Here is a 71,721-nt window from a genome sequence, read left to right as displayed (position 1 = left end):
GTGGCAGATCTGGGATTCAAACCCATGACCTCTGACTCCAAAGCCCGGACTCTTTTCACTGAGCCACGCTGACAAATGCCACCAAAATTATTATTAGACAGGTGGGGTTGGGAGCCAGCTGGTTTCTGAACAGGATTCGGGGACATAGCTGCAAGGCCAAGGTAGCAGGGCCCAAACTGAAACGAAAAGGGATCGCAGCCAAACCTGCAATGCAAAGGCTATGGGGCCCAAACCTGAACGAAAAGGGTTTGGGGACAAAGCTGCAAGGCAAACTCTAGAGGGTCCAAATTGGAACAAAAAGGGTTGGGAGCCAAACCTGCAAGGCAAAGGCTGCAGGGCCAAAACTTGAATGAAACGGGTTCAAGGCCAAACCTGCAAGTCAAAGACTGGGGGCCCAAACTGGAAACAAAAGGGTTCAGGGCCAAACCTGCAAGCAAAGGCTGGGGGCCTAAACTGGAACCAAAAGGGTTTGGGGCAAAAGCTGCCAGGCAAAGGCTGTGATGACCAAACCTCACTGAAAATGTCTCGGGGCCAAACCTGCAAGGCAAAGGCTGGGGGGACAAACCTGCAGGGCAAGGCCTGTGGGGCCCAAAGTGGAACGATAAGGGTTCGGGGCCCAATCTGTAAGACAAAATCTGGGGGACCCAAACTGGAACCAGAAAGGTTTGTGGCCAAACATGCAAGACAAAGAGTGGGGGGGTGGGCAAACCTGCAAGGCAAAGGCCGCAGGGCCTGGAATGGAACAAAAAGCATTTCGGGACCAAACCTGCAAGGCAAAGGCTGCAGGACCCAAACTGGAACCAAGAGCATTCTCGGCCCAACCTGCAAGGCAGGGTCTGCGGCACCCAAACTGGAATGAAAAGGGCTCGGGACCCAAACTGCAAGGCAAAGGCTGCCTGGCCCAGACTTGAACAAAAGGGGTTAAGGACCCAACCTGCAAGGCAAAGTCTGTGGGGCCCAAACTGGAACGTAAAGAGTTCAGGGCCAAACCTGAAAGGCCAAGGCTGCAGGGGCCAACATGAACAAAAAGGGTTCGGGGCCAAACCTGCTACGCAAACTCGAGGGGGCCCAAACTGGAACCAGAAGTGTTCGGGGCCAAACCTGCAAGCCAAAGATTGTGGGGCGGGGCAAACTGCAAGGCAAAGGCTGTGGGGTCCAAAACTGAACCAAAAGGGTTAGGGGCCAAACCTGCGAGGCAACTTCTAGGGGGGCCCAAACTGGAACAAGAAGCAGTCGGGACCCAATCTGCAAAGCAAAGCTTGGGGGACCCAAAGGGGAATGAAAAGTGTTCGGGGCCAAATATGCATGGCAAACAAACAGTCGGGGGCAAACCTGCAAGGCAAAGGCTGCGGGGACAAACTAGAACCAAAAGTGTTCGGGGCATTACTTGCAAGGCAAACTCTGGGGGGGCCAAGTTGGTACCAAAAGCGTTCGGGTTCTGACCTTCAAGGCAAAGGCTCCTGAACTTCAAGGCAAAGGCTGCAGGCCCCAAACTGAAATGAAACGGATTTAGGGCCAAACCTGCAAGGTAAAGGCTGTGGGGCCCAAACTGTAACCAAAAGGGCTCGGGGCCAAACTTGCAAGGCAAAGGCTACGGGACCCAAACTAGAACAAAGAGCTTTCTGGGTCTAAACTGCAATGCAAAGTCTGTGGGTCCTAAACTGGAAGTAAAAGGGTTCAGGGCCAAACCAGCAAGGCAAAGGCTGCGGGGCCCAAACCGGAACAAAAAGCTTTTGGGGCCAAACCTTCAAGGCAAAGGCTGTGGTGCCTAAACTGGAACTAATAGGGTTTGGGGCCAAACCTGTAAGGTAAAGGCTGCGGGACCCAAACTGAAATGAAACAGGTTTGGGGCCAAACCTGCAAGGCAAAGACTGGAGGGACAAACCTGCAAGGCAAAGGCTGCGGGGCTCAAACTTGAATGAAAAGGGTTCAGGGTCAAACCTGCAAGACAAACTCTAGGGTGCCCAACTGGAACCAAAAGGGTTCAGGGCATTACCTGCAAGGCAAAGTCTGGGGGGTGGGGGTGGGGGCAAACCTGAAAAAAAAAACGGGTTCAGCACCAAACCTGCAAGGCAAAGACTGGGAGGCCCAAATCTGAACAAAATGGATTCAAGGCCAAACCTGTAAGGCAAAGACTGGGGGCCCAATCTGTAAATAAATGGGTTCAGGGGCAAACCTGAAAGGCAGAGAGTGCGGGGTCCAAACTGGAACCAAAATGGGTCGGGGCCAAAGCTGCATGACAAACTCTAGGGTGCCCAAACTGGAACCAAAAGGGTTCAAGGCCAAAACTGCAAGGCAAAGTCTGATGTGGCAAATCTGCAGGGCAAAGGCTACAGGGCAGCGTGGCTCAGTGGAAAGAGCACAGGCTTGGGAGTCAGAGGTCATGAGTTCGAATCCTGACTCTGCCACTTGTCAGCTGTGTGACTGTGGGCAAGTCACTTAACTTCTCTGTGCCTCAGTTACCTCATCTGTAAAATGGAGATTAACTGTGAGCCTCACGTGGGACAACCTGATGACCCTGTTTCTACCCCAGTGCTTGGCACATCGTAAGTGCTTAACAAATACCAACATTATTATTATTATTATTAAACCAAGAGTTTGGGGCTCAACGTGAAAGGCAAAGGCTGCAGGACCCAAACCTGAACGAAAATGGTTTGGAGACAAATGTGCAAGGCAAACTCAAGGAGGCCCAAACTGGAACGAAAAGGGTTCGGGGTCAAACCTGCAAGGCGAGGGCTGGGAGTGCTAAACTGGAACGAAAAGGGTTTGGAGCCAAACCTGCAAGGGAAAGGCTGAAGGGTAAAACTAGAAGGCTAATACTGGGGGACCTAAACTGGAACAAAATGGTTCGGGGCCAGGTCTGCAAGGCAAATTCGGGGGACCAAACCTGGAATGAGCAGGCTACGGGGCTAGGCTTGGAAGGCAAAGGTAGGGGGATCCAAACCTGAAGGGCAAGACACGGGGGTCCAATCTGGTATGAGAAGGCTTCGGGGCCAAGCGTGGAAGCAAATGATGGGAGTCCAACCTGGAAGATAAAGGAGTGCGGGGCCAATCTGGAACGAGAAGTGTTTGGGGCCAAAACTAGAAGGCAAAGACTGAGGCTTCAACTTGGAACAAGAGGGTTCGGGGCCAGGCCAGGATGGTATAGGTTAAGCAAGATGTGAAGTTTAGGTTAGGGGATACGTTACACTATAGAAAGGGATAGGCCAAGGGAAAGGTTAGGCCATGGCTAAAGGTTAAGTAGGGGAATAAATTATGCTAGGGGAAAAGGTTAGGCCAGAGGGAAAAGGTTAGGCTAAGTGTAAAAGTTAATTTCAGGGAAAAGCTTAGGCTAGGGGATAGTGTTAGGCTAGGGAAAAAGGTTAGACTGGAGAAATGTTTAGGCCAGGGTAAAGCTTACGTCATGGAAAAGGTTAGGCTAGGGGAAAAGGATAGGGTAGGGGAAAAGCTTAGGCTAGGAGAAAAGGTTAGACTAGGGTAAAAGGTTAGGCCGGTGAAAGGGTAGGCTATGGAAAATGGCAGGTCTGGGGAAAAAGGTTAGGTCAGGGAAAAGGTTAGGCCATCGTAAATTGTTAGGCTAGGGGAAAAGGTTACACCAGGGGAAAGGTTAGCCCAGGGAGAAAATTAGTCTTGGGGAAAAGGTTAGCCTCTGGGAAATGTTTAAGCTAGGGTAAAAGGTTAGGCCAGGGAAAAGATAAGACTATGGGAAATGGATAAGCAAGGGGAAAAGCTTAGGCCAGGGGAAAGATTTTGCAAGGGAAAGGTTATGCGAGGGCAAATGTTTAGGCTAGGGGAAAAGGTTAAGTCAGGGAAAAGGTTAGGCTATGGTAAATGGTTAGGCTGGGTGTAAAGGTTAGGCTAGGTGAACAGGTTAGGCCAGGGAGAGATTAGACTAGGGTAAAACTTTAGGCTAGGGGAAAACTTTAGACTAAGGGAAAAGCTTAGGCTGGGGAAAAGCTTAGGTCAGCACAAAAGATTAGGGCAGGGGAAAAGTTTTGGCCTGGGGAAAGGTTTAGGCCTGGGGAAACGTTTAGGGTAGGGGAAAATGTTACATGATGGAAAATGTTAGGCTAGGGCAAAATGTTAGGCGAAGGGAATGGTTAGGTGAATGGAAAGGTTAGACCAGGGCAAAGGTTAGGCTAGGGGTAAGGTTAGGATAGGGCAAAAGATTAGGCAACAGGAAAGGTTAGGCTAGGGGAATAGGATAGATTGAGGGAAATAGATAAGCTAGGGAAAAAGGTTAGGCGAGGGAAAAAGGTTAGGCGAGAGAAAAATATTAGGCTTGGGAAAAGATTAGGCTAGGGGAAAAGTGAGGTTAGAGAAAAATTTTAGGTTAGGAGAGAATGTCGGGGTAGGGGAAAAGGTTAGGAGAGGGAAAAAGTAAGCCTAGGGGAAAAGGTAAGACTAGGGGAAAGAATAGGCTAGGGGAAAGGTTAGGCGAGGGGAGAACGTTAGGCTAGGGGAAAAGGTTAGGCCAGGGAAAAGGTTAGGCCAAACTAAAAGGTTTGGCTAGGGGAAAAGTTAAGGCTAGGGGGAAAGTTTAGGCCAGAGTGAAGTTTAGATTACAGGAAAAAGTTAGGCTAGGTGAATAGCTTAGTCTAGGGGAAAGAGTAGGCTAGGGGAAAGGTTAGGTTAGGGGAAAATATTAGGCTAGGTGAAAGGTTAAGGCGACGGAAAACCGTTAGGCTAGGGGAAAAGGTTAGGCCACGGAGAAGGTTAGGCCAGGGAGAAGGTTAGGTTGGGGAAAGGATAGGCGGGGGGAAAGGCTAGGGTAGGGAAAAAGGTTAGGCTAGGATAAAGGTTAGGATAGGGGTCAGGTTAGGCTGTGGGAAAAGATTAGGCAATGAAGAGGTTAGGCTAGGGGAAAACCCTAGTCTAAGGGAAAAGGTTAGGCCAGGGGAATAGGTTAGGCCAAGGGAAAAGGTTAGGCTAGTGGAAAAGTTAAGGCTAAGGGAAAAGGTTAGGCAGGGGGAAAAGGTTAGGCCAGGGGAAACAGGCCAGAGGAAAAGGTTAGCTCAGAGAAAAGATAGGCCAAGTGAAAAGTTTAAACTAGGCAAAAATGTTAGCCTAGGGGTAAAGGAAAGGGGTCAGGTTAGGCTTTGGGAAAGGGTAAGGCCAAGGGAAAAGGTTAGGCCAGGTGAAAACTTTAGGCCAGGTGAAAAGTTTAGGCCAGGGGGAAAGGTAAGACTTCAGGAAAAGGGTAGGCTAGGTTTAAAGTTTAGGTTAGGGGAAAAGCAGATAAGGCTAGGTGTAAAGGTTAGGTTCAGGGAAAAGTTTAGGCTAGGGGAAAAGTTTAGGCTAGGGGAACAGGTTAGGCTAGGGGAAAGGATAGGCTAGGGAAAACATTAGGCCAAGGGAAAATGTTTAGCTTAGGGGAAAGGCTTAGGCTAGGGGAAAAGGGTAGCTAGTGGAAAAGGTGAGGACAGGGGACAAGGCTAGGCCAGGGGAAACGTTTAGGCCAGGGGAAAAGGTCAGGCCAAGGGAAAGGTTTAGGCTAGGCACAAACGTTACGCTAGGGCAAAGGTAAGGCTAGGGGACAGGGTTAGGACAGGGGAAAAGGCTAGTCTAGGGGAAAATGTTAAGTCAAGGGAAAAGGCTGGCTAAGCAAAAACATTAGGCTGGGTAAAGGTTAGGCTAGGGGAAAAGGTTAGTACAGGCAAAAAAGTTAGGCTAGGGGAAAAGGTTTGGCTGGGGAAAATTTGGTCTAGGGGAAAAGGTTAGGCCAGGGGAAAGGTTTAGGCACAAAAGAGAAGGTTAGGATAGGGGTGAAGGTTTGGCCAAGGGAATAGGTAAGGTTGGGGAAAGGTTATGCTAGGGAAAACAATAGGCTAAGGGAAAAGTTTAGGTTAAGGGAAAAGTTTAGGCTAGGAGAAAAGTTTAGACTAGGGGAAAGGTTCAGGCTAGAGGATAGGGTTATACCAGGGAGAAGGTTAGGCCAGAGGAAAAGGTTAGGTTAGTGGAAAGGATAGGCCAAGGGAAAAGGTTACACTAGGGGAAAAGGTTAGCCTAGGATAGAGGTTAGGCTGGGTTCAGGTTATACTATGGGAAACGGTTAGACACGGGGAAATGTTTAGGCTAGAGGAAAAGGTTAGGCCAGGGAGAAGGTTAGGCTAGGGGAAATCTTTAGGCTAGGGGAAAAGCTTAGGCCGGGGAATAGCTTAGGCCAGTGGAAAAGGTTAGGGCAGGGGAAAAGACTAGAGCAGGGGAAAGGTTTAGGGGAGGGAAAAATGTTACATCAGGGAAAATGTTAGGCTAGGGCAAAAGGTTAGGCGAGGGGAAAGGTTAGGTGAGGGAAAAGGTTAGGCTACAGGAAAAGGTTAGGCTAGGGCAAAAGTTTAGGAGAGGGGGAAAGGTTAGGCCATGGGAAAAGTTTAAGTCGGGGCATAGGTTATGATGGGGGAAAAAGTTAGGCCAGGGGTTTAGGTAAGTCGTTGGGGAAAGGTTAGGCTAGGTGTAAAGGTTAGTTTAGGGGAAAAGCAGGATAGTCTAGGTGTATATGTTAGGTTAGGGAAATAGATTGGGCTAGGGGAAAGGAGTAGGCTAGGGGAAAAGGTTAGACTAGGGGAAAAGATTAGACTAGGGGACAAGGCTAGGCTAGGGGAAAAGCTTAGGCTGGGGAAAAGGTTAGGGCAAGGGAAAGGTTTAAGTCGGGGAATAGGTTAATAGGCTAGTTTAAGGGGAAAAGCTTAGGCCACAGGGAAAATAGGCCAGGGGAAAGGTTAGGCCAGGGGGAAAATTTAGGCCAGGGGGAATGGTAAGCCTTTGGGAAAAGGTTAGGCTAGGTGTAAAGGTTATGTTCGGGGAAAGGCAGGTTAGGCTAGGCATAAAGGTTAGGTTAGGGGAAAAAGTTAGGCTAGGGGAAAAGGTTAGGCTAGGGGAAAGGTTAGGCCAGGGGAAAGGTTAGGCCAGGGGAAAGGTTAGGCTCAGGGAAAAGGTTAGGCTCAGGGAAAAGTTTAGGCCAGGGGAAAAAGTTAGACTAGGGGAAAAGGTTAGGCTCAGGGTAAAAGTTAGGCCAGGGGAAAAATTAGACTAGGGGAAAAGGTTAGGCTAGGGGAAAAGCTTAGGGCAGGGGAAAGGGATAGGCTGGGGGAAATGTTAGGCTAGGGGAAAATATTAGGCTAAGGGAAGTGGTAAGCCTAGGGGAACAGGTTAGGCTAGGTGAAAAGGTTAGGCCAGGGAAAAGCTTAGGCCAGGGGAAAAGGTTAGTCCAGAGGAAAAGGTCAGGCAAGGGGAAAAGGCTAGGCTAGGAAGAATGTTAGGCCAGGGAGAAGGCTAGGCTAGGGGAAAGGTTAGGCTACGGAATAAGTTTAGGCAAGGTATAAAGTTTAAGTTAGGGGAAAAGATTAGGCTAAGGGAAATTGTTAGGCCAGAGGAAAAGGATAGGCCTTTGGAAAAGGTTAGGCTAGGGGAAAAGATTAGGCAAGGTGAAAATTTTAGGTTAGAGGTAAAGGTTAGGCTAGGGGAAAAGGTTAGGCTAAGGGAAAAGGTTAGTTCTGGGGAAATATTTCGCCTAAAGGAAAAGGTTAAGCCAGGGAAGATGTTAAGCTACAGGAAATGGATAAGCCTAGTGGAAAGGGTTAGGCCAGGGGAAAGATTAGGCAAGGGAAAGGTTAGGCTAGGAGAAAAGGTCAGGCCGGGCAAAAGCTTAGGCCGGGGAAAAGGTTAAGCTAGGGGTAAAGGATAGGCTAGGGAAAATATTAGGTTGGGGAAAACATTAGGCTAGGGGGGAGGGTTAGGCAAGGTGAAAAGTGTACTTTAGGGGAAAAGGTTAGGCTAGGGGATAAGGTTAGGCTAGGGGAAAAGTTAAGGCTAGGGGAAAAGGCCAGGCTGGGCAAAAATGTTAGGCTAGGTGAAGATGTTAAGCTATGGGAAATGGTTAAGCCAAGGGAAAAAGCTAGGCCAGGGGAGGCCACAGACAAAGGTTAGGCAAGGGGAAAGGATAGGCCAAGGGAAAAGGTTAGGCCAGGGGAAAGTTTAGGCTTTGGGAATAGGTTTGGCCAGGGGAAAAGGTTAGACTAGGGGAAAAGGTTAGGCCAGGGAAAGACGTTAGGCAAAGAGAAAAGTTTAGACTAGGGGGAAAGGTTAGGATAAGGGAAAGGTTTAGGCCAGAGTAAAATGTTAGGCAACGGGATAAGGTTAGTCTGGGGAAACGGTTAGCCTTAGGGAAAATGTTAGGCTAGGGAAAATGATAGGATACGGAAAAAGCTTAGGCCAGAGGAAAAGATTAGGCCAGGCGAAACGTTTAGGCTAGGGGAAAAGTTTAGGCGAGGGAAAAGGTTAGGCAAGGTCTAAAGTTTAGGTTAGCGGAACAGATTGACCAGGGTAACGGGTTAGGCTAGGGTAGAAGGTTAGGCTATGGGAAATGGTTACATTAGAGGAAAGGTTAGGCTCGGGGAGAGGGCTGGGCTAGGAGAAAATGTTAGAATAGGGGAAAAGTTAAGGTTCGGGGAAAAGGATAGGCCAGGGGAAAAGTTTAAGCCTGGCAAAAAGTCATGCTAGGGGAAAAGGTTAGGCTGGGGGAAAAGGTTAAGCCAGGGGAATAGGTTAGACCAGAGGAGAGATTAGGCAAGGGAAGGGTTAGGCTAGGGGAAAAGGTTAGGCTAGTATAAAGGTTAGGCTATGGGAAAAGATTAGGCTAGGGGAAAAGGTTAGACTAGGGGAAAAGGTTAGGGCAGGGGAAAAGGTTAGGGCAGGGGAAAAGGTTAGGGCAGGGGAAAAGGTTAGGGCAGGGGAAAGGTTAGGCTAAGATAAAGGTTAGGCTATGGGAAAAGATTAGGCTAGGAGAAAAGGTAAGACTAGGGGAAAAGGTTAGGCTAGGGGAAGAAGTTAGGCCAAGGAAAAAGGTTAAACAAAATAGGTTATGCTAGGGGAAAAGGTTAGGCCAGGGGGAAAGGTTAGGTCACGGGGAAAGGTAATAATAATAATGCTGGTATTTGTTAAGTGCTTACTATGTGCCTAGCACTGTTCTAAGGGCTGGGGTAGACACAGGGGGATCAGGTTGTCCCACGTGGGGCTCACAGTCTTAATCCCCATTTTACAGATGAGGTAACTGAGGCACCGAGAAGTTAAGTGACTTGCCCAAAGTCACACAGCTGACAAGTGGCCGAGCCGGGATTTGAACCCATGATCTCTGACTCCAAAGCCCGTGCTTTTACCACTGAGCCACGCTGCTTCTCAAGGTTAGGCCAGCGGAAAAGGTAAGCCTTTGGGAAAAGGTTAGGCTAGGTGTAAAGGTTAGTTTAGGGGGAAAGCAGGATAGGCTAGGTGTAAATGTTAGGTTAGGGGGAAAGCTTGGGCGAGGGGAACGGGTTAGGTTAGGGGAAAATATTAGGCCAGGGGAAACGTTTACACCTTGGGAAATGGTTAGGATCAAGGAAAAGGTTAGGCCAGAAGAAAAGTTTAGGCTAGGGGGAATGGTAAGCCTTCAGGCCCCTCTGCTCACCACCTCCTTCCTCTCTGTCACCTGTCGCCGGGGACAAGTTCTTTCGGAATCGGTGCAGTGAGAGAGAGAGAGAGGCCGGAGATGGAAAACCTGAGTTTTGTATAGAATTCATTCCGCGGGCCGAATTGAATTAATTATTAATTATTAATTAATTAATTATTTGGATGTGGCAAATCGGCCTTCCCTTTTGGGAGAAACATGGTATTAAAGTTTCCCTAACGAGAGGAATACACTGGTATGTTACTTGGGTGTGGTCGGACACCTCAGCACACTTATGATTTACTCACAACATGGTGAGGCGGCTGGCTCCCACCATGTGCTCGCCCCACCCAGTAGGAATCCACCTTTGCGTTAAATACCCTTATGTGTTAAACACGAATTAGTTACATACACTTATGAGTTACATACACTTATGAGTTACATACACTTATGAGTTAAACCCAGTTATACATAACCCACTTATGGTTACTTGCACTTGGTGAGGCGGCTAGCTCCCACCATATTCACGTCCCCCTGGGGAGGCACCCACTTAGACATCAAATCCATTTAAACGTTACATACCCATGGTGAAGCATCTGGCTTCCAACCCCACATGCGCTCAGCAGGAGGGAACACTCACCCATCCCACGGCTCCTCACTTGGTGCAGGCAGAGCAGCCTTCTCATGCTCTGGACAGAGGCAACCTGCGGCCGGCTGCTGCAAGTCCATTTCCTCTGCACAGAAGGTTAGAGGCAGCAGGTATTTATCACCTGTGCCCTTAGGCCATTCCAGCTTCCAGACTCAATTTATCCAATCTCTGCCCTCCCCCCTCCTCCTTTCCTAATTTGATTGGCATGGGGGTGAGGGGCACCTTCTGTATTCCCAGTTTGGGTTGTGGGGGTGGTGTCCCCCCTTACTTAAGCGTTAAGCTCAGGAGGTCACGAGATAGCATTTGACCTTGAGATGGTCGGTACCCCAGGGTCACCTTGGGACACTCTCCTGCCATAAACTTTAATAATAATAATAATAATGATGTTGGTATTTGTTAAGTGCTTACTATGTGCAAAGGACTGTTCCAAGCGCTGGGGGACTACTAGGTGATCAGATTGTCCCACGTGGGGCTCCCAGTTTTCATCTCCATTTTACAGATGAGGTAACCGAGGCTCAGACAAGTGAAGTGACTTGCCCAAAATCACACAGCTAACAAGCAGCGGAGACAGGATTAGAACCCATGGCCTCTGACTCCCAAGCGCGGGGTCTTTCCACTGAGCCACGCTGCTTCTCTAAATAATGTTGGTATTTGTTAAGCGCTTACTATGTGCAGAGCACTGTTCTAAGTGCTGTGGTAGATTCAGGGTAATCAGATTGTCCCTCATGAGGCTCACAGTTAATTCCCATTTTACAGATGAGGTAACTGAGGCACAGAGAAGTTAAGTGACCTGTCCACAGTCACACTGCTGACAAGTGTCAGAGCTGGGATTCAAACCCACGACCTCTGACTACCAAGCACGTGTTCTTTCTACTGAGCCATGTTGCTTCTCTAATCATCTTTAATCATCCACACATGCCCCCATCACCTTCCCTTAGAGGTGGAAACTCAGCTCCTCTTCACCCTCCCTAAAGGAAGAACAGTCTTTACAGCCAGGTAGTATAAGAAGTTCTGGTAGGTAAAGTGGGTGGTCCCTCTCTTCCCATCACCAGGGCCCCTTAGACATCCACCTCCAGATGGCTCTGAGTTGAGTTTAGGAAGCTCCTGCAAGATCCAGTCTGCTCATCATGTCTCATGTAGACCACATCCATCCCAACCCATCCCCACATAGCCTCCCACCTACAGAGTGGACATACCAGTGGTCTCCCGATCTTTAAGAGCCCTACTGAAATTGTTTCTTCTTCAGTAAGCCTTCCCTGACTAAAACGCACATCCTCCCCACGACCAGCCCCAGCACATACACACACACACACACACACACACACTTTATTTACCCTTTCAACTCACCCATGCACTTAGGCACACCCACCGAGCACCGAACTATGCACCCCAAAACAATTAAGTTTATATCCTTCTATTTAGATATTTACCTTACCTGCATTGTATTAATTGGGTCCTCCCCAGTCAACTGATGCTGGACCTATAAGATTGAAAGGGAACTTTGGTAGGATGTGGGAGACAAGCATATTTTGAGGGTGTAAGGGAAGGAGAGCAGAAAAGTGAGGACAGATCTGTTGAGGTGGTGAGTCAGGGCTGCAGTGAACATGTCTGTTCATTCTGTTGTACTGTACTCTTCTAACCATGTAGTACAGTGCTCTACACATAGTAAGCACTCAGTAAACACCACTGATTAATTGCAGGAAGGAAGTGTCTCTTGGATTTTCCACAGCCACAGAGAAAGGCTGGAGAATAAAGAAGCAGTTTGAGTGGCCAAGAAGCCTTCTGAAATGGAATGTTAGGCCCTTCACCCCACTATCCACTTCCCTCACAGGCACGAATAAAGTTGGGAAAGGGGGAAGATTATACGCCCACATAGCCTGCCAAGAACACCTTTAAGGAAATTACCTGGCCCAAAAGAAGCCCTAGTAAGCAAGTCAGAAAGCAGATTCAAAGTTACCCCAAACCCCACACCTCCGTCAACCCCAAAACGTTCCTCTTATCCTCCTAAACACCACACAACCTCACATTAAAACTAACACAGTCAACTCCAAACAATCTCATGCTCTGGAGGCTTATATAGGGCAGGGCAGGGGGCGGGGCCCAGCCTGACGTCAGTAATCCACCTGATTGGAAACAGCTGGGTTAGAAATCAGGTGTCCAGGGAGGGAGCCCTAGCAGCTTCATTGGAAAGGGGGAGGCTTTGGGAAAGATAGGGTAGGATGGGATGGGGAAAAGGGATAGGATTGGATTGAATCTCTAGCATGAAAGGGTTTGTCCAGGGAAACACAAATTACCAACAGCTATCCAAGGGGTCTCATCTCTGGCCTGACCCCCACTCCACCTTTCTTTCCTGTCTGAGTTCCCTCCTCACAGCACCTACATCCGACCTGCTGACACTGGACCCCAGGAGTAGTCAGAGCAGTCTGGCCCTGTAAAGCAGAAAAACCATCACTCTCCCCACCTTCAGAGCCCTCCTAAAATCACATCTCCTCCAAGAAGTCTTCCCCAACTAAGCCCTCATTTCTGCTATTTGACACAGAATGGAGTGAGAGAAGAGGAAAAGAGCTGATTTGGGTTTCATTTTGTGTATGTGTGTTGTGCTTTAATGTTTTACTGCTCTTAATGTGTATGTCTCTAGTCTTTCTCAGAGCTGGAGAAGGAGGTATAGAAGACTACAGAAAACCTAGTTTTTTTGAGGGGGTTAGGGGGCAAACACTGTTTCTATGTCTGAGCCAACAGGACAGACTCGTGCTCCCCTTCTCCGGCACACCCACCTCCTGCTCCCTCCAAAACACAGGACTCACTGCAGCGCTCTCCTCTGGGTAGGAGGCAGTATAGATAGGGTCTAATGGAAGCAAAATGTCACTGCAGCTTCTCCACCAGTCCTGATTGAGACACATCCGGAGTTGAGTTGTGGAACCTGACCTTAAGAGACACACGTGGATTAGTGAGGGGCCAGGTTCCCTCACCCTGCCCTTTGCCCTGCCCTCTGCTTGTGTCGCCAAACCCTTCAATCTTCTGCAGATTCTTCTATCTCATAGCTGGAGAAGGAAGGATAGGAGATTGCAGACAACATAGGCTTCTTTGGCAGACACCATCTTTTTTCCCTCTCCTCCACCAAACATTAAACCTATCATCTGGAGAGGTGAAGGTTAAAGGCAGAGCACCTCACAAAGATGACTGCATGACTGCAACACTCTGCCTTTATTTATTTATTTATTTATTTATTTATTTATTTATTTATTTATTCACTTATTTAAATTAATGTCTGCCTCCCCCTCTAGACTGTTAGCTTCTTATGGACTGGGAATGTGTCTGTCCTGCGGGTACTCTGCCAAGTGCTTAGTACAGTGCTCTGCATACAGAAGCACTCCATCAATCCAATTGATTGACTGAAGGTGCAGAACTGCATGCACACTGGAGAGAATTCAGTTTCTGGTACAATACCTGCCTTGTATCCTCCCAGCCCACACTGCCATGAACTCGATTTCAGGCAGCAATCTGCACAACTCTGCTTCTCAGAGAGAAATAGGGGTGACACCCTGATCTCCTCCAGATATTAGAATCCACAAACTTCCACAATGAGCCGAAAAGTGTCCCCTCTCCGGAGAGTGAGGCTGTGCAGTGACCCTGTAGTCAGGACTGTAATCCCAGAGAGGCTTGCCCCATCTATAGAATTAAGGGTCCTGGGTCTTCTCAGTCTCTGGCAAATCAGACAGAACTAGCTTCCTGCACAGAGCTCAGGCCCCTATTCTCCCATGAGTGGCATCCACCTGATCACTCTTCTTCCCCCCATTATTCACACACACACACACACACACACACACACACACACACACACACCCCACACCTCACACTTCCCTTTGGGAATGCAATGCATTCCTTTCAGTAAGAGAGAAAATCTGGGAGTTGAGTCTGCCCACAGCATAAGAGAGATGGTCCTTGAGGCTGAGGAGAAACACTGAGCAACTGTTCTGGAGAGATGTCCCTGGTCCCTGGAACCAGGACCACCCTCGGGTCTGAGAGCAGCAGCCTGCCTGGAGGCACTAATAAGAATTCTGAGCAGCTGTGTCTATTGCCACCTGGTGGCAACAAGCATTGGCCTGAAAGGCTGCCCTTCTCAATAGCCCCAGGGTGAAACTTGCTATTGTTCTGTGAGGCTTCGCCTCTCTCTCACCCCCCGGGTGGCACTGATCTTTTTTATGGTGTTTGTGAAGCTCTCACTATGTGCCAGGCACTTTACTAAGCACTGGGATGGGAAGAAGCCCATCAGTTTGGACGTAGTCCACCTCCCACATGGGACTCAAGTCTTAATCTCCATTTTAGAGATGAGGTAACTGAGGCGGTGGAGAAGTGAGTTGACTTGCCCGAGGTCACCCAGAAGACAAGTGGCAGGGACTGGTTTAGGAGCCAGGTCCTTCTGATGCGCAAGCCCGAGCTGTAGCCACAAGGCGGCGCTGCTTCTCTCCTAGATGGTGATTCTGGGCGGCCTCGCCACTCTATCGCCACCTGCTGGTACTTTGCTTCAACAGCGCCGGTTCCCTCTTTGGGCCTCCATCTTGTCTATGTCGCCTCTGACTCCTTTTCCACGGTCTCCCTCAAGCCTGGAACTCCCTCCCTCTCCACATAAGCCAGACCACCTTTCTCTCTATCTTCAGAGCATTATTAAGGTCTCAACTCCGCCAACAGGCCTTCTCTGATTAAGCCCTCTTTCCCCCCCAGCTTCTTCGCCCTTCTGCGTCAACACCCTTGTATCTGTGACCTTTAGACATCCGCTATTTAGCCTGCAGCATTTATGTGCATATCTGTAAACTATGCACTCAGTGTACAGAAGTGCAGTGGGTGTGAGCACACAGGGGGTAGTTAATGGTAATAATATTAATAATGATGATCAATGATAATTGTGGTATTTTGTTAGCACTTAAAATATGTCAGGCACCGTACTAAGCATTGGGGTAGATACAAAATAAATTGAGTTGGACGCAGTCCTTGCCCCACATGAAGCTCACGGTCTCAAGACCCATTGGACAAATTAGGTAACTGAGGCACAGAGGAGTGAAGCGACTTGCTCAGGGCCACACAGCAGACAAGTGGCCGAGCCAGGATTAGAACCAATTACCTTTAAACTCTAAGGCCTGTGCTCTAGCCACTAAGGAGAGAAGGAGGTGAAAACATACTGGTGATTACTGAGCGAGGACTGTGTGCTGAGAACAGTAGGATGTGCTGGAGGAGTACGATACTGAGTTATTATGCTATATGTTAAGCACTTACTATGTGCCAAGCTTGTATCTATCTCAGTGCTTGACACATAGTAAGCACTTACCAAATACCGTAATTATTATTATCATTATTGTTATCATTATTATTCAGCAGACTACTACATCCTGCAGCTCAAAACCCTTAACTAACCCCATCTTCATATTCCCAATATTCCCGTTAGTCATTCTCCAGGAACTGGATGCCCAGAACAATGAAAGATTGGACAGAATTCGACCCCTGCACTCCTGCTGTAGAACTGAAGTCCACAAGGCTCTAATCTTCAAAGAGGAACGGGGTGATGTGCTAATGCCACCCTGTCCTACTCCTGACACTAGACTTCTCCCTCCCACCACGCCCCAGAAGCCACCACTGTCAAGGCCACAAACACCCCTTCTCTGGGCCTGAAGATATGCAAGATGAGTCTGCAGACAGGTCTGAGGGCAAAGGGAGGTTTGATCCATCAAGAGAATTAAGGGCCCCGGGTCTTCTCCATTCCACAGTCGGGTCAGAAAGAACCAGTTCCCTGCACAGAGTCCCAGTTCTCATTTCCAGTACCAGCCTCTGTGCTGGGGGTGGCAGCCCCCTCCTCTCTCTCTTCTCCTCCGGAGATGAACTTGGAAGCATGGAAATTCAAACACAAACGAATTCATCAACCACAAACAAGACCTTTCCTTAGAGGTGGTGGCACAGTTCCTGGCTCTGTCACTCCACGAGGATTAGAGTTGGGAAATGCATTGTGGTGGACACGGAGGGGGTCCCCAGTTTGACAGGAGCTACCACTATCACACGTGGAGGGGGTCCCCAGTTGTCGACAGGGGTGTGCAGGGCTCTAGGTATGCTCAGTTGGTCAAGCCAAAGCCAGCTCCCTGCACCGAGCCCCAGTTCATGAGTCCAGAACCAGCTTTCCTGCTGACTCTGGCAGCCCCCTCCTCATTGCTCTCCCCAAAGCTAACCCCATCTTTCATACATGCAAGCACACATGCACACACACACTCCTTTGAATGGGAGTGAATTACAGAGCTCCATCTTTCAATGGTGGGGTGCGTTTGGGAATTGATGTGACTACCCAGGTGCAGGGGGATAAACCTCAAGGGAGGATAGTTGTGATGAGCTGCAACTGCAGAGGGAGCAGTAGCCTGTAGGATTCTCCCCTTGGTCATCCAGCCCCAAGCTGCAACGTTCTGGAGGAGAAGATCTGTGGGGCTATCCTTCTCTTGGGCTTAGAGCCGACTGTGCCCAGAATCAGGGGTCTTGGAACTCACCATAAATGCCTCCTCTGAAGATGGGGAAGAGGATCCTCAGTCTCATGCGAGAGAGGCAACACTGGAACCCTCCATCCAGCTAATTAATTAAGCCAGTTCATTTCCCCCTGCACTGCACTTAGCAGGTCATCGGGTATTTCGATTCTGCTGCTTTGGATGCTTCTGTTGTCACGAGCTGAGTTGGTAATTGTCAGTTTTCTAAAGTCAAACAGGCCCTGACTCTGTAGCAAACAAGCCATGAACATCAGGAAAAGTCCTCTGGCATCAGGTTCACAGAGCAGGCGACCAGGTGATGATGCCAAAGACTCTTCCCGTGAATTAACTATTCCCATGAATTAATCAGTGATAAGCTCCACTCGGGGAGTCCAACAGGCACACAATGCCCCCAGGCTTTAGCAACTTGATCAATCAAATCACTGGAATTTATTGGGCATGTACTTTGTGCACAGCAGTGGATTCAGAGCTTGGGAGAGGACAATAGAACAGATTCGGTGGATATGTTCCCTGACCACAGTGAGCTTAGAGGGATGGTCTAGAGTCAATCAGTAGTACTTATTGAGGGGTTACCGTGTGCTGAGCACTGGACTGAGCGCAAGGGAGAGAACTATACAATAAAGTCGGGAGACATGTTCCCTGCCCACAATGAGCTTACCCTGATGTTTGTAGCAGAAAAGAGGATGAGACATGATTTCAAGTTCTCTTCAGTGAGGAGTAAAACTCTCATTCCACCTTTCTGAATGCTCTTTTTGTTCCAGTGGGATTTGTTAAGCCCTTTATTATGTGCCTGGCATTGTTTTAAGTGCTGGGGCAGATATGAGCTGATCAGGTTGGACAAAGTCCATGTCCCACAAGGGGCTCACAGTCTTAATCCCTTTTGTAAACTGGTTGAGGGCAGGGAATATAAGATTGGATTAACCAGTATCTACCCCAGCATTTAATTCTGGAGTGGCCGTGGTATTTGTTAAGTGCTTACCATGTACCATGCACTGTTTTAAGCGCGGAAGTAGATCCAACCTATTCAGGTTGTATACAGTCCATGTCCCATGTGGAGCTGACAGTCCGTATCCCCATTGGAGAAGCAGCGTGGCTCAGTGGAAAGAGCCCGGGCTTTGGAGTCAGAGGTCATGGGTTCAAACCCAGCTCTGCCACTTGTCAGCTGTGTGACTGTGGGCAAGTCACTTAACTTCTCTGGGCCTCAGTTACCTCATCTGTAAAATGGGGATTAAGACTGTGAGCCCAACGTGGGACAACCTGATTCCCCTGTGTCTTCCCCAGCACTTAGAACAGTGCTCTGCACATAGTAAGTGCTTAACAAATACCAAATACCATTTTACAAATGAGGTGACTGAGGTAGAGGGAAGTGAAGGGACTTGATCAAGGTCACACAGCAGACAAGCGGCAGAGCTGGAATCGGAAGCCAAGTCCTTCTGACCCCCGGGCCCAGACTCTCTTCATTAGGCCACACTGCTTAGCACTTAAATATCGTTATAATAACAATAATGACGTGGCTTCAGCTACCACGTCAGTATGAATGACTCCCAAATCCATCTCTCCAAACATCTGCCGCTAGAGAGTGGGAAAAGCTTGTTCATTCCCAACAGTATTTCCAATTCATCAATTATTATTCCATTCTATTATTATCCCCTCTCTATAATTTATATTAATGTCTCTCTCCCCATCTAGACTGTAAGCTCGTTGTAAGTGGGGAACCTGTTTTCCAACTAAGATGTATTGGACTCCCCCAAGTATTTCGTACAGTGCCCTGCACACAGTAAGTGCTCGATACCTTTGATTGATTGTAAGCTTATCGTGATTTTATAATAATTATAATGCTTCCACAAAGATTTGGATAGACTCTCTGCAGCAACCAGAAATCCCAGCATCCAAAAAAGTGACTATAATAAGGATATTTTGCCATTCAAAATCAGAAAAAATAAAAGTAATCAGAAGTCATGGTATTAGCTCCACATGGGACAGGGCCTGTGTCCAATTCGATTTGCTTACTTCCACCCCATCTCCTGGTACAGAGCCTGGCACAAAGTAAGTGCTGAACTAATGCCCCTATTATTAATAATGAAAATTATAATAATAATGAAATGGTAATTCAATACCTCTTCCCACTTCTTTTTATACTGTAAGTTCCATATGGGATAGGGACTGAGCCTGACCTGATAATCTTGAATCTACCCAGGGCTTGGTACAGTGCTGGGCACATAGTGGGCATTTAACAAATGCCACCAAAACTATTATTATGCAGGTGGGGTTGGGAGCCAGCTAGCTGGTTTCTCAACAGATTTTTGTCCTCTCTCTCCTTGCCCTGCCTTGTTAACTAGAGGAGTGTGGTTTGGCTCCACAGATTGGACCTGGTCAAAGAGGCCACATGGGAAATTAAACAATAGGGTTTATTTTTCTACAGAAACGTTCTGGACATGTCACCCCCATCCTCAAAAATCTTCAGTGCTTGCCTATCCATCTCCGTATCCAACAAAAACTTCTCACTATTGACTTTAAAGGTCTCCAACACTCTGACCCTTCCTACCTCACTTCTCTTCTTTCCTTCTACATCCCAGCCCACACACTCTGCTCCTATGGTGCTAATTTTCTCTCTGTGCCTCCATCTCCCCTGTTTCGCCGCCGATCCCCTGGCCCACATCCTACCTCCTGCCTGGAACGCCTTAATATGACCGATTGATTCATTTGATTGATTTGGACCTCCCTCCTCAAATCTGCCAATCTCTCTTTCTCCCTTCAAAGCCCTACTGAAGGTGCACCTCCTCCAAAAGGCCTTCCCAGACTAAGACCCACTTTTCCTCAGCTCCCACTCCCTTCTGTGTCACCATGACTGGAGCAACTTTGTTCTTCCCCCCTCTCCCTGCCCCTCAGCCCTAGTGAATAAATCTATAATTTTATTTATATATACTGATGTCTAATTGCTGGTATTGATGTTTTCCCCTCGCCCCCCCAACACACACACACACACACACACACACACACACACTCACTGTGAGCCTGTGGTGGGTATCACACCTCCCAAGCACTTAGTGAAGTGCTCTGTTCACAGTAAGCGCTCAATAAAAATTAACGAATGAAATTTATGCAGACCAATTTACCAAGCGCTTGGGAGAGTTTAACAGATCTGGTAGACGAGATCCCTGCCTTGGAGCATCTTACATGTTAGTGGGGAAGGCAGACAGTAAAAGAAAATTAAAGGTAAGCAGGATTTCTGGGGCACAAGTGCATTTGTGTGTGAGCAAGCATCCGCACACGTGTGCTTTTGAGCGCTATCTCTGCATGGGTGTGTACTTGTGTATTGTGAGTTGTCTGTTTTGGAGTGCTTGCCTATGCATATGCCCCCATATGGTGTCTCCATTCCCTGTGTGTGTGCGCCTGGTGAAAATTCCCTGTCATGTGCCTGGGAATCAGGTCAGGGGTTCTAATCACAACTCTCACCCTTGGTTGCTGTATGCCCTTGGGCAAGTCACTTCACTGTGTCTTTTCTCATCTGTAAAATGGAAATTAAGACAGAGAGCCCCATCTGGGACAGGGACTGTGTCCAACCTGAATTGCTTGTGTTCCACTCTGCCCCTCCCCACCATTTGATATAGTTCCTGGCACATCGTGGGCACTTAAATACCACAGTTAATCCCAACTGCCATTTGTCTACTGTGTGATTTTGGGCAGATGTCAACTTCTTTGGGCCTCAGTTGTGTCATCTGTAAAACGGAGATGGAGACTGGGTGCCCGGTATGGGACAGGGACTGTGTCCAATCCCAATGGCTGTGTCTTTATCCAACCTCTTGCTGCAGTGCCTGACATGCTAAACGCTTAAAAAATACCACAATTATTATTATTGTTACTATTACTATTAAAAATCAAGTTAGTAGACATATTCCTTGCCCACAAGGAGTTGGCACAAGGGGAGATGGACATGAATATAAATAAAGGATGGACATCCTGGCACTTAGGCACTTAATACTCCAATTATTGTGCTTATTATTATTAGAAAAGGGGGAGGGGAAGCAGAGACCCAGAAAGATTGAGGCATACCACTAAGTCACACAGCAAGTCACTTAGGTCACTTCAGATATGGCGGATTGATTCACTAGACTACCTGGGTAGTGGAACCTGGGAAACCTCCAATCTGAGCCCCTGCCCACCTCCAACCCCTTCTACCCCCTCCCTCTCTCTTGGGCCTAGAGGGTCCTGCCTTCCGCCCTAGCCCTGCCCACGAAAGTACATAGTGGCAGGGAGAAATCTGAGACCCTCCAGGTCATGGGAGCCACATTCCTCTAGAGACCCTGAGTCTGGGTAGGGGGAGAAAGAAGGAGAAAAAGAGGGTGTCATCAACCCCCAAATGTGCAAGGCAAAGGCTGGGGGGCCCAAACTGGAAAGAAAAGGTTTCAGGGCCAAACATGCAAGCCAAAGATTTGTGGGGGGCAAACCTGCAAGGAAAACGCTGCGGGGCCCAAACTGGAACGAAAAGCATTCAGGGCCAAACCTGCAAGGCAAAGGCTGTGGGGCCCAAAGTGGAACCAAAAGGGTTCGGGACCAAAGCTGCAAGACAAAGACTGGGGGTGGAAACCTACAAGGCAAAGGCTGTGGAGTCCAAACCTGAACAAAATGGGTTCAGGGCCAAATCTGCAAGGCAAACTCTAGGGTGCCCAAACTGGAAGCAAAAGGGATCGTGGACAAACCTGCAAGGCAAAGGCTGTGGGGCATAAACTAGAACCTAAAGGGTTCCAGACCAAACCTGCAAGGCATAGGCTGCGGGACCCAAACAGGAACCAAAAGGTTCGGGGCCAAACCAGCAAGGCAAAGGCTGTGGGGCCCCAACTTAAACAAAAGGGTTCAGGTCCAGGTCCAAACCTGAACAAAATGGGTTCAGGGCGAAACCTGCAAGGCAAACTCTAGGGTGCCCAAACTGGAAGCAAAAGGGAACGTGGACAAACCTGCAAGGCAAAGGCTGTGGGGCATAAACTAGAACCTAAAGGGTTCAAGACCAAACCTGCAAGGCATAGGCTGCGGGACCCAAACAGGAACCAAAAGGTTCGGGGCCAAACCAGCAAGGCAAAGGCTGTGGGGCCTGAACTTAAACAAAAGGGTTCAGGTCCAAATCTGCAATGCAAAGGCTGTGAGGTCCAAACCTGAACGAAAAGGGTTCAGGGACAAACCTTTAAGGCAAACTCTAGAGAGGCCAAACTGGAACAGAAAGGAGGGAGCCAAACCTGCAAGGCAAAGGCTGCAGGGCCCAAACCTGAACGAAAAGGGTTTGAGGCCAAACCTGCAAGGAAAAGGCTGGGGGGATAAAGCTGCGTGGCAAAGTTTGCGGGGCCGAAACTGGAACCAAAAGGGGTCGGAGCCAAACCTACAAGGCAAAAGCTGCAGGGCCCAAACTGAAATGACAAGGGATAGGGGCCATAGCTGCAAAGCAAAGGCTGTGGGGCCCACACCTGAACTAAAAGTGTTTGGGAACAAACCTGCAAGGCAATCTCTGGGGGCACCAAACTGGAACAAAACGGGCAAACTAGCAAGGTAAAGGCTTTGGGGCCCAATCCTGAATGAAGGAAAAGGGTTCAGGGCCAAACCTGCAAGGCAGAGATTGGGTGCCCAAACTGGAAACAAAAGGGTTCAGAGCCCAACCTGCAAGGCAAAGGCTGTGGGGACTAAACTGGAAACTAAAGCATTGGGGTCCAAACCTGCAAGGCAAAGGCTGAGTAGCTCAAACCTGAAAGAAAAGGGTTCGGGGCCAAACTTTCAAGGCAAAGATTAGGGGGATAAACAAGCAAGGCAAAAGTTCTGGGGCCCAAACTGGAACCAAAAGTGTTCCAGCCTAAACTAAATTTTCTCTTGGCTAACCTTTTCCCCTGGCCTAACCCTTTCCCCTAGTCTAACCACTTTCATTAGCCTAAACCATTTCCCTTAAACTAGCCTTTACACCTAGCCTAACCTTTTCCCATAGCCTAACCTTTCCCTTCACCCAACATTTTCCCTTGCCTAACCTTTTCCCCTTGCCTAACCTTTCCCCTCGACCAACCTTTTCCCTTGCCTAACCTTTACCCCTTGCCTAACCTTTTCCCCTCACCTAACCTTTACCCCTAGCCTAACCTTTTCCTCTAGCCTAAACGTTTTTCCTAGTGTAACCTTTTTCCCTGGCCTACTCTTTTCCCCAGGCCTAACTTTTTCCCTTAGCTAAACCTTTTCCCCTAGTCTAACCATTTCCCCTAGCCTTACCTCTTCACCTAGACTAACTTTTTCTGTTGACCTAAACTTCTCCCTTGCCTAACCTTCTCCCTGGCCTAACCTTTTCACCTGTCCTAAACTTTTCCCTTAGCCTAACATTTTCCCCTAGCCATTTTCCCCAATGCTAAAATTTTCCCCTAATCTAACCTTTTCCCCAAACCAAAGCATTTCCCTAAACATAGCTTTTTCCCCTAGCCTAACCTTTTCTCCTTGCCTAATGTTTTCCTTCCCCTAACTTTTTCTCTAGCTTAATCTTTCCCCTGGCCTAATCTTTTCCCCTAGCCTAAACCTTTCCCTTAGCCTAACCTATTCCCCTTGCCTAACCTTTTCCCTTAGCCTAATCTTTTCCCCTAACTTAACCATTTCCCATAGCCTAATTTTTTCTCTGGTCTAACGTTTTCCCCTCGTGTAACATTTTCCCCTTGCCTGATCTTTTTGTGGTTTTAATCCTTTTCCCTAGCCTAACCCTTTCGCCTAGACTTAACATTTCCCCTATTCTAACATTTTCCCCTAGGCTAACCTTTTCCCAAGGCCTAACCTTTTCCCCTAGCCTAACCTTTTCCCCCAGACGAACTCTTTCTCCTAGCCTAAGATTTTCTCTTAACCTAACATTTACAACTACCCTAGCCTTTCCCCTTGCCAAACCCTTCCCCTAGCCTAACCTTTTCCCCAGCCCTAATTTTTCCCCTATGCTAACCATTTCCCCTGGCCTAACCTTTTCCCCTAGCCTAACCTTTCCCCTAGTCTACTCTTTCCCCTAGCCGGCGTCTTCACCCAGCCTAATATTTTCTGCTAGCCTAAGCTTCACCCTGGCCTAAACGTTTACCCTAGACTAAACTTTTCCCCTCGCCTTTTTCCCCTGGCCTAACCTATTCACCTAGTGTAATGTTTTCCCCTAGCTCAACCTTTTCGCCTGGCCTAGCCTTCTCCCTAGCCTAACCTTTTCCCAATCCTTTACTTTTCCTCTGGCTTAACCTTTCCCCCAGTCTAACCCTTCCCCTAGCCTAATGTTTTTGCCTAGCTTAACCTTTTACCTTGGCCTGTCCTTTTCCCTGACCTAACGCTTTAACCCAACTTTACCTTTTCCCTTGGCCTAACATTTTCCCCTGGCCTATCCTTTTCCCCATAGCCTAACCTTTTCCCGTGGCCTAATCTCTTCCCAAGCCTTACCTTTTCCCTTAGCCTAAACCTCTCCCTTAGCCTAATCTCTCCTCCTAGCCTAACCTTTTACCCTAGCATAACCCTTTCCCTTAGCCTAAGCTTTTCCCCTAACATAACCTTTACAACCAGTCTAACCTTTTCCCAAAAGCTTAACTTTACCCTGGTGTAACCTATGCCTCCGGCCTAATCTTTCCCCCTAGCATAACCTATTCCCCAACTTCAACTTTTCCCATGGCCTAACATTTTCCCTAGCCTAACCTTCCTCCTAACCTTAACTTGACACCTTGTCTAACCTTTTCCCATAGCCTAAGCTTTCCCCTTGTCTAACCTTTTGCCCTAGCCTAACTTTTTCTGGTAGCCTAACCTTTTCCCATAGCCTAACCTTTCCTCTTGCCTAACCATTTCCTCTAGCCTATCCTTTTCCCCTAGCCTAATCTTTTCCCCATGCCTAATCTTTTCCCCTAGCCTAACCCTTTCCCCAGCCTAAGCTTTTCCCCTAACCAAACCTTTACGACTAGGCTAACCTGCTTTTCTCCTAACCTAACCTTCACACCTAATCCAACTTTTTCCCAAAGGCTTACCTTTCCCCTGGCCTAACCTTTTCCCCTGGCCTAACTATCCCCCTGGCCTAACCTTTTCCCCTAGCATAACCTATTCCCTGGCTGCAACTTTTCCCATGGCCTAACCTTTTCCCCTGGCCTATCCTTTTCCCTAGCCTAATCTTTCTCCTAACCCAAATTTTACACCTTGCCTAACCTTTTCCCATAGCCTGATCTTTCCCCTTGCCTAACCTTTTCCCCTAGACAAACCTCTCCCCTAGCTTAATCTTTTCCCCTAGCCTAATTTTTTCCCTAGCCTAACCCTTTCCCCTAGCCTAACCCTTTCCCCTAGCCTCAGTTTTTCCCCTAAACTAATCTCTACACTTAGCCTAACCTGCTTTTACCCTAACCTAATCTTTACACCTAGCCTAACCTTTTCCTGAAGGCTTAACTCTCCTAACCTTTCCCCCAGCCTAACCTTTGCCCCTAGCATAACCTTTTCCCCGACTTCAACTTCTCCCATGTCCTAACCTTGTCCCCTGGCCTATCCTTTTCCCTAGCCTAACCTTTCCCCTAACCTAAATTTTACCTCTTGCCTAACCTATGCCTTCCTGGCCTGGCCCTGAGGCCTTCGCGTTCCAGGATTGGCCCCTCCGCTTTTGCCTTCCAGGTTGGACCCCTTGGCCTTTGCCTTCCTGGCCTGGCCCTAAAGTCTTCTTGTTCCAGGTTTGGCCTTGCCGCCTTTGCTTTCCCGGCCTGGCCTCGCACACTTCTGGTTCCAGGTTGGGCCTACCCACCTTTGCCTTCCAGGTTGCCCCCTCCCCCCAACCAACTCCCCGGCCTTTGCCTTCCAGGCCCCTCCTTGTTTGGCCCTGAACCCTTCTCATTCCAGGTTTGACCCCCCAGACTTTGCCTTCCAGGTTGGAGCACCCCGCCCCCCCCGGCCTTTTCCCTCCAGGCTTGGCCCCAAACCCTTCTTGTTCCAGGTAGGGCCCTCCCCAGCCTTTGCCTTCCAGGACTAGCCCAGATCCATTCTTGTTCCAGGTTTAGCACCCCTGCCTTTGCCTTCTGGGTTGGGCCTCTCTACCTTTGCCTTCCAGGCCTAGCCCCAAACCCTTCTAGTTGTAGATTTGCCTTCCTGACCTGGCCCCCAGCCTATGCCTTCCAGGCCTTCCCACAAACACTTCTTGATCGTGGTTGGGTAACCCCACCTTTGCCTTCCCGGTCTGGCCCCAAACCCAACTAGTTCCAGCATGGGTGCCCCCAGCCTTTGCTTTCCAGTTTTGGGCCCTCCCTGGCCTTTGCCTTCCAGGTTGGACCCCCTGGCCTTTTCCTTCCAGACCTGGCCATGAAACCTTCTCATTTCAGGTTGGGCCCCTCGGCATTTGCCTTCCAGGCCTGGCCCCGAAGCCTTCTTGTTCCAGGTTTGGCTCCCCAGCCTTTACCTGCCAGGCCTAGCCCCATATCCTTCTCGTTCCAGATTTGGCTCCCCCTCCTTTGCCTTCCAGGTTGGAATCCCCCACCTTTTCCTTCCAGTCATGGTCCCGATCCCTTCTCATTCCATGTTGGGCCTCTCCCACCTTTGGCTTCTCGGCCTGGTCCCTAATCCTTTTCATTCCAAGTTTGCCCCCAAGGACTTTGCCTTCCCTGCCTGGTCCCGAAGGCTTCTTGTTCCAGGTTTGCCCCAACCATGCCTTTGCCTTCCAGGCCTGTCCCCGGGAATTTCTTGTACCAGGTTTTTCACCCCAGCCTTTCCCTTCCAGGTTTGGCCCTGAATCCTTCTTGTTCCAGATTTGGCCCCCCTCCTTTGCCGTCTGGGTTAGGCCCCCCAGCGTTTGCCTTCCCGGCCTGGCCTCGAACCCTTCTCATTCCAGGTTTGGCCCTGAAACCTGCTTGTTCCAGGTTTGGCCCCCAGCCTTTCCCTTCTGGATTGGGCTCCCCCACCCCCAGCCTTTGTCTTCCAGGCCTGTCCAGAGAATTTCTTGTTCCAGGTTGGGCACCCCGACCTTTGACTTCCAGGCCTGGCCCTGAACTTTTCTCATTACAGGTTTGGCCCCCACGCCTTTGGCTTCCCAGTATGGTCCCTAAGCCTTGGGTTCCAGTATGGTTCCAGGTTTGCCAACTCCCCACCCTTTGCCTTCCTGGTCTGGCCCCGAAGCATTCGTGTTCCAGGTTTGGTCCCCTGGCCTTTGCCTTCCCAGCCTGGCCATGAAGGGTTCTCACTCCAGGTTGGGCCCTCCCCACTTTTGCCTTCCAGGCCTGGCCACAAACCCTTCTCTTTCCAGGTTTGTTCCCCCTGGCTTTGCCTTCCAGTCCTGGACCCACCGGCATATGCCTCCCAGGCCTGGCCCGGAACTTTTCTCATTCCAGGTTGGGGTCCCCAGCCTTTGCCTTCCAGGCCTGGCCACGAATCCTCCTTGTTCCAGATTTGGCCGCCCCTGCCTTTCCTTTCCCTTTTGGACCACCCCCCCGCATGCCGCGTTTTCTTTACAGGCCTGGCCTGAACCCTTCTCGTTGGAGTTTGGACACCCTGCCCCCCCTGCCGCCTTTGCCTCCCAGTTTGGGCTCCCCCGAACTTTGCCTTCCAGATTTGGCCCTGAACTCTTCTTGTTCCAGGTTGGGGGCCCTCCCGCATTTGCCTTACAGGTTGGACCCCTACACTTTTGCCTTGCAAGCCTGGCCCTGAAGCATTCACATTCCAGGTTTGGCCCCCCAGCCTTTGCCTTCCCGGCCTAGCCCTGAAACATTCACATTCCAGGTTTGCCCCAAACAGCCTTTGCCTTCCATGCCAGGCCCTGAATCCTTCTTGTTCCAAGTTTAGGCCCCCACCTTTTTATTTGAGGTTGGACCCCTCCCCCCGTCTTTGCCTTCCAGGCCTGGTTCTGAACCCTTCTCATTCCAGGTTAGACACCTTCCCCTGCCCCACTGCCTTTGCCTTCCAGGTTTGGTCCCCCTGCATTGGCCTGCCAGGTTGGGCCACCCCCACGTTTGCCTTCCCGGTCAGGCCTCGAACCCTTCTCGTTCCAGGTTTGGCACCCTCGGCCTTGCCTTCAAAGTTGGATCTCCCCGCTTTTTCGTTCTGGGCCTGGCCTCTAACCCTTCTCATTCTAGGTTTGCCCCCCCTCCCCGCCTTGGGCACCCCCATCTTTGCCTTCCAGACCTGATCTGAATACTTCTCTTTCCAGGATTGGCTACCCCGCCTTTGCCTTCCAGATTTGACCCTGAACCCTTCTTGTTCCAGGCTTGCCCTCCTCCCCCCTGCCTTTGTCTTCTGGGTTGGGGCCCCCGGTCTTTGCCTTCCAGGCCTGGCCCCGAACCCTTCTCATTCCAGGTTTGGTGTCCGTCTTTGCCTTCCGGGTTGGACTCCCCCACCTTTGCCTTCCAATCCTGATCCCGAACCCTTCTCATTCCTGGTTTTCCCCCCACCTCACCTTTTCCTTTCAGGTTGGACCCTTCACCCCGGCCCCCCGTGCCCCGCCGCTTAGCCTTCCAGACACAGTCCGAACCTTTCTTGTTCCAGGTTGGCCTCTCCCCACCTATGCCTTCAAGGTTTGGCCTCCCTCCATTTGTCTTCCAGTCCTGGCCCCAAACCCTTCTCGTTCCAGGTTTGCCCTGCCCCCCGCCCTGGCTTTCCAGGCCTGGCCACAAAATATCTTCTCGGTCCAAGTTTGGTCTCCGCGAATTTTCCTTCCAGGCTACCCTTCTCTTTCCTGGTTGGGCCCCCCCACCTTTGCCTTCCAGGCCTAGTCCCGAACCCTTTTTGTTACAGGTTTGGCCCCCACGCCTTTGCCTTCCTAGACTGGCCCTGAAGCCTTCTCGTTCCAATTTTAGCCCCGTAGCCTTTTTTTCCCCAGCCTGGCCCCAAAGCCTTCACGTTCCAGATTTGCCACCCCCAGCCTTTGCTTTCCCTGTCTGGCCCCAAAGCATTCACGTTCCAGGTTTGGCCCCCTGGTCTTTGCCTTCCCAGCTTGGCCACGAAGCCTTTTTGTTCCAGATTGGGCTTCCCTGAGCTTTTGCCTACCAGGCCTGGCAACGAACCCTTCACTTTCCAGATTTGTTCAGGGAGAAAGTTAGGCTAGGGGTAAAGGTTAGTCTTGGAGAAATGTTTAGGTTAGGAGAAAAAGTTAGGTCAGGGAAAAGGTTAGACTATGGGAAATGGATAAGCAAGGGGAAAAGCTTAGGCCAGGGGAAAGATTTTGTAAGGGAAAGGTTAGGCTAGGGGAAATTTTTAGGCTAGGGGAAAGGTTAAGTCAGGGAAAAGGTTAGGCTATGGTAAATAGGCTAGGGGACAAGGTTACACTAGGGGAAAGGAGAGGCTAGGTGAAAAGGTTAAGCCAGGGAGAGGTTAAACTAAGGGAAAACTTTAGACTAGGGGAAAAGCTGAAGCTGGGGAAAATCTTAGGCCAGCAAGGAAGAGATTAGGGCAGGGGAAAAGATTAGGGTAGGGGAAGTGTTACATCAGGGAAAATGTTAGGCTAGGACAAAAGGTTAGGTGAGGGCAAAAGTTTAGGCGAGAGGAAAGGTTAGGGAAGGGGAAAGGTTAGGCAAGGGGAAAGGTTGGGCAAGGGGGAAAGGTTAAGCTATAGGAAAAGGTTAGGATAGGGCAAAAGGTTAGGCTAGGGAATACGTTAGAATGTGGGAAAATGTTAGAATGTGGGAAATTGATAACCTAGGGGAAAAGGTTAGGCAAGAGAAAAATATTAGGCTAGGGGAAAGATTAAGCTAGGGGAAACGTGAGGTTAGGGGAAAGTTTTAGGCTGGGGAGAATGTCCGGGTAGGGGAAAAGGTTAGGAGAGGGAAAAAGTTAGTCTAGGGGAAAAGGTTAGGCTAGGGGAAAGAATAGGCTAGGGGAAAGGTTAGGCTAGGGGAAAAAGACCAGGGGAAAAGGTATGGCCAGGGAGAAGGTTAGGCCGGGGAGAAGGTTAGGTCGGGGAATAGGTTAGGCCAGGGAAATGGATAGGCCAAGGGAAACGGTTAGGCTAGGGTGAGGATAGGCTATGTAAAAAGGTGAGGCCACGGGAAGATCTAGGCCAGGGGAAAAGGGTAGCCTAGGGGAATAGGTTAGGCTAGGGGAAAAATTAAGGCTAGGGGAAAAGTTTAGGCCAGAGTGAAGTTTTGGTTAGCAGAAAACATTAGGCCAGGGAAAGGGATAGGCCATTGGAAAAGGTTAGGCAAGGGGAAAAGGTTAAGCCAGGGGAGAGATTAGGCAAGGGAAGCGTTAGGCTAGGGGAGCACGTGGCTAAGGTAAAAGGTTAGGCTAGGGGAGAAGGTTAGGCAAGGGAGAAGATTAGGCCAGCAGTAAAAGTTAGGCTGTGGGAAATGGATAAGCTAAGGAAAAAGGTTAGGGTTGTGGCCATACCTGCAAGGCAAAGGCTGCCTGGCCCAATCTAGAACAAAAAGTGTTCAGGGCCACACCTGAAGACAAAGGCTGCCTTGCCTGAACTGTAATGAAATGGGTTTGGGGCCCTACCTGAAAGGCAAAGGCTGCGAGGTCCAAACTGGAACAAAAAGGTTTTGGTGTCAAACCTGCAAGGGAAATGCTGTGGGGCCTAAACCTGAATGACAAGTGTTTGGGGCCAAACTTGCAAGGCCAGCTTGCAAGGGGGCCAGCTTCACTCTTAACCCTAGACTGCCCCCCCACCCCCCTGCACCTGCCCAACTCCCTCAGAGACAGCCACTGAGGAGTTCCAGCTCTGGAGGCCCTAAGGATGTTCAAGGTGACCTGTGGAAAGGATTGGGGATTCAGGGAGGATTAACCTAGCTATAGAATTAAGGGTCCTGGATTCTCTCAGCCCCACAGTCAAGCCCGGCAAAGCCACTTCCCTCCACAGAGACTTAGCCCCAGATTGTAATACCAGCCTCAGTGCTGAGAGTGATAGGCCCCTCTGCTCACCACCTTCTTCTTCTCCTGCCATAACCTTTAATCATCCACAGATGCCCCCATCACTTTCCTTTGGGAGATGGAACCTCATCTCCTCTGCACTTTCCTCTTCCTAAAAGAATAACAGTCTCCACAGCCAGGTATTATGAGAAGCTTCTGGTAGGCAAAGTGGTCTGGTCCCTCTCTTCGCATCACCAGGACCCCTTAGACATCCACCTCCAGATGGCTCTGAGTTGAGTTTAGGAAACTCCTGCAAGATCCAGCCTGTTCACTGTGTCTCATGTGGACCACAGCCATCCCAACTCATCTCCACACAGCCTCCCACCTACGTAGTGTACATACCAGTGGTCTCCCAGAGCCCTACTGAAATTGTTTCTTCTTCAGTAAACCTTCCCTTACTAAATCTCACATCCTCCCCACACCAAGCCCCACCACATACACACACACACTTGATTTACCCTTTCAACTCACCCATGCACTTAGGCACACTCACCAAGCAGTGAACTATACACCCCACAACAATTAGGTGTATTTCCTTCCACTTAGATCTTTACCTTACCTATATTGTATTAATTGGGTTCTCCCCATTCAACTGATGCTGGACCTATAAGACTGAAAGGGAACTCTGGTATTATGTGCCAGACAAGCATATCTTGAAGATGTAAGGGAAGGAGAGCAGAAAAGTGGGGACAGGCCTGTTAAGGTGGTGAGTCAGGGCTGCAGTGAACATGTCTGTTCATTCTGTTGTACAGTGTTCTACACATAGTAACCACTCAGTAAACACCACTGATTAATTGCAGGAAGGAAGGGTCTCTTGGAATTTCCACAGCCACAGAGAAAGGCTGGAGAATAAAGAGGCAGTTTGAGTGGCCACGAAGACTTGTGAAATGGAGTGTTAGGCCCTTCACCCCACTATCCACTTCCCTCACGGGCACGAATAAGGTCAGGAAAGGGGAAAGATTATACCTCCACATAGCCTGCCAAGGACACCTTTAAGGAAATTACCTGGCCCAGAAGAGCCCCTACTAAGCAAGCCAGAAAGCAGATTCAAAGTTACTCTAAACTCCACCCCCAAAACGGTTCTCTAACCTCCTAAACTCCACAGCCCCTTACATTAAAGCCAACACACTCAGCTCCAAATGGCCTCAGGCTCTGGAGGCTTATATAGGGAAGGAAGGGGGCAGGGCGGGACCCGGCCTGAGATCAATAATCCACCTGATTGGAAACAGCTGGGTTAGAGATCAGGTGTCCGGGGAGGAAGCTCTAGCAGCTCACTGTAAGAGGGGATGGCTTTGGGAAAGATAGGGTAGGATGGGATAGGGGATAAGGGATAGGATTGGATTGAATCTCTAGCATGAAAGGATTTGTCCAGGGAATCACAAATTCCCAACAGCTCTCCAGGGGGTTCTCATCTCTGGCCTGACCCCTACCCTACCTTTCTTTCCTGTCTGAGTTCCCTCCTCACAGCCGCCACATCCGACCTGCTGACACTGGAACCCAGGAGTAGTCAGAGCAGTCTGACCCTATAGAGCAGAAAAACCATCACTCTCCTCCCCACCTTCAGAGCCCTCCTAGAATCACATCTCCTCCAAGACGTCTTCCCCAACTAAGCCCTCATTTCTGCTATTTGACACACAAGGGAGTGAGAGAAGAGGAAAAGAGCTGATTTGGGTTTTATTTTGTGCATTTGTGTTGCGTTTTAATGTTTCATTGCTCTTACCTTGTCTGTCTATTCTTTCTCAGAGCTGGAGAAGGAGGCTTTGAAGATTGCAGAAAACCTAGTTTTTTTGAGGGGGTTGGGGGGCATATACCCTTTCTATGTCTGAGCCAACAAGACAGACCCGTGTTTCCCTTCTCCCCAACACCCACTTCCTGATCCCTCCAAAACACAGGACTCACTGCAGAGCTCTCCACTGGGTAGGAGGCAGTATAGTTTGGGTCTAACGGAAGCAAAATGTCACTACAGCTTCTCCACCAGTTCTGACTGAAACACATCTGGAGCTGTGGAACCTGACCTTAAGAGACACATGTGGATTAGTGAGGGACCAGGTTCCCTCACCCTGCCCTTTGCCCTGCCCTCTGCTTCTGTGGCCAAACCCTTCAGTCTTCTGCAGATTCTGCTGTTTCATAGCTGGAGAAGGAGGGGTAGGAGATTGCAGACACCATAGGTTTCTTTGGCAGACATCATTTTCCCTCTCCTCCACCAAATATTAAACCTATCATCTGGAGAGTTGAGGCGCATAGGCAGACCATCTCACTAAGATGACTGCAACAATCTGCCCTCATTTATTTACTTACTTACATATTTAAATTAATGTCTGCCTCCCCTTCTAGAATGTAAGCTTGTTATGGGCAGGCAATGTGTCTGTCCTATGGGTTCTCTCCCAAGCGCTTAGTACAGTATTCTGCACACAGGAGGCACTCAATCAATCCAATTGATTGATTGAAGGTGCAGAACTGAATGCACACTGGAAAAAATTCAGTTTCTGGTACAATACCTGCCCTCTATCCTCCCAGCCCACACTGCTGTGAACTCGATTTCAAGCAGGAATCTGCACCCCTCTGCTTCTCATAAAGAAATAGGGGAGACACCCTGATCTCCTCCCAATATTAGAAACTACAAACTTCTGTAATGAGCCCAAAAGGGTCCCTTCTCCGGAGAGTGAGGCTGTGCAGTGACCCTGTAGTCAGAACCGTAGTCCCAGAGAGGCTTGACCCATCCATAGAATTAAGGGCCCTGGGTCTTCTCAGTCCCTTGGAAATTAGACAGAACTAGCTTCCTGCACAGAAACCAGGACCCTGTTCTCCCATGAGTGGCATCGGCCTCATCACTCTTCTTCCCCCCATTATTCACACACACACACACACACACACACTCTCTCACACACACACACACACCGCTCCACACCCCTCCTTTTCTTTGGGGTGTGGAGAGAAGCAGTGTGGCTCAGTGGAAGGAGTCGGACCTGGGCGTCAGAGGTCATGGGTTCGAATCCCGGCTCTGCCAGTTGTCAGCTGCCAGTGTCAGTTGTCACTTAACTTCTCCGTGCCTCAGTTACCTCATCTGTAAAATGGGGATTAATACTGTGAGCCTCACGTGGGACAACCTGATTACCCTGTATCTATCCCAGTGCTTAGAACAGTGCTCTGCACATAGGAAGCTCTTAATAAATACCAATATTAGTATCACTATTTGGGGTAGCAATGCACTCCATTCAGGAAGAGGGAAAAAGGTTCAGGGCAAACCTGTGAGGCAAAGGGAGCAGGGCCCATACATGAAGAAAAGGGTTTGGGGCCAAACCTGCAAGGCCTGGGGTCACCAGATGATAGGGATTCGGGGCCTGAGCTGCATGGCAAAAGCTGCGGGGCCCAAACCTGAATGAAAAGCGTTTAGGGCCAAACCTGCAAGGTGACCTTGAGGGGGCCCAAACTGGAACCTAAAGGGTTTGGGGCCAAACCTGCAAGTCAAAGGCTGTGGGGCCCAACCTGGAAGAAAGAGGGTTCGGGACCCAACCTGCAAGATAAGGGCTTGGGCTGGGGGGGCGTGGGGCAAAACTGAATGGCAAAAATTGGGGGACCCAAAATGGAGCAAAAAGGGTTCAGGGCCAGGCCTACAAGACAAAGGCTGGAGGGAGCAAACCTGCAAGGGAAAAGCAAGGGGGCCCAAAGTGGAATGAGAAGGGTTCGGGGCCAGGCCTCGAAAGAAATGGCGGGGGTGTCCAACCTTGAAGGCAAAGGCAGAGGCCAAACCTGGAACGAGAAGTGTTCGGGGCCAGGTCTGGAAGGCAAAGGCAGGGGGGCGGGGGGTCCAACCTGGAATGAGAAGGCTTCGGGGCCAGGCCTTGAAGGCAAAGGCGGGGGGGCCCAACCTGGAATGAGAAGCCTTCGGGGCCAGGTCTGGAAGGCAAAGATGGGGGGACCCAACTTGGAATGAGAAAGGTTCAGGGCCAGGCATGGAATCAAAGGCGGAGGTTAGGGGGGAACCTGGAATGAGAAGGCTTCGGGGATAGGTCGGGAAGGCAAAGGTTGGGGGGCCAAATTTGGAACTAGAAGGCTTAGGGGCCAGGCCGTGAAGGCAAAGGCTTATGGGGGGGGGTGGCAAACCTGGAATGCAAAGGTTTCGGGGCCAATCCGGGAAGTCAAAGGCCCAGGGGGCAAACCTGGAACAAGAAGGGCTCAGGGCCTGGGCCTGGAAGGCAAAGGTGGGGAGGGGTCCAATCTGCAAGGCAAAGGCGGGTGGGCCCAACCTGGAACACAAAGGCCTAGGGGCCAGGCCAGGATAGCATAGGTTAGGCAAGATGTAAAGTTTAGGTTAGGGGATATGTTACGCTATAGAAAGGGATAGGCCAGGGGAAAGCTTAGGCCATGGGAAAAGTTTAAGTCGGGGAATAAATTATGCAAGGGGAAAATGTTGGGCCAGGGGGAAAGCTTAGGCCAGAGGGAAAGGTAAGTCTGCGGGAAAAGGTTAATAATGTTGGTATTTTGGTATTTGTTAAGCGCTTACTATGTGCAGAGCACTGTTCTAAGCGCTGGGGTAAACACAGGGGAATCAGGTTGTCCCACGTGGGGCTCACAGTCTTCATCCCCATTTTACAGATGAGGGACCTGAGGCACAGAAAAGTTAAGTGACTTGCCCACAGTCACACAGCTGAGAAGTGGCAGAGCTGGGATTCGAACTCATGAGCCCTCACTCCAAAGCCCGTGCTCTTTCCACTGTGCCATGCTGCTTCTCCAGGTTAGCCTAGGTGTAAAGGTTAGGTTGAGGGAAAAGCTTAGGCTAGGGGATAGGGTTAGGCTAGGGGAAAGGGTTAGACCAGAGAAAAGGTTAGGCCACGGAAAAGCTTAATTCATGGAAAAGGTTAGGCTAGGGGGAAAGGATAGCGTAGGGGAAAAGCTTAGGCCAGGAGAAAAGGTTAGGCTAGGGTAAAAGGTTAGGCTGGTGAAAGGGTAGGCTATGGAAAATGGTTGGTCTGGAGAAAAAGGTTAGGTCTGGTGAAAGGGTAGGCTCTGGAAAATCGTTGGTCTGGGGAAAAAGGTTAGGTCAGGGAAAAGTTAGGCTATGGTAAATTGTTAGACTAGGGGAAAAAGTTACACTTGGGGAGAAGGTTAGTCTCTGGGAAATGTTTAGGCTAGGGGAAAAAGTTAGGCCAGGGAAAAGGTTAGACTATGGGAAATGGATAAGCAAGGGGAAAGGCTTAGGCCAGGGGAAAGATTATGCAAGGGAAAGGTTAGGCTAGGGGAAATGTTTAGGTTAGGGGAAAAGATTAGGCTAGGGGAAAAGGTTAAGTCAGCTAAAGTGTTAGGCTATGGTAAATGGTTAGGCTGGGGGAAAAGGTTAGGCTAGGGGAAAAGGTTAGGCTAGGTGACAAGGTTAAGCCTGGGAGAGGTTAGGCTAGGGGAAAACTTTAGGCTAGTGGTAAAGCTTAGGCCGGGGAAAAGCTTAGGCCAACAAAAAAGTTTAGGGCAGGGGAAGAGATGGGTGCTGGGGAAAGTATTAGGGTAAGGGAAAATATTATATCAGGGAAAATGTTAGGTTAGGACAAAAGGTTAGGCAGGGGAAATGTTAGGCCAGGGAGAGATTAGGCTAGGGGAAAATTTTAGGCTAGGGGAAATGTTTAGGCTAGGGGAAAAGGTTAAGTCAAGGAAAAGGTTAGGCTATTGTAAATGGTTAGGCTAGGGGAAAAGGTTAGTCCAGGTCGAGGTTAGGCTTGGGGAAAACCTTAGGCTAGGGGAAAAGCTTAGGCCGGGGAAAAGCTTAGGCCAGGGGAAAAGGTTAGGGGAAAGGTTTAGGGCTGGGGAAAAGGTTACGGTAGGGGAAAATGTTACATCAGGGAAAATGTTAAGCTAGGGCAAAAGGTTTGATGAGGGGAAAGGTTAGGTGAGAGGAAAGGTTAGGCGAGGAGCAATGTTAGGATAGGGCAAAAGGTCCCATCAACTAACTGTAGGGGTTCCTCAGGGTCAGTTCTTGGCCCCTTTCAGTTCTCCATCTCTGCGCACTCCCTTGGTGAACTCATTCGCTCCTACGGCTTTAACTATCATCTCTACGCAGATGACACCCAAATCTACATCTCCTCCCCTGTGCTCTCCCCCTCCCTCCAGGCTCGTATCTCCTCCTGCCTTCAGAACATCTCCAGCTGGATGCCTGCACGCCACCTAAAGCTCAAAATGTCCAAGACTGAGGTCCTTATCTTCCCTCCCAAACCCTGTCCTCTCCCTGACTTCCCTGTCACTGTGGACGGCACTACCATCCATTTGTCAGCTGTGTGACTTTGGGCAAGTCACTTAACTTCTCGGTGCCTCAGTTACCTCATCTGTAAAATGGGGATTAAGACTGTGAGCCTCTCGTGGGACAACCTGATTCCCTTGTGTCTACCCCAGAGCTTAGAACAGTGCTCGGCACATAGTAAGCGCTTAACAAATACCAACATTATTATTATTATCCCATCTCACAGGCCTGCAACCTTGGTGTCATCCTTGACTTGTTGTCTCATTCACCCCACACATCCAATCTGTCACCAAACCTGCCTGTCTCACCCTCACAATATCGCCACTTCGCCCTTTCCTCTCCATCCAAACTGCTATCATGCTGGTACAAGCTCTCATAATATCCCAACTGGTTATTGTGTCAGCCTCCTCTCTGATCTCCCATCCTCCTGTCTCTCCCGGCTCCAGTGTATTCTTCATTCCACTGCCTGGATCATCTTTCATGAGAAGCAGCGTGGCTCAGTGGAAAGAGCCTGGGCTTTGGAGTCAGAGGTCATGGGTTCGACTCCAGGCTCTGCCACTTGTCAGCTGTGTGACTGTGGGCAAGTCACTTCACTTCTCTGTGCCTCAGTTACCTCATCTGTAAAATGGGGATTAACTGTGAGCCTCACGTGGGACAATCTGATGACCCTGTATCTACCCCAGCGCTTAGAACAGTGCTCTGCACATATTATTTTTGGGAAGCAGCGTGGCTCAGTGGAAAAAGCCTGGGCTTCAGAGTCGGGGGTCATGAGTTCGACTCCCGGCTCTGCCACTTGTCAGTTGTGTGACTGTGGGCGAGTCACTTCACTTCTCTGTGCCTCAGTTACCTCATCTGTAAAATGGGGATTAACTGTGAGCCTCACGTGGGATGACCTGATTACCCTGAATCTACCCCAGAGCTTAGAACGGTGCTCTGCACATTGTAAGCGCTTAATAAATACCAATAAATACCAACATCGTTCTGCAGAAAACACTCTGGGCATGTCACTCCTCTCCTCAAAAACCTCCAGTGGTTGCCTATCAACCTTCGTATGAAAAAAAACTCCTTACTCTTGGCTTCAAAGCTCTCCATCACCTAGCGCCCTCCTACCTCACCTCCCTTCTCTCCTTCTACAGCCCACCCCGTACACTCTGTTCCTCTGCCTCTAACCTCCTCACAGTCCCTCATTCGCACCTGTATCGCCGTCGACTCCTGGCCCATGTCCTACCAATGACCTGGAATGCCCTTCCTCCTCACATCTGCCAAAATAACTCTCTTCCCCTCTTCAAAGCCTTACTGAGAGCTCACCTCCTCCAGGAGGCCTTCAAAGACTGAGCCCTCCGTTTCCCTCTGCCCCTTCTCCCCTCCCCATTCCTTCTACTCCCTCCCTCTGCTCTAGTCCCTTCCTTTCCCCACAGCACTTGTGCATATTTGTATATATTATTTATTACTCTATTTTGTTAATGTTTGTGGGGGAAGCAGCGTGGCTCAGTGGAAAGAGCCTGGGCTTTGGAGTCAGAGGTCATGGGTTCGAATCCCGACTCTGCCACTTGTCAGCTGTGTGCCTGTGGGCAAGTCACTTAACTTCTCTGTGCCTCAGTTCCCTCATCTGTAAAATGGGGATTAACTGTGAGTCTCACGTGGGACAACCTGATTACCCTGAATCTACCCCAGCGCTTAGAACAGTGCTCTGCACATAGGTGCTTAACAAACACCAACGTTATTATTAATGATCTATGATTTCTATTTATCTTGATGATACTGACGACATGATACTGACGACAGACTACTTGTTTTGTTTTGTTTTGTTTTCTGTCTCCCCTGTTTAGACTGTGAGCCCATTGTTGGGAAGGGATTGTCTCTATCTGTTGCCGAATTGTACATTCCAAGCGCTTAGTACATTGTTCTATCTTCTGATTCCTTCAGTCCTCACCTCCAAGGTGGTTGATGGTTGGGGCTCTGCTCTTCCTTCCAAACCACGAACTCTTCCTTCGACTTAAGGAGCCACCCTACAAGCCTGCCCTCTCTGTCCTGATAGGAGAGGAGATTTGCTGGTCGCACTTTGACCTCTGAGTCGGGGGCCGCCACTGGCCAAGACCAATACATAATGCCTCGGGACTGATGAGCTGATGGGAATTTCTCTGCTTCAGGGGGTTTCTCGGGGTACAATCTTAAGGCTCAACACCCTTGATGTTTTTGCCCCTCCAACTTTCCCAGCCAGGTTTCCAGGCCCCGTAGGATGACCACTGGTGACTCTATTCCAGCATCAAAGAATTTGAGGAAACTCTTGGCTGTGAACATGCACTCAGAGAATCATGCACGAGGAGGTTTATTTTCTGAATTCACTATTTCTGTAAAACTTCTCTGTAAGATGGGCTTTTCCCACCACTCCAAATTTCACTTCCCTATGACAGTCTCTGCGGGACATTATGTTTACAGGGTTCAAGCACACCTCCCAAATGCCCATCTTTTCCCTGGTGCCAGAATAGCGGGTCCTTTTTCGAGATTTGGTTAGCAATGGGTATGTCAGCGTATTATAGACTTCATGATGAAAAGATGTATTTTGAATTTATATATTGTACAGCACAAACAGAAGTTGTTCTCAGAAATTTGAAGAGTTGGTGTTGAATTTGTTCCAATGATGGAATCAGGGCACAGTAAGAGCTTCTGGGTACCCTGTACCAGTGGGGTTCATAAGTTCTTTGTTGATCTGTAGGGTTGAGACTGTGAGCTCCACATAAGAAAGGGACTGTGCCCATCTCGGTTTAATTCTATCCACCCTAGTGCTTAGTACAGTGCCTGGTACATAATAAGCCCTTAATAAATACCATCATTATCATTATCATCATTAAGTAGCATGGCCTGGTGGAAAAAGGAGTGAGGAGACCAGGGTTCTAATCCCAGCTCCACCCCTTGCCCACTGTGTGACCTTGCACAAGTCACCTAACTTCTCTGGGCCTCACTATAGTTAGCATCACTTTCACAAAACAAAGTCAGCTATGTACACTGGGTTACTACGAGGATAGTTAGGAAGGGAGAGGGGAACGTTCGTGATGTTGGATGGTCTATCCCTAGATACAAGGACCTGTGACCAATCAATTCAATATTATTCAAATAATATATTCAAAAATATAATTCGATATTATTTATTTGATGTTTACAATATGCCAAGCACTGTACTGTGCTTTAGGAGAGTACAATGCAAAGCTTGGCATACTTTTTCTCCAACTCCCCTCCTAGGAATCACTACTACTACTAATGACACGTGCTTCCAAGGACAAAATTGCCCACCACAAGCCCCATTTTCTCATTGACTTCCATTATGGAACTGAAGATAGAGGATCCACTCCAAGACCCTCCACCCAGCTGTGTGACTGTGGACAAGTCACTTAGCTTCTCTGTGCCTCAGTTACCTCATCTGTAAAATGGGGATTAACTGTGAGCCTCACAAGGGACAACCTGATTACCCCGTATCTACCCCAGCACTTAGAACAGTGCTCTGCCCATAGTAAGCATTTAACAAATACCAACATTATTATTATTATTATTATTATTAATCATAGCTCCACCATTTGTCTGCTGAGTGACCTTCGGCAAGTCACTTCAATTCTCTGTGCCTCAGTTATCCTTTTGTTTGGGTTTGTTCAAACAAACAAACTTTTCTTTGTTTCTGCTGCTAGTAGTAGTAGCAGCAGCAGAGCAGCAGTAAGTAGTAGTTGCTACTTGTCCTCTGTGTGACCTTGGGCAAGTCACTTAGTCTCTCTATGCCTCATCTTTAAAATGGAGAGTCAATGCTTGTTTTGAGCCTCAAGTGGGATAGGGACTGGGCCCAACCCGATTATCTTGTTGCTTAGTTCAGTGCTTACTAATAACAATAATAATAATAAAAATGACTGTGGCATTTGCTAAGTGCTTACTATATGCCAGGCGCTGCACTAAGCGCTGGGGTGGATAAAAGAAAATCAAGTCAGACACAGTCTCTGCCCCATGCTCTATCCACTAGACATGTTGCTTCTAAGATAAATGGCCTGCACAGGAATCAAACCTGTAACCTTGGCATTATTAGCACCATGTTATAACCAACTGAGCTAACTGGTCTGCCCTGCAATACAGTACCTCAGGTAAACACTATCCCTGCCCACAACAGGTTGACAGAGGAGTAGATGGACATTAAAAATAAATTAGATAGTCTATTAAGTGATGCAGGGTTGGCGGAGGTATGACTATCAGAGTGCTTCTGAAGACCAAAACCAAGTGTATAGGTGACACAGAGTAAGGGTGGATATGGAAAGGAAGCTTAGTCGAGAAAGGCCTTTTGGAGGAGATATCATTTTAAGTAAGACTTCAAAGGTGGGGAAATTGGGGGTCTGTCCAGCAACAACCTCCTGACCTGCATTCTCTCCCATACACCACCCCCCCCAGCACCCCTGACAAATCTGCCCTGCTTTCCCAGAGACTTCCCATCTTTTGACCCCCTCCAATTTTCTATAATCATCATTCCCAATCTGGTCTCCATACCCAAACTTCCTTCCCTTGATGAACAAATTGATGTCCCTCAACACCACTCTCTCCATTGAACTCAATTTGTTCACGCTCTTCTCCCTTCACTGATTTCTTACCACTGACCCCTGGATCACTTCCACAGGATGTTTCCTTCGCTTCTGTGCATGTGCTGCAGAGCACTGCTGGCAGAAATCCAGATATCAGATCGTTCTTGTCCATCTCAATTGACCCTCACCTGCATTAACTCTGCCCTTCTCCATCCTTATTGAGTCCCATGCCCATCACCCATGCCAGTTGTTTCAGATTTTAACTCCTTCCTCAAACCTCCTGTGCCCCCACCCTTCATTCAATCATATTTATTGAGCACTTATTGTATGCAGAGCACTGTACTAAGACCTTGGGAAAGTACAATACAGCAATAAACAGACACATTCCCTGCCCACAACTAGCTTACAGTCTAAAGGGAGGAGACAGACATCAATACAAATAAATGAATTACAGATATGGGCACACGTACTGTGGGACTGCAAGCGAGGAAGACCATTGATCTCTTGATCCTAATGAGCTGACGTGTGCTTTACTAATAAAGTTGAAAACATTAGGCGTGGCTCAGTGGAAAGAGCATGGGCTTTGGAGTCAGAGGTCATGAGTTCGAATCCCAGCTCTGCCACCTGTCTGCTGTGTGACTGTGGGCAAGTCACTTAACTTCTCGGTGCCTCAGTTACCTCATCTGTAAAATGGGGATTAAGACTGTGAGCCCCACGTGGGACAACCTGATTCCCCTGTGTCTACCCCAGCGCTTAGAACAGTGCTCGGCACATAGTAAGCGCTTAACAAATACCAACATTATTAGGAGTGATAACCCTAAAATCTCCCTTGTTCTTCTCCAATCCTTCCTCCTGCCCCTACTTCGGCTCTCCCATCTTACCTAGCTGTTTCTCACGAGGAGAACTCTCTCCTTCTCTCGAATTTCACCCCCTCCACCCTGACTGCCTCTTTGACCCCATCCCTTTGCACTTGTCCCTCCCTTCTTCACTACTTGAAATTCCTCTTTTTCAGTTCACTGTCAACCACCTTGACCCCTTTCTCACCTTCCTCCTCTCCTTCTCTCTGCCCACTCTGATCCTTGGAGACTTCAACATCCATACGGATGTACCCGACGACTCCTCTACCGCCCGCCTGCTATCCCTCCTCGACTCTGCCGACCTCCTCCTCCACCATACCGCGCCCACTCACCGACTCGGTCACACCCTCGATCTCGTCATCTCCTACCGCTGCACTATCTCCTCACTCACCAACTCTGAAATCCCTCTCTCTGACCATAACCTTCTCACCTGCCTCATCTCTCACACTCCCTCTCCCTGCAAATCTTCGCTACGGCCCCACAGAGACCTCCGCTCTCTCGATCCCATCCGTCTTTCCAATAGCATCTCTCCTCACCTTGCCGCCCTGTCCTCTCTTCCCACTCTCGACGATCAGGTCTCCGCTCTCAACTCCACCCTCTCTACTCATCTCGACTCTCTCGCCCCCCTTTCCCTCCGCCGCTCTCGCGCCACTAACCCACAGCCCTGGATCACCTCCTCCGTCCGCCTCCTACGCTCCTATGCTCGAGCTGCCGAGCGCTGCTGGCGAAAGTCCAAGCACCGAGCCGACCTCACACACTTCAAATTTATCCTTTCCTGCCTTAACTCTGCCCTCTCCTCCGCCAGGCAAAGCTTCTTCTCCTCCCTCATCGACACCCATGCCCGTCACCCCCGCCGATTGTTCCGGACCTTTAACTCTCTCCTTAGGCCCCCTGTTCCTCCCCCTCCCCCATCTCTCACCCCTATTGATCTGGCCACCTATTTCCTCACGAAAATCAACACGATCAGGTCTGAGCTCCCCAAAGTCACCCCTCCGCCTCTCCCCTCCCCCCCCAACAACCCCCTCCCCTACTTTCCCATCCTTCCCTGCAGTATCCTCAGAGGAGATCTCCTCCCTCCTCGCAAGTGCCACCCCCTCCACCTGCGCCTCGGACCCCATTCCCTCTCACCTTCTTAAAACCATCGCCCCTGCCCTCCTCCCTTCCTTAACTTCTATTTTTAACCACTCAATCTCCAAGGGCTCCTTCCCCTCTGCCTTCAAACATGCCCACGTCTCCCCCATCCTAAAAAAACCCGCTCTTGACCCCACTTCCCCCTCCAGTTATCGTCCTATCTCCCTACTACCCTTCCTTTCCAAAATCTTAGAACGAGTCGTCTACAATCGATGCCTAGAATTCCTTAACTCCCATTCTCTCCTAGACCCCCTCCAATCTGGCTTCCGTCCCCTCCACTCTACCGAGACTGCTCTCTCTAAGGTCACCCATGACCTCCTTCTTGCCAAATCCAATGGCTCCTACTCCATTCTGATCCTCCTTGACCTCTCTGCTGCCTTTGACACTGTCAACCATCCCCTCCTCCTCCATACCTTATCTCACCTTGGCTTCACGGACTCTGTCCTCTCCTTGTTCTCCTCTTACCTCTCTGGCCGATCATTCTCGGTCTCCTACGCTGGAGCCTCCTCCCCCTCCCATCCTTTAACTGTTGGAGTTCCTCAAGGGTCAGTTCTCGGCCCTCTTCTGTTCTCCATTTACACTCACTCGCTCGGTGAACTCATCCGCTCTCACGGCTTTGACTACCATCTCTACGCAGATGACACGCAGATCTACATCTCCGCCCCTGTCCTCTCCCCCTCCCTTCAGGCTCGCATCTCCTCCTGCCTCCGGGACGTCTCCACCTGGATGTCGGCCCGCCACCTAAAACTCAGCACGAGCAAGACTGAGCTCCTCATCTTCCCTCCCAAGCCCGGTCCGCTCCCAGACTTCTCCATCACCGTGGATGGCACGACCATCCTTCCCGTCCCGCAGGCCCGCAATCTCGGTGTCATCCTTGACTCGTCCTTCTCGTTCACCCCACACATCCTATCCATTACCAAGACCTGCCGGTTTCACCTCTACAATATCGCCAAGATCCGCCCTTTCCTCTCCACCCAAACGGCTACCTTACTATTACGGGCTCTCGTTATATCCCGGCTAGACTACTGTGTCAGCCTTCTCTCTGACCTCCCTTCCTCCTCTCTCGCCCCGCTCCGGTCTATTCTTCACTCCGCTGCCCGGCTCATCTTCCTGCAGAAACGATCTGGGCATGTCACTCCCCTTCTTAAACAACTCCAGTGGTTGCCTATCGACCTCCGCTCCAAACAAAAACTCCTCACTCTAGGCTTCAAGGCTCTCCATCACCTTGCCCCTTCCTACCTCTCCTCCCTTCTCTCTTTCTACCGCCCACCCCGCACGCTCCACTCCTCTGCCGCCCACCTCCTCGCCGTCCCTTGGTCTCGCCTATCCCGCCGTCGACCCCTGGGTCACGTCCTCCCGCGGTCCTGGAACGCCCTCCCTCCTCACCTCCGCCAAACTGATTCTCTTTCCCTCTTCAAAACCTTACTTAAAAATCACCTCCTCCAAGAGGCCTTCCCAGACTGAGCTCCTCTTCCCCCTCTACTCCCTCTGCCATCCCCCCTTTACCTCTCCGCAGCTAAAGCCTCATTTTCCCCTTTTCCCTCTGCTCCTCCACCTCTCCCTTCCCATCCCCACAGCACTGTACTCGTCCGCTCAACTGTATATATTTTCGTTACCCTATTTATTTTGTTAATGAATTGTACATCGCCTTGATTCTATTTAGTTGCCATTGTTTTTACGAGATGTTCTTCCCCTTGACGCTGTTTAGTGCCATTGTTCTTGTCTGTCCGTCTCCCCCGATTAGACTGTAAGCCCGTCAAACGGCAGGGACTGTCTCTATCTGTTGCCGACTTGTTCATCCCAAGCGCTTAGTACAGTGCTCTGCACATAGTAAGCGCTCAATAAATACTATTGAATGAATGAATAATGGCTTCTTCCCAACTGCTTTCAGTCATACTCGTATATTCCCTATCATGAAAACCAAAAAAACAAAACAACAAAAACCACTCCTTGACTCCACAACTCCCTCTAGTTTTTCTCCCCACCTCCCTCCTACCACTCCTCTTCAAACTCTTAAGTGAGTTGTCCACCTCTGCTCCCTCTACTTACTCCCCTCCAATTCTCTACTTGATTCCCTCCAGTCATTTGCCTTGCCTCACTCTATGGAGACAAGCCTTCTCAAAGGTCACAAATGATCTCCTTCTTGCCATATCCAATGGGCTCTACTCCATCCTAATCCCCCTTGACCTCTCAACTGCCTTTGATACTGTCAACCACCCACTGCTCCTCTCCTATCAGTGGCCTTTTACAATGTCCTCTCCTGCTTCACCTCCTATCTCTCTGGCCACTTACTCTAGGACTACTTCGCGGGCTCCCTCCTCTGTCTCCCATCCTGCAACTGTGGATGTATCTCAAGGTTCAGTTCTAGATCCCTTTCTATTCTCCCTCTTCACATACTCCCTTGGAGAACTCATTCACTTCCATGCTTTCGACTACTATCTCTATGCAGTTGATTACCAAATACACATCTCTAATCCTGATCTTTCTCTTTTTTTGCAGTCTCGTGTTTCCTCCTGCCTTCAGAACAACTCTACTTGGTTTTCCTGCTGATGCCTCAATCTTAACATGTACAAAACACAACTCTTTAGCTTCCCTCCAAAGCCAGTCCTCCCCTTGATCATCCCAGGTAAAACCAACCACCTCGTCTCACAAGTCCGTAACCTTGGCATTATCCTTAACTCATCTCTCTCCTTCAACCCACATATTCAATATTTCACCAAATCCTGCCCCTTCTTCCTTCACAACATTGTTAAAATCTGTCCATTCCTCCCCACCCAAACTGCTACCAAGCTGATCCAAGCATTTATCCTATCCTTGATTACCTCATCAGCCTTCTTGCTGACCTCCCTGCCTCCCATCTCTCCCCACTCCAGTCAGTACTTCACTCTGTGGGCTGGATGATTCTTCTGAATAAACATTCAAGACATATTTCCCCACTCCTCAAGAACCTCCTCAGGTTGCCCATGAACCTCTGCATCAACAGAACCTCATGCCATCAGCTTTAAAGCACTCAATTATCTTGTCCCCTCCTATCTTTCCTTGCAGATTTCCTACTACAACTTAGCATGCTCACTTAGCTCTTCTTACACCAGCCTTCTCACTGCACCTCCATCTTGTCTATCTCAATCAGTTGTATTTGTTGAACACATTCAGTGTGCAGAGTCCTGGGCTAGGTTCTTGGAGGAGTTTGTCTCGCTGCCGACCTCAAGTTCATGCCCTGACTCTGGCCGGGAACTCCCTCCCGCTTCATCTGTGACAGATCATCACTCTCTCCACCTTCAAAGCTTTATTAAAACTGTATCACTTCCAAGAGGCCTTCCCCTTCAAATCCCTCATTTCCTGCACTTAGATTTGTACCCTCTATTCACCTCACCCTCAGCCCAACAGCATTTATGTCCATAACCCTAATTTATTTATAAGTTTTTAATGGTATTTTAAGTTTTTTTAAACCGGCTTTTAATGGTATTTGTTAACCAGGCACTAAACTAAGCACTGGTGCAGATACAAAATAATCAGGTTGGACGCAAGGAGATAAAATCTACCCTTTCCTCTCCACCTGAACTGATCCAAGCACTTATCTTATCTTGCCTTAACTACTACATCAGCCTCCTTGCTGATTTCCCTGCCTCCTGTCTTTCCCCAGTCCAGTCCATACTTCACTCTGCTGCCTAGATCAGGCTGATGCAGAAGGGAGTGGAAGAAATGAAAGTGAGGGCTTAGTCAGGTAAGGCCTCTTGGAAAAGATGAGCCTTCAAAAAGACTTTGAAGTTGGGGAGAGTAATCGTCTGTTGGATATGAGGAGGAAGGACTTTTTAGGCCAGAGGCAGGATGTGAGCAGGAGGGTGGAGGTGAGATAGATGAGATCGAGGTACAATGAGTAGGTTGGCATTAGAGAAGCGAAATGTGTGGCTATCCTCTTCCTGACTTCCCTGTCAATGCGGACGATACGACCATCCTTCCCATCTCTCAGGCCTGCAACCTTGGTGTCATCCTTGATTCCGTTCTCTCATTCACCCCACGCATCCAATCCATCACCAATCCCTGCCGGTCTCACCTTTATAATATCGTCAAGATCCGCCTTTCCTCTCCATCTAAACGGCTACTGTACTGGTACAAGCTCTCATAATATCCCAAATGAATTACTGTGTCAGCCTTCTCTCTGACCTCCCTTCCTCCAGTCTCTCCCCACTCCAGTCTAGTCTTCATTCTGCTGCCCGGATCATCTTCCTGCCGAAACATTCTGGGCATGTCACTCCCTTCCTTAAAAACCTCAATTGGTTGCCCATCAACCTCCACCCGAAACAAAAACTTCTCACTCTGGGCTTCAAAGCTCTCCATTACCTTGCCCCCTCCTACCTCACCTCCCTTCTCTCTTTCTACTGCCCACCCCACATGTTCTGCTCCTCTGCCCCTTACCTCCTCACCGTCCCCCGTTCACACCTATCCCACTGTCGACCCCCGGCCCAAGTCCTACTGCGGTTCTAGACTGTCCTCCCTCCTCACCTCCGCCAAACTAACTCTCTTTCCCACTTCAAAGCCCTACTGAGAGCTCACCTCCTTCAAGAGGCCTTCCCCGACTGAGCTTCCCCTTTTCCCTCTGCTCCCTCTGCTTCTTCTCTGCTCCCCCTCTGCCCTCTATTCTCTTCCCCTTCCCCCCTTCACTACCCCTCAGCTAAACCCCCTTTCCCTCTGCTCCTCCCCCTCTCCCTTCCCCTCCCCTCAGCACTGTGCTCATTTGTATATATTTTTATTACCCTATTTAATTTGTTAATGAGGTGTACATCCCCTTGATTCTATTTATCGTAATTATGTTATCCTGTTTTTGTCCATCTGTCTCCCCCGATTAGACTGTAATCCCGTCACTGGGCAAGGATTGTCTCTATCTGTTGCCGAATTGTATATTCCAAGTGCTTAGTACAGTGCTCTGCACATAGTAAGTACTCAATAAATACTATTAAATGAATGAATGTGGGCTGGGTTGTAGTAGGAGAGTATTGAGGTGAAGAAGGAGCTAGCTAGATGATTGACTGTTTTAAAGCCAATGATGAGGAAGTCCTGTGTGATACGGAAAAGGATGGACAACCACTGGAGTTTCGTGAGGAGTGGGGTAACGTGGCCTGAATGTTTTTGAAGAAAAATGATCCGGGCAGCAGAATTAAGTATGGACTGGAGTGGGAAGCTGATAGAGTAATCAAGGTGGGATAGGATAAGTGATTGGATTAACATGGCAGCAGTTTAGATGGAGAGGAAAGGGTGGACTTTAGGGATGTTGTGAAAGTCCAACGGACAGGATTGAATGGATTGAAAATGCGGCATGAATGAGAGAGAGGAGTCAAGGCTAATGCCAAGGTTATGGCTTGTGAGACAGGAAGGATGGTGGTACTGTCTACAGAGATGGAAAAGTCATGGGGAGGACAGAGTTGGGGTGGAAAGATAAGCAGTTCTGTTTCAGACATATTAAGTTTGAAGTGATGAGAAGACATTCAAGTAGACATATCCTGAAAGCAGGAGGAAATGTGAGATTGCAGAGAGGGAGAGATTTCAGAGCTGGAGATATAGATTTGGGTATCATCTATAGAGAAGTGGTAGTTGAAGCCATGGGAGTGAGTCAATTCTCCACTGCTTCTGACACAGAATGGAAGGGGACTCAAGTTAGCCCTTATTAAAATTAATAATAAAATTAATAATAAAATAATTAATAAAATTTTTTAAAAATCAGTGCCAGCAGGGGGTCCAGTGGATTAGAGAGGTGATAAAGAGGTGTGGTCCAGTGGATTAGATCAAGGGCATAGGAATCAGAAGGACCTGGGTTCTAATCCCTGCTCTGCCACTTATCTGCTTTGTGACCTTGGTCAAATCACTTAACTTTTCTGTGCCTCAGTTACTTCATCTGTAAAATGTGGATCAAGACTGGAAGCCCCAAGTGGGACCAACCTGATTTGCTTGTATGTACCAAGCCCTTAATACAGTGCCTGGCACATAGTAAGTGCTTAAGAAATATCACAATTATTATTATCATTATTAGTATGTGCCAAGCACTATTCTAAGTGCTGACGTAGACACATATTAAAAAGGTCAAGCACAGCTCCTGTCCCACACGAGGCTCATAGTCGAAGTAGGAGGGAGTAGGATTGATCTTCCATTTTACAGATGAAGTGCCTGAAGCACAGAAAAGTTCAGTGACTTTCCCACGGTCACAGAGGAGAAAAATGGTGAAGCCTGGGTTAGATTCCAGGTTCTCTGACTCCCTGCTCTTTCCACTAGGCCACACTGCTTCACTATGATAATGAACTAGGCTGGAAGAGGAGGAAATGGGCACATTCCGACACAAAATAGGCCCAGAAACAAGAAGCAATATAGATTAGTGGATAGAGCATGGGCCTGGGAATCAGAAGGACCTGGGTTCAAATTCTAGATCTGCCCCTTTTCTGCTATGTAACTTTGGTCAAGTCACTTGACTTCTCTGTGCCTCAGTTCCCTCATTTGTAAAATTTGAACTAAGACTGAGCCCAATGTGGGACAGAGATTGTGTCCAACCTGATTAGCCTGGCATATGGTAAGCACTTGACAAATACAAAAAAAAAAAATCCAGGAGCCCATACCTACACTCTTCCATCTTGAGGAAAGAAACTAGTGTTGGCATCCCTCCCGTCAACGGCTGTTTTGAGTCTCAGAATCCCCACCTGTCTTGGAGTCTGGAAGCCCACAGGCCAGACCCAAGAAAGAGCAACCAAGAGAGTAGGGTGGGGCTGGGGCTTCAGGGGAGAAGAACCCACCATCTGTACCAGGCTGCTGCAAGTCAGAGCAGGGTTTAAAGCCTGAGAGTTCTCTGTACTCAGTTCAGGACTCTGTGCTCAATAAATAAGATGGATTGATTCATTGATAATAGTAATAACTGTGATATTTGTTAAGCAATTACTATGTGCCAGGCGCAGTTCTAAGCATTGGGATAGATAGAAGCTAATCAGGTTAGACACTGTTCTTGTCCCAAGTGCTGCTCACAGTTTTAATATACACTTTACATAAATGTTAACAGAGGCACAGGACAATGAAGTGATTTGCTCAAGGTCACACAGCAAACATAAGGCAGAACTGGGATTAGAGCCCATGACCTTTGACTCCCAGGCCCTTTCTCTTTCCACAGGACCATGCTGTGACCCTTAATTGCGCAAGCATAGACGTGATGCTAACCCTGTCCCTAAACCCAACGGCTAACACTAACCATGACACTAAACCTCACCATAACCCTGACCCTAACACCATCGCTACACCTAATCTTAAATGTAACCCTAGGCCTAGTCCTAACCCTAACCCTAACCCTAGCCTAGGGCCTCGCGTAAAATCTATAACTAACCATACGCTACCCCTACCCTTACCCCTCAACCTAACTCTAGGCCCAAAACTAGACCTAACCCTATCCCTAACTCTAGCTCAGCTGTCATTCATTCATTCATTCATTCAATAGTATTTATTAAGCACTTACTATGTGCAGATCACTGTACAATTGGAATGTACAATTGGAATGTACAATTCGGCCACAGATGGAGACAATGCCTGCCCTTGACGGGCTTACAGTCTAGTCAGGGGAGACAGACGGACTAAAACAAGACAACTTAATAGCAATAAATAGAATCTAGGGGATGTATACCTCATTAACAAAATAAATAAGGTAATAAAAATATATACAAATGAGCACAGTGCTGAGAGGAGGGGAAGGGAGAGGGGGAGGAGCAGAGGGAAAGGGAGGTTAGCTGAGGGGAGGTGAAAGGGGGGCAGAGAGGCAGCAGAGGGAAAAGGGGAAGCTCAGTCTGGGAAGACCTCTTGGAGGAGGAGAGCTCTCAGTAGATCTTGAAGAGGGGAAGAGAGTTAGTTTGGCGGAGGTGAGGAGGGAGGGCATTCCAGGACAGCGGGAGGACATGGGCCAGGAGTCGATGGCGGGATAGGAGAGAACGGGAGATTGTGAGGAGGTGAGCGGCAGAGGAGCGGAACCTGCGGGGTGGGCAGTAGAAAGGGAGAAGAAGAGAGGAGACGTAGGAGGGGGCAAGGTGATGGAGAGCTTTGAAGCCTAGAGTGAGAAGTTTGTGTTTTGTGCGGAGGTTGATAGGCAACCACTGGAGGTTTTTACTAAACCTCACCATAATGCAAACCCCGACCCCAACTCTATCTCTACACCCAATCCTAAGGCTAGCCTTAGACCTAGCCCTAACCCAACCATAACCCTAGCCCTAGGCCTAGCCTTCAGTTTACACCTAACCGTAACCCTAACCCTAACGCTAAACCTTACCCTAAAAGTATTACCAAACCTACACCTAACGCTAACCCTATCCCTAACCCAAGATTTAAGCCTAGCCCTAGCCCCACTGATAACCACAGCATTATCACTAAACCTCCCCATAACTCAACACCAATCCTATCCCAAAGACTAGGCTTGGGTCTAGTCTTAAGGCTGCGACTAATCATAACCCTAACCCTAGCCCTGGAAATAACGTTATCCCTAACTCTAACTTTAGTCTTAACCCTAAGTCTAGCCCTAACAGTATCCTTTAATCAAACCTTAACACTAACGGTAACCCTCATGCTAGCCCTAGGCCTTGCCCTAAGCCTCCCACTCACCCTAACCCTAACCATATCTAATAATAATAGTAATGGTAATAAATGAATAATTGTGGTATTTGTTAAGCACTTAGCATATTCCAAGCACAGTCCTAAACATTTGGGTAGACACGAAGGCATCAGGTTGGACCCAGTCCCTGGGTTACATGGGGAACACAGTCTTGATGTCCATTTTGCAGATGAAGTTAAGCTAACCCTAACCCTAAACCTAAACCCTAGTCCCAGCCCTAATCCTAATCCAAACCATAATCATAATTCTAGCCCTAGTCATAAACCTAACCCCAGCCTTAACCCAAAACCTAACTGCAATGCTAACCCTCACCCTAGCCCTAGGCATAGCCTTAGTCCTAACCTTAACTCTAACCCTCACACTACCCCTAATTAGCCCCGACTCTAGCCATTTACTTAACCCGGACCTTAAACTGAAACCTAACCCTAACCCAAACCCTAGCTCTAAACCTAGCCTAGCCCTAACTCTAACCTTAATTAGACCTCACCCTGACACTAGCCCTAGCCCTAGCACCTGGCCCTGGCCCTCCTTCTCCCACGGGTCATGGCCCTCCTTCTCCGTGTAGTCCTGGCCTCCTCCTCCACCTGGTCCTGGCCCTACTTCTAGGCCGGGTCCTGGCCTCCTCCTCTGCCTGGCCTGGCTCTCTCTCTCCGCTTGGACCTGGTCCTGGTCCTGGTCCTGGTCCTGGTCCTGGTCCTGGTCCTGTGCCTTTCCTTGTCCTGGTACTCCTCCTCCTCCTGGTCCTGGCCATCATCCTCCACCTAGTCGTGACCCTCCCCCTCCTCCTGGTCCTGCCCCCTCCTCTTCCTGGTCCTGGATATCCCCCTTTACCTGGTCTTGGCACTCCTGCTCTGCCTGCTCCTGGCCCACCTCCTCCACCGTGGCTTGGTCCTTCTCCTTCACCTGGTCCTGGCCCTTCTCCTCCAACTGATCCTGGCCCTTCTCCTGATCCTGGCCCTCCTCCTTGGCATGGTCCTGGCCCTGCTCCTCAGCCTGATCCTGATCTTATTCCTCCGCCTGTTGCAGGCATTTGTCCGGAGCCTGGTACTGACCCTCCTCCTCCATCTGGTCCTGATTCACATCCTCCTCCTGGTCCTGGCTCCCCTCCTCTGCTGGGTCCTTAGACCTCCTCCTTGGCCTGGTCCTGGTCCTCTAACTCTGACTGGTGCTGGCCCTTCTCCTTCACCTGTTCTTGGCCGTCATCCTCCACCTAGTCCTGGCCCTCCTCCTCCGCCTGGTTCCAGCATTCTTCCTCCACCATGTCCTGGTCCACCTACTCAGAAAACCAGCGTGGCTCAGTGGAAAGAGCACAGGCTTGGGAGTCAGCGGTCATGGGTTCAAATCCTGCCTCTGCCACTTGTCAGCTGTGTGACTGTGGATATGCCTCAGTTACCTCATCTGTAAAATGGGCATTTAGATTGTGAGCCTCACGTGGGACAACCTGATGACGCTGTATCTTCCCCAGCGCTTAGAACAGTGCTCTGCACATAGTAAGCGCTTAACAAATACCAACATTGTTGTTATTGTTACTCCGCCTGCTGCTTACACTCCTCCTCTGCTGGGTCCAAGACCTCCTCCTTGGCCTAGTCCTGGTCCTCCAACTCTGCCTGGCCCTGGCTCTTTTTCTCTGCCTGGACCAGGCCCTGGACCTGCACCTGTTCTTGTCCTGATACGTCTCCTCCTCCTAGTCCTGGCCATCATCCTCCACCTAGTCCTGGCCCTCCTCCCCTGCCTGGTCGTGGACATCCCCCTCTGCCTGATCCTGGCGCTTCTGCTTGTCCTGGCCCTGGCCCTCCTCCTCTGCCACGGCTTGGTCCTCCTCTACCACCTGGTCCACGTCATGCTCCTCCACCTAATCTTGGCCCTCCTTCTTGGCTTGGACCTGGCCCTTCTCCTTCACCTGATTCTGGCCCTCCTCATCTGCCTGGTCTTGTTCCTGGTCCACCTCCTCTGCCTGTTGCTTGCCCTTCTCCTCTGATGCCTCCACCTTGGTCTTGTCCTGGTCCTCCAACTCTGCCTGGTCCTGACCCTTCTCCTTCACCTGTTCTACTCTATCCTAATCCTCCTCGACGTCTCGGCTGCCTTTGACACTGTCGACCATCCCCTTCTCCTCCACACTTTATCTCACCTTGACTTCACGGACTCCGTCCTCTCCTGGTTCTCCTCTTATCTTTCTGGCTCTTCATTCTCAGTCTCCTTCACGGGCTCCTCCTCCCCCTCCCATCCACTAATTGTAGAGGTTCCTCAAGGGTCAGTTTTTGGCCCTCTTCTGTTCCCCATCTATACTCACTCGCTTGGTGAACTCCCTTGGTGAAGCTCCCAAGGCTTCAACTATCATCTCTATGACGCCCAAATCTACATCTCCTCCCCTGTTCTCTCCTCCTCCCTCCAGGCTCGTATCTCCTCCTGCCTCCAGGACGTCTCCACCTGGATGTCTGCCCGCCACCTCTGCTGGGTCCTAGACCTCCCTCTTGGCCTAGTCCTGGTCCTCCAACATGTCTAAAACTGAGCTCCTTATCTTCCCTCCCAAACCCTGTCCTCTCCCTGACTTCGCTGTCACTGTAGACGGCACGACCATCCTTCCAGTCCTACAGGCCCACAACCTTGGTGTCATCCTTGACTCTGCTCTCTCATTCATCCCACGCATCCAATCGGTCTCCAACACCTGCCAGTCTCACCTTTACAATATCACCAAGATCCGCCCTTTTCTCTCTATCCAAAGGGCTATCGTGCTGGTATAATCTCTCATAATATTCCGACTGGATTATTGTGTTAGCCTCCATTCAGATCTCCCTTCCTCCTGTCTCTCCCCATTCCAGTGTATTCTTTATTCAGCTGCCCGGCACATCTTCCTACAGAAACGCTCTGGGCATGTCACTCCTCTCCTCCAAAACCTCCAGTGGTTGTCTATCAACATTCACACGAAATAAAAACTCCTCAGTCCTGGCTTCGAAGCTCTCCATCACCTTGAGCGCTCCTACCTCACCTCCCTTCCCTCTTTCTACTGCCCACCCCGTACACTCCGGTCTTCTGCCACTCACCTCCTCACTGTCTCCCGTTCACGCCTATCCTGCTGTCGACCCCTGGTCCATGTCTTACCGCTGTCCTGGAATGCCCTCCCTCTTCATGTCTGCCAAACTAACGCTCTTCCCTCCTTCAAAACCTTACTGGGAGCTCACTTCTTCCAAAAGGCCTCCCCAGACGGAGCCACCCTTTCGCTCTGCTCCCCCTCAGCCTCACTCCCACCCTCTGCTCCTCTCCCTTCCCCTCCCCTCAGCACTGTGCTCATTCGTATATATTATTTATTACCCTATTTACTTTGTTAATGAGCTGTACATCCCCTTGTTTCTATTTATCTTGATGAGGTTGTCTTGTTAATGTTTTGTTCTGTTTGCTTTGCTGTATGTCTCCCCCGTTTAGACTGTGAGCCTGTCATTGAGCAGGGATTGTCTCTATCTGTTGCCTAATTATACATTCTAAACGCTTAGTACAGTGCTCTGCACATAGTAAGCACTCAGTAAGTACTATTGAATGAATGAATGAATGAATGAATGAACCTGTTTTTGGCCCTCCTCCTCCTCCTCCTGGTCCTGGCCTTCCTCCCTCCCCTGTTCTGGCCCTCCTCCTGGGCCTGTTCCTCACCCTCATCTTCCTCTTTTTCTTTGCCCTCTGGCTTTACCTATTCCTGGCCCTTCTCCTCCAACATGTTCTGGGCCACCTCTGCTGCCTGGTCATAGCCTTTCTCCTCTGCTTACTCCTGGCTCTTCTCCTCCACCTGGTCTAGGCCCTCTGCCTCTGACTGGTCCTAGCCCCTGTCCTTCACCTCATCCTGGGCACCTCCTCCACCTGGTACAGCCCCTCCTCCCATGCCTAATCCAGGACCTCCTCCTCTGCCTTTTCCTAGCCATCCTCCTACCAGCTGGTCCTGGCCCTCCTCCTCCACCTGGTCCTGGCCCTCCTCCTCCATCTTTTCCTGGCACTCCTCCTCATCCTGGTCCTGGCCTTCCTTCTCCACCTGCTCCTAGACCTCTTCCTCCTGCTGCACCTGGCTCTCCATCTTTGCTTGCTCCTGGACCTCTCCCCCTGACCTGGTCCTGGCCTTCTTCCTCAGCCTGGGCATGACCCTTCTACACCACCGGGTCCTGATCTTCCTCCTCTGCTGGCCCTGGACCTCCTCCTCTGATTGATCCTGGCCCTCTTCTTTCCCTAGGTCCAGGCTTTACTCATATGCGTTGTCCTGTCCTTCCTTTTCAGCCTGGTGTTAGACCTCCTCCTCCTAACTCCGGTCCTAGCCCGCCTCCTCTGCTGAATCCTGTCCACTCTTCTCTGCCTGCTCCTGACCTATGTCCTTCACCTGGTCCTGGATTTTCTCTTGTTCCGACGTCCTGGCCCCCCTCCACTCCCTGGTCCTGATGTTCCTCTTCCACCTGGGCCTAGCCCTCTTCTTCTGCCAGTCGTTGCCCTCCACTTGTGTCTGGTCCTGACCCTCCTCCTTGGCCTGGTCCTGACCTTCATCCTCCTCTTGCTCCTTGCCCTCTTACTTTACCTTCTCCTGCCCATCCTCCTCCAACTTGTCCTGGGTCAGCTCCGTGGCCTTTCTCCTCCACCTACCCCTGGTTCTTTCCCTCTCCCTGGTCTAGGATCTTCACATCTGACTGGTCCTGGCACCCATCCTCCACATCATCCTGGGCACCTCCTTTGCCTGGTCCCGGCCTTCCGCCTCCACCTGTTAGTGACCTTCCTCTCCCGCCTGGCCCTAGAACTCCTCCTCTGTTTTTTCCTAACCATATTCCCTCCAGCTGATCTTGGCTCTGTTCCTCCACTTGCTCCTCTGCCTGTTCCTGGCCCTCCTCCTCGGCCAGGAAGACCTTGCCTTCCTCCATCACCTACTCCAGACCCTCCCCCTCTGCTTGGTCCTGGCTCTCTACCTAGACCTGGTCCTTGCCTTCCTTCTCCTCCTCTGGGGCCTGGCCTTCCTCCTCTGCCTGGTATTGACCCTCCGCCTCCTTCACCTGGACCTGATCTTCCTCCTCCACCCGGTGCTGACCCTCCTCCTCTGCCTGGTCCTGGTCATCCTCTTCCACTTGGTCCTTGGTCCTGGTACCATATGAACTCCATGAAATTTCAAATGTTCAGTTCCATGCGCAACAGCAGTACTGTAACAGAAGCTATATCCACTGATCCTTGCCCCACAGTCTTCAGCACAACAAGGGCCTAGTTCTTGCATGAGTCATTTTCCTTCTAGCCTGCTAAATGAGTGAATGTGTTGAGTGGCTGTACCTGTTCTCCATTCTGTAAAAGTCGCTTGTGCTAAAAGACTTCTGCACAAAATGAGGTTCATGTGATATAGTATTACTGAAAAAGAAGATGTGTACACCGATCTTACACTGCGCTCCTGCTACAGCCCAGCAGGAGGCTCGAGGGATTTTTTCTACCTTGGGAGGAAAGCATTTTAAATTAGAAAGTTAATTCAACATGTGTTTCTCTCGATCTTTTCAAAGACACTTGCATTTGAAACCTGTATGGCCTGAAATGCCATAGGAACACCCATGCCCTACCCCCTACTCTAACCCTAACCCTAACCTTAGTCCAAGGACTAGACCTACCCTTTACCCCCCTGCAAGCCCTAAACCTAAGTGTAACCTAAACCCTAAGACGGGTCATTACCCTAAATCTAGGCATTGTCTTTAACCCTAGTCTTAACCTTCCCCCTAGGATTAGCCCTACCCTTAACCCTCACATAGGCATAACTCTTTCTCCTAGCTGTAACTCTGACTCTAATCTTTAACCTAACCCAAACATTAGCACTATGCCTAGCCCTAGTCTTTGCCCTTAACCTTATCCTTAAATCTGACTTTACCTTTCAATCTTACAAGAGCCCTAGTCCTAGCCTAAACCGAAATCCTATCCCTAATTCCAACCTTAGCTCTAAATCTAGCTCTAAATCCAAACCTAGTCCTAGACCTAACATCTACTCTAATTCTAACCTTAACCCCAAACTTAACCACAGTCTAACCTAATCCTAACCCTAACTTTAACTTTAACCCTTAACCTGGCCCTATACCTACACATAACCAGATCTCCAGCCTGCTCTCAAAATTCACCACTTTTCCGTGTGCTTTCGACCTCATTCCCTAGCACTTTACCTCCTCCCTTACAGCCATCTTCAACTGTTAAGGCTTAGGCCAAGGACCCGGCTTTTTCACTCTTTCAATCGTACTATTGAGCGCTTACTGTGTGCAGAGCGATGTACTAAGTGCTTGGAATGTACAATTCGAGAGCAGATAGAAACGATCCCTGCCCAACAACAGGCTCACAGTCTAAAGGGGGCTTTTGTGACAAGAACGATGGTGCTGCTATCTACAGTGATGGGAAAGTCAAGAGTAAGAGAGGTTTTGGGTTGGAAGATAAAGAGTTCTGTTTCAGGAGTGTTAGGCTTGAGGTGACAGGAAGACAAACAAGTCTAGATCTCTTGAAGGCAGGAGGAAATAGACGACTGCAGATAGTCAGTGAGATCAGGGCTATAGATGGAAATTTGAACATCATCCGCTTAGAGGTGGTAGTTGAAGCCATGGGAACAAATGAGTTTCCCAATGGAATGGCTGTAGATGGTGAATCGAAGGGGACCCAGAACTCAATCTAGAAGGAGCCCCAGAGTTAAGAGTGGGAAGCAGAGGAGGAGCCCATGAAGGAGATTGAGACTGAGCAGCCAGAGAGATAAGAGGAGAACCTAGAGAGGACTGCCACAGAGATGCCAAGATTGGGTAGTGTTTCCAGTAGAAGGGGGTGTTTGACAGTGTTGAAGGCAGCTCAGAGGTCAAGGAGGATTAGGTTGGAATGGAGACTATGGAGGCTATTGGATTTGGCTAGAAGGAGATCATTGATGACCTTTTAGGGGACAGTTTCTGTGGAGTGAAGGGGATGGAATTCAGATTGGAAGGGGTAAAGGAGAGGAATTTGAGGCAGCATGTGTAGACATCTCGCTCAAGGAGTTTGTAAAGAATGGTAGGAAGGAGATGGAGTGATATAACTGGAAGGAGTTTCAAGGGTCAAGGGAGGAGGTTTTTTTTAGGATATTGGAGGCATGGGCAAGTTTGAAAGTAGTGAGGAAGAAGCCACTAGAGACTGAATCTAGAGTAAATACGTCTCTAACCGTAAATTTAGCCTTAGGCCTAGCTCCAGCCCTAGCCCCAAACATAACCCTCACCCTAATCCTTGGCCTTGGCCTAACTAGAACCCTAGCTGGAACCCTAACCCTAATCTTATAATACTAATTTTTGCCCTAGTCCTAGCAATAACCTAAACGTAAACTTCAGCATAGCACGAAACACAACCCCAAACCAAAGTCTAACCCTAAACCCGTGCCCTAGCTATAGACCTAACCATAAGCCTAACACTATAACCCTAAATTTATAGCCATAAATCGAAGCCTAAAGGTAACCCCAACCCCAACCTCAATCATCCCTACTCTAGCGTAGCCCAAATGTTAAACCTAACCATAACTCTAACCCTAGCCTTAGCTCTAGCTCTAACAGTAACCCTAACTTTAACTCTGTGCTTAACCCCAGTTCTAGCCCTAACCCCAACCCAATCCCTGACTGTACCCCTAACCATAGAACTAGCTGGAAACCCAAGTTTAACCCTAACCTTAAACCTAAGCCTAATTTTAGCCAGAACCCCAACACTAACCCTAGATTTAACCTCACTTTTAATCCTATCCGTTGCCTTAACCCCTACCCTAACTCTCATCCTATACCTAACCTGGAAAGCTAGTCGTAGCCCTAACCTAAACCTTAACCCTAATCACTAACTAAAAGTAACCATAAGTAACTTTAAAACTCAATACAGCATGAGCTATAAACACCTATGCTTAATCCATAAACGAACCAAAAACCTAAGCAAAACCTTATCCCTAAGAATATCCTTAGCCATGAAACAAAATTTAACCTTGGCTTCTAACATCAAAGCTAATTTTATCCCTAAAAAGTCACCATCTTAAGGAATCTTCACCCTAAAGACAGTCTCATTTTAACCATACCCTTAGGCCTTGCTCGAAACTTGGCTCTAGTCTTAGCACTTAAACTAACTGGATTTTCCCTAACCCTAACATTTACCCCAAACGGAACTCTCAACCATTAGTCGGATGGGCTCTCCTTGATATTTCAGATGTTCAGTTCTATATAAAATAACAATATACAAACAGTCCACTAGGAGTCTGGTCTTCTTCATGTGCCATTTTCTTCTCTCTTCCTAAGCAAGAAAGTTGAGGTAATGTGTGTTTCTGTCCTTTGTGTCCCAGTCACTTGTGGTGAAACTTCTCTGGCTGGTTTCTTGAAATACCAAATATTCATGTCCATGTACGTAGTAATGCAGTAAAAAAAGATGGCTATACTGATATTTGCTCAACAGTTTTACAACACAGCAGCAGTCTGCAAAATGCCATTTTCCTTCTATCCAGCTAAGTAAGTAGGTGTGTGATCTGTTCAGTTTCTTCACAAGATCTACAAGAACAGTTTGATCTGTTCAGTTTCTTCACAAGAAAGCACAACTTGACATAGTGAGAACTTTGCCACTATCAGGTTCAAAGGTTTGTATTAGGATATACGACCACACAGAAGAGCAAGGATGTTGTGCTGAGGAAGTCTTTATTTGAGAACACATATATTTGTGGTCTAGGAAGCTAACCTGATCACTCTGTGTGATCTGGTAGGTTCCCTGTACTGTGTCTAGAGTGGGGCATGGTGCTAGAACATGTCAAGTGTGCAGCCTTTCTGAAACGGAATGCTAAATAGGTTCTTTTGAATTTTCAAATGTTCTAGGCTCTATATCCTAACAAACACTACCTATAGGATCCTCATCTTCCAATATACATCCCAACAGGAGTCTAGTCTTTGGTATGCCTTTTTTCCTGCAAAGAAAGAAAATTGAGTGAATGTGTTTTTCTCCACTGTGCCACAGTCCCTGACGTTGAAACTCCCTCTGGTACGAAATGCCATATGGGCTCTTGAAATTTTAAGTCTTCCTTTCCATGTACTACAGAGTAACAGGAGATGTCTGCACTGATCTTTACCTTGCAACGTATATCCCATCAAGAGTATGTAGTCTTCTGCAAGTCTATCTTTCTTCTGTTCTGCTAAGTGGACTAGATAAGTGAATGTGTGATTCTGTCTATTCTGTCAAAGTTGACTCTTCACAAGACAGCATACTCAGTGCCGTAGGAATTTTGACACTAACAAATTCAAGGTTTTCAAAGAGCGCACATAGGTGGTGCACTGAGCAGTTTAAGCCATTATCCCCAACATGTATATAATCCTCTGGGAAGCGTTTCCCAATCACACTGTGGGGATGTACAAGTTAAACACCAGTCACCACTGTCTAGCAAGGCACACGCGTTGAAACCCACCTGACACAAAATACCAAATGGGGTCTTCTTGAAATTTAAAATGTACAGAGGCAAGACAGCAACAGAAGGAATCTGCACTTGATTCTTGCCCTGCATTGTATGGCTCATCAAGAGTCAGGTCTTCTGCGTATGTCATTTTATTGTCTGTCTGCCTAAACAAAGGACACTGAGTATAACTGTGTTTCTCTCCATTCCGTAAAAGTCACTTGCGGTGATACCCTTGGGGCACAAAATTCAATGTTGATGTCTTATTGAAATTTCAGTTGTTCTGTTCCACGTACAACAGCAATTCAGAAACCAAAGGTATCCACCTTGATCCGTGTCCTGCAGAGTACAGCCCATCAGGGGTCTTGTCTTCTGCATGTGCCATTCTTTTTTTCTTTTCAAAGAATTTCTTACTTAAAAAGGTTGAGATTAAGTGGTTCATCTCCATTCTTTCCACATCAAATGCCCAAAGGGGACTTTCGTGAAATTTCAAATGTAAAGTTTCATATAACATAGTAGTTATGTTATATAATATATAGTACCATATACTATATATCGGTTGGCTTACACTGATCCAGTGCAGGGCTCATCAAGAGTCTAGTCTTCTACGTGTACCCCATTCATTATTTCTTGTTACAAAGTCAAGGTAAGGGCATATGTGATCACTGTTTAAAGAAAATACCAGCTCAAGGCTTTCTATTTCACTCTAAGTTGGCATTCGAGATCTTACATGAACCAAGGAAGAGAGTTGAATGAATGTGTGTTTCTCTCCATAGTGTCAAAGTCACATAGGTGCGTTGAAACTCTACTGGCACAAAATGCTCTATAGACACCTCTTGCAATTTCAAATATTCAGATCCATATACAACATCAAGAACTTTACACCTGTCCTTGCCTTACCTCTGTACAGCCCATCGGGAGTTGAGTCCTCTGCATGTGGCATTTTCTTTTTATCTTGCTAGTGTTTTTCTCTCAAATGTATTAAGGGTCACTCGTGATGAAACCGCTCGGTCACGAAATGCTTAAATGGGAGGGTCATGCAATTTCAACAGTGCAGGTCCATGTGAAATAGTCATAGAGAACCAGCAGATGCCTATACTGCCGGTTGCTGGACATCAGGTATCTATTGTTCTGTATTTACTATTTTTCTTCTACCTGGCAAAAAACAAAGTTAATTGAGAAAGTAGATTATTATATGTGTTTCTCTCAGTCCTGTTGTAGACACTTGGGCTGAAACTCTTCTGGCAAGAAATGTTCAAAAGGAGCTTCATGAACTATCAAATGTTCAGTTCCATCTAAAATAGTAATACAGAAACAGAAGACGTCAACACTGATCCTTGTGCTGCAGCATGCAGACCATCAGGAGTCTAGGGTCTTCACGGACCAGTTTTCTCCTATCAGCTACATAAGCTAGATAAATATGAAAGTTGACTGTATGTGCAATTACTCTCTTTCCTGTCAAAGCCATTTACGTGCAAACCTGTATAGCACAAAATACCATAAGAACTTTTCTTGAAATTCAAATGTTCAGTTCCACATAGACTAAAAATATTGTTACAAAAGACAACTACAATAATAATGTTGGTGTTTGTTGGTATTAGTTAAGCGCTTACTATTTGCAGAGCATTGTTCTAAGTGCTGGGGTAGATACGGGGTGATCAGGGTGTCCTACGTGGGGCTCACAGCTTCAATTCCCATTTTACTGATGAGGTAACTGAGGCGCAGAGAAGTAAAGTGACTTGCTGACAGTCACAGAACTGACAAGTGGAGGAGCCGGGATTTGAACCTATGACCTCTGACTCCCAAGCCCGTGCTCTTTCCCCTGAGCCACGCTGATTCTTGCCCTGCAGTTCTCAACACAAAAGGAATCTAGTTCTTTGTGTGCATCATTTTTCTTTTTAGCCTACTAAATAAGAGTAAATGTGTTGAGTGACTATGTTTTTCCTCCATTCTGTAGCAGTCACTTGGGTTGAAACCCTTCTGTTATGAAATGTTCAAGAGGAGCATGATGAAATTTCAAATGTTCAAGTCCACGTGAAGTGGTAATACAGAAACAGAAGACTCTGACCCCAATCCTTACATTATAGTATACAGCTCATCAGGAGTCTAGAGTTCTGTATGAGCCATTGTTTAAAAAAATCCTGCTGGTAAGGTTAAATAAGAACCATGATTGAATATTTGTGCCTCTCAATTTTATCAAAGCCTCTCCTTGAAAGTTCAAGAGTTCAGTTTCATGTAAAACAGCAAAAGAATCACAATTGATACCTACCCTAATCCTCGTCCCATATAGTGCTCAACACAAAAAGAATCTTAGTGTTCATGCAGAATCATTTTGCCTCTAGCCTGCTAAATGAGAGGGAATGTGTTAGGATACTTGCATGGAAACACCTTCAGCACAAAATGAAAAGCGGGAACTTCTGGATATTTTAACTGTTCAGTTCCATGTAAAATAGTAATACAGAAACAGAAAGACCTTACCTTCATTTGGGCATTAACATTTGCACCTCATCAAGAATCTAGTGCCTGTATGCACCTTTGCCTTCTACCCTTCTAGGTGGGCAAGTTAAATTAGAAAGTTGATGGGAAGTGTGTTTCCCTCAATCCTGTCAAAGGCAATTGGTTGTAACCTTTGTTGCATGAAATGCCATATGAACTCTTCTTGAAATTTCAAATATTCACTTGCATGCGAAACAGCAATACTGTGATACAAGATCTCTATTCCTATCCTTGCCTTACAACAGGAGTCTAGTCACCGCCATAAGTCGTTTTTGTTGTAGCCTGATAAAATAAGAGTTGAATCTGCGTTTTCTCCATTCTAGACCATTCACTTGGGTTGAAACTCCTTTGAACCGAAATATTATATGGGAGCTTCATGAAACCTCAACTGTTCAGCTGATGTATAACAGTTCATATAGAAACAGAAGATGCTTACAAAGATCCTGGTATTGCATTACGCAGCCCATCAGGAGTCTAGAGTCCCGCAAGAACCATTTTCCTCTATCCTGCTAAATAAGAAACTAAATAGAATGCATAGTTCTCTCAATCTTAGCTATACGTTCAAACCCATATGGTAGGAAATGAAGGAGGAATTCATTCAAATTTCAAATGTTCAATTTCAATTAGAAAGAGCCATAAAGTGAGGGAAAAATGCCTACAATGACGCTTGCTTCACAGTGCTCAACAAAAAAGGAGTCTGGCTTTCTGCCTGAGTTTGCTACTAGATTTTGCTTCTAGCCTGCTAATTGAAAGTGAATGTGAAGAATGAATGCGCGTTTTCCCCAAACTGTAAAAGACATTTTCCATTGAAACCCTTCTGGCACGAAATGCCCAAGGAGAGCTTCACGGAATTTCCTTTGTTCACTTCCATGTAAAATAATAATAAAGAAAAAGGAGATGTCTACTTTGAGCTTTACACTGCAGTGTGTAGCCCATCAGCAGTCCTGAGTTCTGTATGAACTATTTTTCTTCTATCTTGCTAAGGTTCTCTCAAGCTTATCATGGCCTTGTGCGTCAAAATCCGTATGGCAGGAAATGTCATATGGACCCTCCACCTCCCCCCACTTCTTCAAATATTAATCTTCAGTTTCACGGGTGACAACAATGCAGTTAAGGAAGATGTCTACACTAATCCTTGTCCCGCCGTGCTTCGCACAAAAAGACTCTCATCTTTTGTATGTATCATCTTCTAGCTCGCTGAGTTAGACTGAATGTTCTGAGTGAATGTTTGCTTTCTCCATTCCATAAAGTCACTTGATTTGACACCTCTCTGTGGCGAAATCTTGAAGTGCAGCTTCACGAATGTTCATCTGTTCAGTGCCGGGCTAAAACAATCATCAAGGAACAGAGGACGTCTAACCTTGATCCTTGCCCTGTAGTGTGCAGCCTATCAGCAGTCTTCAGTTTAGTGTAAACCATTTTTCTTCTATCCTGCTAAGTAGAATTAAATAAGAAGGTTGTTTGAATTCTGGTTCTCTCAATCTTATTAAGCTTCTTGCATAGAAACACGTATGGCGTGAAATGTTACATGAAAACGCTTCAAACTCAGAAGTTCAGTTCCAGGGATGACACGCAAGTGCAGTAACTGAAGATATCTACCCTCTCTCGCAGTTTTCAACACAAAAGGAGTCTAACTTTCTACATGAGTCATTTTTCGTCTAGACTGCTAAGTAAGTGTGAATGTGCTGAGAGACTGGTGCTGAGAGACTCCATTCTTTCACACCCTTCTGGCGCGTTATGTTAACTGAGAGTTACATAAAATTTCAACTGGTTCAGCTGCAAGTCAAATCTTACTAAAGAAACGGAAGACACCTACTCCTATCCTCTAGCCTATGAAATAAGTGAGAATGTGCTACCTGGCTGTGCCATTTCACCATTCCGTTAAAGTCACTTGCGTTGAATCTTTTTCTGGCACGAAAAGCTGAAAGGGAATTATTGTTCCGGAGAAACTATGGAAACCAAAGAGGCTTACACCGAATTCAACCCTTCTTCAAATTTTAGATCGCACTTTCACGTATGACTGCAGTACAGTCAGTGTAAATATGAAAACTGATCTTTGCGCCGCAGAGCTCAGCACAAAAGGAGTCTAGTTTTCTGCATGAGTCATTTTTTCCTCTAGCCTTCTACGTTAAAGAGAAAGTGAAGAGTTGAACATGCATTTTTTCCAGGCAGTAAAAGACCCTTGGTGCTGAAACCCTTCTGGCACGAAATGCTCAAGTGCGGCTTCAAGAAATTTCACCTGTTCACCTCCTTGTAAAATAATACTACAGAAACAAAGGCTGTCTACCCCGATCTTTGCACTGCAGTGTGCGGCTCATCAACAGTGTCGAGTTCTGCATTGACCCATTTTTCTTCTATCCTGCTAAGTACTACTAAATAAGAAAGTTGATTGAATGTTTTTTTCCTTATCTTAGCCTCTTTTCCGATCTTATCTTAGCCTCTTGCATTGAAACCTGTATGGCACGACATGTCTTGTGAACGCTTCTTAGAATTTCAAATCTTCAGTTCTATGGGTGACAGCAATACAGTTAAGGAAAATGTCTACAGTGATCCTTGCTCTGCAGTACTTAGTGCAAAAGGAGTATTAGCTTTCTCTATGAGTTACTTTTCAAATAGCCTGCCAAATGAAAGTGGATATGAAGAATGTATGTCCGGTTTCTCCAATCTGTACAAGACCATTGCGCCGAAACTCCTCTGGCACGAAATGCTCAAGGGAGGCTTTAAGGAATTTCTTCGATCTACATCCTTGTAAAAATAATAACAGTGAAACAGAAGATGTTTACCCTTCTTGTAATACACTGTAGAGCTCATAAGCTGTTTTGAGTTCTTTAGGTTCTTTTGATAGTTTTTCTTCTCTCCTGCTAAGTAAATTTAATAAGAGAGCTGAGTGAATGCGTGTTTCAATTTCAAATATTAAGTTTCATGAACAACAAAATAATGAGAGAAGACAGGTGTACCGATCTTCGCCGAGCACTGTTCAAGTCAGAAGCCATGTAGTCCCCTTTTTGCATGGGTCATTTTTTTTTTTAGCCTACTAAGAGAGTGACTGTGAATGAACATTCTTCTAGCCTGCTAATTGAAGGTGAATGTGAAGAGTGAAGGTGTGTTTCCCCCAGTCTGTAAAAAACACTTGCCTTGAAGCCCTTTAGGCACGAAATGCTCAAGGAGAGCTTCACAAAATTTCTTCTGTACACTTCTACGTAAAATAATAATAAAGAAACAGAAGATGTCTACCTTGAGCTTTGCACTGCAATGGGCAGCCCATCAGCAGTCTTGAGTTCTGTATGAATCATTTTTCTTCCATCTTGCCACGTAAAAAGTTACAAAAGAAAGTTGATTGAATGCTTGTTTCTTTCAAGCTTATCATGGTCTCTCGAGTTGAAATCCATATAGCACGAAGTGTCATGTGACCCTCCTTCAAAGCAGTGCAGTTACGGAAGAAGTGCACACTGATCTTTGTCCCGCAGTGTTTGGCAGAAAAGGAGTCGCATCTTTTGGATGCGACATTTTTTTCTTCTAACCTGGTCAGTTAGACAGAATGTTCTGTGTAATTGTATGTTTTCTCCATTCGGTAAAGTCACTTGACAGGTGTCAACCTCTCTGGCGCAAAATCCTGAAGTGCAGCTCCACAGAATTTCATCTGTTCACTGTACAACACAAACATCCAGAAACAGAAGACTACTACCTTGATCCTTGCCAAAGCAATGTGCAGCTTACCAGCAATCTTGTGTTCTGTGTGAACCATTATTCCTCTATCCTGCTAAGTAGAGTCAAATAAAATAGTCGATTGAATGCTTGCTTCTCTTGTTAAGCTTCTTACGAAGAAACCCATATGGCATGAAATGCTATAGGAACGCTCCTCATAATTCAAAAGTTTAGTTCCACGGATGGCAGCAAATACAGTAACAGAAGTTATCTACATTGATCCTTCTTCCACAGTTTTTGGGACAAAAGGAGTGTAACTTTCTACATGAGTCATTTTTCTTCCTAGCCTGCCACATAAATGGGAATGTGTTGAGAGACTGGATGTTTTCTCCATTTCATAAAGTCTCTTGCTTTCACACTCCTCTGGCGTGAAATGTTAACTTTGGGGGGGCGGGGGGAGGTTCATGAAATTTCAGCTGGTTCTGCTGCAAACCAAATCGTACTATGGAAACAGAAGATGCCTGCACCGATCCTTGCCCTGTTGTATGCAGCCTATCAATACTCTAGTTTTCTACATGTAACCACTTTTCTTCAATCTTCCTACGTAAACTAGATCAATGAAAAAGTTAATTAAATGTATGTTTAATCTCATTCAACCTCTTGCGGTGAACCACCTATGGCACAAAATGCCATATTGAACTCTACCTCAACTTTCAAATGCTCAGCTCCAAAATCACAGAAGATATTGATCTTGCACGGATCCTTTCCTTACTGTATTCAGCACATAAGGTGTCTAGTGTTCTGCATGGGTCAATTTTCTTCTGACCTGCTAAGAGTGGATGTGTTGAGTGAACATACCTTTTCTCTATTCTGTAAAGTTAACTTGCACTGAAACCTTTCTGGCACACAATACTTTCAGAGGTTTTCATGAAGTTGAAAATGTACAACTATGGGTGAAAATGTAATACAGAACAGAAGAGGCTTACTTTGATACTTGCACCCAATATACAGCCCTTCACGAATCTATGATTTTTTTTTTCTATCCTGCTGGGTATGTAATAAATTGAGGAAGTGGGTTGATCTATTAATCTTGTTAAAGTCACTGGTGCGGAACCCCGTGTGCACGAAATGCTATTAGATCCTCTTCTTGAAATTTCAGACAGTTTCATGGGCAACAGCAATAGAGTCATTCAGATATCGACACTGTTCTTTGCTCTGCGGACTACAAAAGCAACAGGAAATCTAATAATCGGCATATGTGGTTTTTCTTCTAGTCTGCCTTAATAAGTTGTGAAGGTGCTTCCTGGCTGTGCCTTTTTGCCAGTCAATAAAAGTTACTTGCGTTGAAACTCCCTCTGTCACAAAAGGCCTAAAAAAGAGCTTCATGCAGTTTCAGATGTTCAGTTGGCGTGTAAAATAGTTTTATATAAAAGAGAAGTGCCTTCAAATTTCCAGTTTCACCTCTTCCAGTCAAGGAAGATTCTTCCTACACAGTACTCAGCACAAAAGGAGACTGGTCTTCTGCACAAGTAATTTTTCTTCTAGTCTTCTACATTAAAGAGCCGGTGAAGAGTTGAGCGTGCATTTTCTCCAATCGGTAAAAAGCCCTTGCACTGAAACCCCTCTGGCACAAAATGCGCAAGAGAGACTTTAAGAAATTTCATCTGTTCACTTCCTTGTAAAATACAGAAACAGAAGCTGTCTATCCCGATCTTTGCACTACGATGTGCATCTATTCAGCAGTCTTGAGTTCTGCATGACCCATATTTCTTCTATCCTGCTCAGTATGGTTAAATGAGAAAGTTGATTGCATGCTTTTGTTTTCCTTCAGTCTGATCAAAACTTCTTGCGTTGAAACCCCTATGGTACGAAATGTCATATGAATGCTTCTTTAAATTTCATATCTTCAGTTCCATGGATGACAGCGATATAGTTAAGAATGACATCTACACTGCTCCTTGCTCTGCAGTATACAGCACAAAAAGAGTGTAGCTTTCTGCATGAGTCACAAATATAAATAAAACAGAATAAGCATGAAAGCCAGGAATTTTGTATTAAATAAAATTTTCACGCCGTTAAAAGTGCTTTCTTTATAAAGACAAGCAGTGTGACAAACTAGACCGATTAATACTTTCACTAAAGTTGCCAAATGTCAGGATGGATGAAAAGCGATAGATCAAAAAGGTAAGATTCCAGATCAGATTGGCACTGTAGGTTGAAGATCGGGATAGCTATCATCTCTCACTCTTTTAATTGGAAGTGAACATTTGCCATTTCAAGATGAGCCCATTTGGCATTTCTGGCTGGAAGCATTCAAATGCAAAAGGCTGGAGAGAAACACATATTCACTCAACTTTTCTTAACTAACTGAAGAGAGGAAAAATGGTATATGTAGAAGACTAGAATCTTGAATGGCTGTGTACTGCAGGACAGATAGCACTCTAACTTCTAGGCAGAACTGAACAGTTGACATATCCGGAAGAGTCCATTTGGCATTTCAAGAGAGTAGTTTTCGACGCAAGTGACTCTTAAGGAATTGGAGGAAACACCTCGAACGTTTAGTAGGGTACCTTCTGTAGGTAGAAGGGAAAGTCATTTGGCTGAGCCCCAGACTCCTGATGGGTTGTAACATGCAGAGCCAAGGATTGGTGCAGATCTCCTGCACTGCTGTGGTAAATGAAGCTGAGCATTTGATATTTCAAAAATAGTTCATATGGCATTAGTGTCATAAGGATTTCTTCGCACAGGGGCTTTGATAAATGTTAGAAAAACCACACTTCAATCAACTCTCTTATGTAATAGACAAGGCAAGTTGTAATGCATCATTCTAAACTGGATAGAAGAAAAAAGGTGCATGCAGAACACTAGTCTCCCGTTGGAACTGCATACAGCAATGCAAAGAACGTAGTAGACTTCTGTTTTAGTATTTTTATTTTACATGGTCCTGAATAATCAGTAATATTAATTATGGAATTTGTTCAGCGGCTTTAGTAAGTTAGTAAGTGTGCCTGCCAAACACTGTTCTCAGCACTGGGGAAGATACAAACCAATTCAGGTTGTTTCACATGGGTTTCACAGTCTTAAATCCCCATTTTATATATGAGGCATCTGAGGTACAGTGACCTTAAGTAGCTTGCCTAAGGTCTCACAGCAGACAAGTGGTGAGCTGGGATTAGCACCCAGGTTCCTTGGCTCCACAAGCCCCGTGTTCTTCCACTAAGCCCACGCTGCCCACTTTCGCTTTCTTGACAGAGGGATGTCAAACTCAAGCGACTTTTACTCACTGGAGGAAACGCACAGTCAGTTTACCAAAGTCACATTTATTTAGCCGCAAGAAAAAAAGATGACTGGTGTGAGGCTATGATCATTTTTGGGTTGAACGCTGTGGGTCAAGGATCAGTGTGATATCTTGTGTTGTAAATGGAACCGAACATTTGTAATGTCCAAAAGCGTTCATGTCGTGTCGTAGGGTTGCAACGCAAGTGTCTTTGAGAGTACACACATCAATGAAATTTCTTATTTAGCTTTCCTACTTAATAGGCTACTCCTGAAGCTCTGTATATTGTTGTGTAAAGATGGTGTAGGCATCTTCTGTTTCTGCATTGTTAATATTTGACTTGGAATTGGAAAATTGATATTTCATGACCTCCACTATCATTTCGTACCGGAGGGTTTCACCACAAGTCACTTTCACAGAATGGAGAAAAAGACATATTCACTAAACACATTAACTCGAAGCTGGCTAGAAGAACATTACCTCATGCAGATTAGACTCCACTAACGCAGGGCAAGCAAAGATCAGCGAAAAACATCTTCTGTTGCTGCATTGCTTGTTGTACATGGAATTGAACATTTTGGAGAAGCGCTCATATGGCAATTCGTATCGCCGGCATTGAAATACGCTAGTGGCCTTAATAAAATTCAGAGAAACACACCTTCAATTAACTTCTTTATTTAACAACATGGCAAGAAAGATGGAACACACTCAGAAACTGGACTACTTTTTGATCAAGGATCGGTGTGTAGGCATTTTCCGTTTATATATTACAATTTTATCTTGCAACTGAACAGTTGACATTCACAAAGCTCCATAAAGCATTTTGGTACCACAGAGCTTCTACTCCAATGACTTCTAAGAAATGGCGAAAATGTATAGTCATTCCAACACATTCCTTCTTACTTAGTAAGCTAAGAAGAGAAATGACCATGCAATATTAGACTTCTTTTGTGTTACACACTGTAGGGAAAGATCTCTTTCTTCTGGACTATTTTTTCATTGTACAGTGAAACTGAACATTTGAATTTGAGTGGTGTATATGGTCTTTCATGCCATACGGGTTTCAACACAAGGGACTTTGACAGGAATAAGGAAAAACGCATTCAGTAAACTTGT

The sequence above is a fragment of the Ornithorhynchus anatinus genome, unplaced genomic scaffold (genome assembly GCF_004115215.2).
Source record: "Ornithorhynchus anatinus isolate Pmale09 unplaced genomic scaffold, mOrnAna1.pri.v4 scaffold_175_arrow_ctg1, whole genome shotgun sequence".
Taxonomy (NCBI): Eukaryota; Metazoa; Chordata; class Mammalia; order Monotremata; family Ornithorhynchidae; genus Ornithorhynchus; species Ornithorhynchus anatinus.
The sequence above is the reverse complement of the archived record's forward strand: the minus strand, read 5'-3'. Positions refer to the sequence as shown.